The sequence below is a fragment of the Monodon monoceros genome, unplaced genomic scaffold, assembly GCF_005190385.1.
Source record: "Monodon monoceros isolate NGI ecotype Baffin Bay Population unplaced genomic scaffold, NGI_Narwhal_1 Super_Scaffold_18, whole genome shotgun sequence".
Classification (NCBI taxonomy): Eukaryota; Metazoa; Chordata; class Mammalia; order Artiodactyla; family Monodontidae; genus Monodon; species Monodon monoceros.
Genome location: NW_021703774.1, coordinates 162387277 through 162457369, shown reverse-complemented (window position 1 = coordinate 162457369; position 70093 = coordinate 162387277). Strand labels below are relative to the sequence as shown.

At 50.9% G+C, this 70093-nt stretch overlaps 1 protein-coding gene and 1 non-coding gene across 2 annotated transcripts; one reads left to right on the top strand and one right to left on the bottom strand.

The window, feature by feature from the left end:
• The first annotated feature begins 6292 nt into the window (after nt 1-6292).
• Nucleotides 6293-6402, top strand: LOC114900078. The gene has a single exon (XR_003794705.1). It is a non-coding gene; the product is annotated as a U6 spliceosomal RNA (small nuclear RNA).
• A 16272-nt stretch (nt 6403-22674) lies between these two features.
• On the bottom strand, nt 22675-69022 carry MYOM3 (myomesin 3). Its single transcript, XM_029227179.1, has 36 exons — nt 68862-69022; nt 68498-68578; nt 67616-67775; nt 66753-66910; nt 62786-62881; nt 61047-61135; nt 59306-59350; nt 58684-58824; nt 57029-57190; nt 56265-56406; nt 55089-55288; nt 54358-54411; nt 53843-53970; nt 50894-51077; nt 47992-48166; nt 45769-45890; nt 45184-45371; nt 44822-44948; nt 43514-43692; nt 40381-40495; nt 39324-39480; nt 38512-38621; nt 36921-36965; nt 36090-36226; nt 34600-34744; nt 34403-34462; nt 33946-34013; nt 32759-32869; nt 30955-31042; nt 30393-30431; nt 30037-30145; nt 28742-28905; nt 28483-28519; nt 28284-28306; nt 26629-26684; nt 22675-25387 (listed from the first exon to the last, which is right to left on the bottom strand). Exons 1-36 carry the CDS (start codon nt 69020-69022, stop codon nt 25127-25129), a joined length of 4317 nt encoding a protein of 1438 aa, XP_029083012.1. The 3' UTR covers nt 22675-25126.
• Nucleotides 69023-70093: the final 1071 nt, after the last annotated feature.

The window sequence follows — 70093 nt, the reverse complement described above, 5'->3', positions numbered from 1 at the left end:
TTCTGAGCTAAGTGGAGGGGGGCACATGCGAAGTGAGGCCTGCGGAGGGGGTGGGAGTGGGTCTGGAGAAAAATGATTTTGCTTCCGTTTTTGGATTTGTATATATACTTGGATAACTGCCTGTTTGACTAGGGCTCGTTTGGTTTGGTTTATGGGTCTGCCTTGCTTCCCTGCCCACCCCCACACCCCCCCAGTGTCTTAGAACAAATCTTCACCTTCCTCCAGGGCAGGTGCCAATGTGTTGTAGGAAAATGGGGCACGAGAGGATGGTCATGTCCCAGGTCTCGGGCAAGTGACCGATAGGGATGGGGTAGGCTGCCAAGTGAGGGTTCTTGGCTTTGCACAAGTAAGAATTCAAGACCGAGCCATAGTAAAGTGAAAGCAAGTTTATTTAGAGAGGTACACATTCCATAGACAGAATGCTGTCCTTCTGAGAAGGGAGACTGGTCCCAGGGCGTAGGGTCGTTTTGGAAAGTGATAGCGCCCCGAAATATGTTAGTTTTTATGGGCTGGGTAATTTCATAGGCTAATGAGTGGGAGGATTATTCCAACTATTTTGGAGAAGGGGTTGGAATTTCCAGAATTTGGGCCACCGCCCACTTTTGGCCTTTTAGGTAAACCTCAGCACCTGTGCGTGTGTCACTTGGCTTGTGCTAATTTATTACAATGAGCGTATAATGAGGCTCAAGGTCTACTGGAAGTCGAATCTTCCGCCATCTTGGGCCTAGTAGGTTCTTACCAGTTTTTGTCAAATCCCTCCTGTCTCATGTGGGGTGATGTTGGCCATTCAAAAGCCCTAAAAGGGTTAGGATGCAAACAGAAACATGATTTACTCTTCCCTCTTCCTCCAATCCTCAGGGCTGGGGAATCAATTTAGGGAGACTGCCGCCTCTCAAGGTTTCTTCTCTCTAGGCAGTTGAGGGCAAACCGAGAGCAGTGGAGCTGCTTGGTGGGGGGAGGCCGGCACCAGGAGCCATCCTCTGTCACCTGGGGTTAACTGGGGTAGGGGGTGCTCCCAGCCCTGGGGCTCATCCCCTTCCCTCTCCTTAAGTTCATAAGAGCTGATGTCAATTTGGGCTTAACCTTTAACTCTTTCCACTTCTTACTTCCAGACAAATTAGTTGATCAATAGCTGATTTGATCCTGATCATTTAGCCACAGATTGAAACTTCTTCCATTTCATCAGTCTCACTTTTCTTTTTTTTCTTTTCTGCTTAGTTTGGGTTGAATAGACATAGCTCTTTTCCTTTATTGCATGCTTTATTTTTTTGTGATTTAAAACTGTTCTCACGGTGACAATTCCTTCCAGATGCACCTGTAACTTTCCATTCCTCATTTTCTCACCACTTTCAAAGTAAATGTTATTTCTACATTGGTTACTTTTGTAATTTTGCCTCTTATTAGTGCTTTCAAGATTCTCACAGGTGTTATGCTTATTGGTTATTATGGGGTTGACAATGTGTGAACAATTACTTGGGCACAAGGATGTCAACACAGTTGAGTAATGGACTGTATTGTTCACCATGGCAGGTCTCAAATGACCTTTCACTATAGTCGGTGCCATCTGTTGGTGGAGGGAAGTGTTGACATTCTTTTTTCTGGAGTTTTTCTTTTTGTGAATCTATAGACATTGAAATTTAAGTGGAAAAGCTTCTTTATACAGATTCTTCTGTGGCTTTAAAAGTAATTCATTATAGGGGGGTGGAGGAGGGATGCATTGGGAGTTTGGGATTAGCAGATGCAAACTATTATATATAGAACAGATAAACAACAAGGTCCTACTGTATAGCGTATGGAACTATATTCAATATCCTGTGATACCATAATGGAAAAGAATATGAAAACGAATGTATATATATATGTATAGCTGAGTCACTTTGCTGTACAGCAGAAATTAACAACATTGTAAATCAATTCTACTTCAATAAAATAAAATTTAAAAATAATTCATTATATACAAGAGTTGTGTTTCCTTGTCAGTGCACCTAGATCTGCTTCATTCTCTTTGTTCTGTGTAGTATTCCACAGTATAGGTACACTATTAACTTATTAAAAAATTCCCCTGTGGATGGACATTTAGGTTGTTACTAGATTTTTTTTTAACTACAGATAATTTTGTAAAATACATTTCTTTAGGTTTAAATGTACTTTTCTTTGATTTTCATTGAAGCTGAGCATCTTTTTATGTGTTTATTGGCCATGTCAATAAGTAGACTTCTACTCCGTGATTTTTAAGTGCTACACAATATTACACGAAATGGCTTTATCACTACTTACCATAGCCCTTGATGTTGGGCATTGTGTTGTTTCTTTACTAATCAAATGTTTTTTATATCTCCTGAACTGTCCTTCAGTAGGGGTAGGGGTGGGGGACTTGTGTAGCTGACCAGCTGTCTGAAAAATGTCTTGCAGTTAATGAACTGGCTTATGTCATCCACTTGGTTAGGTGGTTTCAGATATTTGTCTTTTATTGTGGAGACAGAGAAGCATAATTTTTGAACTGTTTGTTCAAACACTGAGCGCCAGCCAAATTCCACGCTCTCCTCTACTGTTCTAAAGAATACTGATCAAATTATATCAGAACTATTTGTTTCCTTTTTTGATTGATGTATATATTTGGTTAAGTGCCTTTTTGATTAGGACTTGCTTTAATTTGTCCATAGGAAGATTTAAGGCATCACTATTTGTCATATAAGAGGAAACACAGGACAAACTTTTTAGTATTTTAAAGGGTTTTTTAAGGGTACTTGTCCAGTTTGTGGAGCTGACTAGAAGAACCTTCAAAGATTTTACAGCAGCTTGAATTTTGTTTATAATTGGTTTGTTCTGATGTGTTTCTCTTGATTGATGAAGCTGCGTCCCATTTGATAGATTTGAGCACATACTTCTCTTTGAGCAGTCAGCTGATCATTATAGACTATGTGATTTCTTACCATGCTTCCCTAAGGAAAGATGCTTGCTGCCCTCTCTTCCTCTCTTTTTCTTTTATCTATTGAGGGATAACACACAGATTACAAAGTTCATAGCCAGGCTAATCCTAAATGCCTGATGGATTTTCACATATGTACATATCCACATGACCACCACCCAGATCAAGGTGGAGAATGCTTTCAGCAACCCAGCTAGCTTCCTCAAAACTTCCCAGTCCATACCACCCTGCTACTGGAGGTAACCACAGTTCTGACTTCCATTATCATCAGTTTTGCCTGTTCTTGCACATACGGTATGTGCTCTTGTGTGTGGCTCCTTTTGCACAATATTTTTGTTTTTGAGATTCATCGAAGTTATTGAGTGTGTTATGGAACCAAACTTGAGTCTGCCTGCCCGCGTGTAGTAAAGCTGATCTACTGATACCGGTTGTGGTGAAGGAATATGTGCCATTTATTGCAGGGTGCCAAGCAAGGAGTCCAGGCAGCTAATGTTCAAAAGGCCCAAACTCCTTGATGGCTTTCAGGGAAAGGTTTTTAAAGACAGGGTAAGGGACGGGGGTTATGGAGTGCATGACTAGCTTGTGGACATACTTCTGATTGGTTGGTAGTGAGGTAATTGGGAGTCAACACCATCAGCCTTCTGGTTCCAACTGGTCTGGGGTCTCCATGCTTGTGGATAGCATACAGTTAACTTCTTCCATCTGGTGGGGGTTTCAGTATCTGCAAAACAGCTCAACGGATATAGCTCAGAATATTATCTATAGCGCTTGAGGAGGAACTAAACGTCCCTGACTCCGTTTAATGGCTAAACTATTATTATTTTGTCTTGCTTGACTGTTTCCCTTTGCTTCTGCATTTTCTCACTTCTCTGATTAAATTTATTCTTTGGAATTTGGGGAAGGCCTAGGAGGCTAAAGTTTTTCTACAAACAAGAGGAAGGTGCAGGACATAGGGAGGTCTGTCCCAGGAAGGCCCCATAGGGTCCTGCACGGACAAGTGTACAGAGGGCTGTTTTGTTGTCATTGCTGTTGAGTAGCAGCCCATTATATGCCTCTGCCGCAGTTTATTTACCCATTCATCTGTTGACTAATTTGAATTTTTCCCAGTCATTGGCTATTACAAGTCAAGCTACTAGGAACATTCTGTACATGTCTTTTTGTGCAACCGTTCCTCTTGGGTATATACTTAGGATTGGTATTGCTGAATGAGAAGGTAGCCATATATTTAGCTTTAGAAAATTCTGCTAAACAGACTTCCAAAGAGGTTGCACCACCTTATATTCCTACCAGCAAGAGATGAGCATTCCAGTTGCTCCAAGTCCTTGTGAACATTTGTCAGTCTTTTTAATTCAGCCATTCTGATGGGTGTGTTGTGATGTCTCCTCATGGTTTTAATCTGTATTTCAAGGCTACTTGGTTCTGTGGATCACTCCACCCAGGCTTTTACTATTTATCTGAAAAGCCCTTATATTTTACATAGTGGAATATGCAAATGTTTAAAATGGTTTCTGAAAGCTCAAAGGTGCAGCATTACTCTTATTATTATTAATTTTTTTTTGGCTGCACCACACGGCTCGTGGGATCTTAGTTCCCTGACCAGGGATTGAACCCAGGCCCTTGGCAGTGAGAGCACAGAATCCTAACCACTGGACCACTAGGGAATTCCCCCTAAAATGGTTTCTTAGATGATTGGACAACTTTCACAAATTTGCTTATTCCCAGCCTTGGCATCAATAGTCTCATAGGCTGAAGAATGCCTCTGTGTGTGTGTGTGTGTGTGTGTGTGTGTGTGTGTAACTGGTAAGTCTCTGTTTCAGAGAAGAAGCTTTCTCTAGAATGTTCTTGGAATATGGAGTCATGCCAGGTGATTCCACCTCAGATCAGGTATCTTTTCAGTTTTAGGAAAGGGCTTTGTCCCTGAGATGCAGTTTAAAGCATCTGTTTACATAGGATTGGGAAAGGAAATGTGAGAAATAGGAGCAGTTCTGTCTCAGATATAAATCCGGGTAAGAAAGGCCTGAAGGAGTGAATTTTGCTGGCCTTGGACAATTACTGGCAGTGCAGTGACTGACTGGAAGACATCTTGGATAGGACCATTGTTAGATTAGTGGTGCCTCTCATCACTCTAAGTTATAACTCAAAAATCACCTTCTCAATGAGGCCCACCCTGATCGACCTATTTAAAATGTAACACTCTCCTGATCCTCTTTACCTCGCTCTTTTCTTCCCCCCAAAGCCCTTATCATCTTCTAACCTAAACTATCTTTTCATTATTGTGCCAGTTAACAAGCTATTTTAGCTCCAACTCACCTTCCTATATTCTTTGCGATGCTGGTGCTGGGACTCTGCAAACTACATTTCTGCTTTGCCAGCTGGTCCCCGTCAGACTCTGCATAGACAATGCCTGAGGGAGATTGCAGGATGGAGGAGGAGGAAGGGACTTGCTCCTCCCAGTTTGCTTCCTGTTCCGGTGAACATCTCTCCAGCTACAGATCTTCACCCCAGCAGTGGCAGTTCCTTCCTGTAGCAGCAGCTGAATCCACTTTGCAGTGTTGTTAACACCTGCAGAAGCAGCTTCACTGAACCCCCTTCAGAGGTACTGGCACCAGCCGGGCAGCACCCTTCTCTGTTCCCCCACTCCTCCCTCCATCCCCACTATAATGGGAGCTTCGTAAGGGCAGGGATTTTGTCTGTTTTCCTCACAGAGCCATTCCAAGCAATTAATACTGCACGTGGGCACTTTGTAAGTGCTCAGTAATATTTGTGGGCTGAATGAGTGGGTGGGTGCATGGGTGGATGGTTGCTGGTTTATGACTTCATGTGAATAACTTGTTTGATTGAGTTTTCTATTTAAGTTTTTGTTTAATTCTGAGCCAACATTATCTGTAAAGTGAGGTTTAAATAAATTAGAATGTCATGTTCTTTTTTGAGATAGATGCAGTCCTCAGAACTTGGGTATTTTGACTTAAGTTTCATCTAGTGAAGTTTTGGGGACAGCCTTGGATCGGGAGATAGAAAAGCAGGTTAAAGCTACTAATGACAGGGACAGCAGAATATTACTTTGGTCAGTGGTCAGCTCAGGAAATCAATGTATTTAACAAAACATGTTTTGAGACAAACTCATTCTAGACCAACCAATAGGCTTGCATTCTGCTTTTTTAGAAACTAGAATTTTACAGTCAGGTCACGATCACTGGTACAAGCCCCTGAGTTATAGAGACAGGAGTAGAGAAAAATCTCTCCAGCAAGAAGCAGCAAGACCAAGTAAGGTCATAGTGACAACTTGCCCAAACGGAATTAATGCAGTGGTTTTCCATTTGATCAAAGAACAAGTGAGTGATTAAGATCCAAAGGTGTCTTGAAGTGATCACTTCAGCAGCACATATAGTACTAAAACTGGAATGAAACGGAGAAGATTAGCATGGCCCCTGCACAAGGACGAGATGAAAATTCGTGAAGTGTTCCATATTTTTCAGCTCCCTCACTCAAACACAGCAGAAGACAGCCCTCTAAGACTCAGGAAGTGGGTTCTCACCAGACACCTCTTCTGCAGGCATCTTGACTTTGGACTTCCCAGCCTCCAGATCTTTGGGAAATGAATGTTTGTTCTTTAAGCCCAGAACAAAACAAAACAACCCCCCCCCCCACAAAAGTATCTTGGAGACACCAGTGACTCAGAAAGTCACTGTTCATTAAATAACTTTTTTTTTTTTTAACTAGAATTTTAGTTCATCAAGCACCATTTAGATAGTGATACATTTTTAGTTTGACCTCGGAAAATTCTTTTAACGATTTTATTGTCCCTTTTTACAGAGCTGTAAACATTGTCACAGGCCTCCAGGACAGTTTAGACTGAAAGTATATTACCTGCAGCACGGGTCATGGAGTTGCTTCTTTAAGTTTTGGCTTCTTGTGAGGAAAATAGGATCATTGAGTAACTTTGGTCACTTTGTTAATGTGTGTGTCTGAAGCTTTCACTCATAGTGATATTGCACAGAGAGGGGTTTGGTGCACTCATTTTATCAATATTACCAGTGTTGTTATATCTACTAAACGCTTTAAGAAAAGAGTCTGGTTCACTGGGTGTTTGCATGGGGTAGATATCTTCTTAGAGACCGACTTGTGAACCTACACTGAGAAACCCCTATGCTTCCCAGCAGTTTATGAGCTCAGTGGAACAAGGTAAGGTCTTTTCCAGCATGAATCTAAAGAAGTTATTCTTTGTTGGTCTTGAAAGTGGATCCACCAACCCAGGTGCAAATTGATGGCAGAAACAGGGAAGTGTGCTGCGGTGCTGTGAATGATAAGATTTCAAAAAACCCATAAGAGCTTGGCAGAAACTTACAGCTTTATGAGTGCTTTTGAAGATCTTTTTCGGGCTTGTTTTCTTTCTTTCTCTTTTTTCAATAATAGGGGTAAATCAGGATTATTTTTTATGCATCTTCTCCTGACAAGACAGTAGGAGTTCAGATTAGTTTACCTGTTGGAATTTCTGCAATGTTTATTAGCCAAAGGGGAGCGATTCAGGCCGCTTAATGTTTGTAGTGGCATGTATTTTAGCTAAATTTGTCTTTTATTGATGGAAAAAAAAGTTTCAATGCTTCTGAACTCTGGGGATCACTGAGACAATATAAACTGTCTTGAATTGGGAAGAATTTGGAGGTTTTTAAAAACAATCTTTCAAGTGAAATGAGCACCTCTGTTGTTTGACATAGAGAGGGTTGGTCTCCAGTGGGGATTAATATCACAAAGGAGTTTTTTAGCAACAGTGGCAGAAACAATATTTATGCATAGGAAGGCCTTAATTCTTCCAGGAAAAAACCCCACAAAACACTTTATTTAATTACGAAAGAGGACTGATAGAAATCAGCCTTGGAAAACTGAATGAACATCATTTGGAGGTGCAGGAGGGCTTACCTCATCATTCACCATCTTTATGGGCTGGCCTCATGGTGGAATAAGTTGGACTAAGTGAACTTCCTTGAATGGGTCATCCAGGAATCTACCTTATGCAGAAACAATATTACCTCTTTGTATATAAAACAAAAGTTAAAAAACTTAGAAAAACCCCACAACTGGTGGGTTTGGCAGACAGGGTAATAAAAAGCCCCAGTCCAGTCTGATGTAAAACCTTCAGACTTTCATCCAATTTAAAGTTTCCCTTTTTCCCAGGCTCAGAAGCCTGCAGAGTGGGGAGGACACAAGGTTGGCATCTTCTCTTTTTCTCCTTTCCCTCCATCCCCACTCCCTGGGCCCTGTTTTGGGTCCCTCTAGGGCTGGGGCAGGGGGAGGGAAAGATTGTTTTTGGTGACTTCACTACTAATCTGACGTTGGTGCCAGATTACTACTGAAGTAGTGGAAATCTAAGGATGACTGTCCTGTGAGGTGATTTTGTGGATTTTTTTTTTTGCGATCCTCTCTCTGGGGACCCCCCTGCAGTTCCACAGAGTGGGGGATGCCTCCTCTGGTTGGCCACCCCATCTCAGTTCTGTGTTTGATGCTCTGAAATCCAGCCTTTTATAGGTGATGTATCTGACCTCTGGCAGATGACATCTGACTCTCTGGGGTAGATTTCTTTGTGGGCGTCTCATTCCTGGCAGTTCCCCTGGGGTCTGCCCATGGAAAGCACGCACCTTTACCTTGCTGTCAGTCAAACTTCTCCCTGGAGATAGGTATTCTACTAGTTTCTTTTCTATCCTTCTAAGGATAGTCTGGGTTATTTGTTTGTGGTGTCAGTTAACAATTTATTGTGTCTCAGCCTTAAAGCCACTATTCATTGCCCTGCTTTTGATAGTTAAGATGGACTCCTGTAAATATTTCCCCTTTGCCAGCTGGCATGATAATCAGCCTTGTCTGTAGAGCGTGCTTGGGGGAAACTGCAGGAGGAAGGGGGCTTCTCTTCAGGATTTCCGTGTCCTTTTCGTGCTCCTGCGATGCGTAGTGGCTAGCAATGTTCAGTGACCAGTGGTATGTGGGACAAACAGTCGTGCTCATGCTACTGAGTTTTAGAGTCACCCCTGTGGGCAGCTTCCCAGTGAGTTTCAGGGGCACCACGTGGGCATCTTCTAAGTGAGTTCTGTTGGCACCCACAGGGTGGCTTCCCAGCTATTCTTCTCCATTAAGTAGTTCCCTAGTGAGTTTTGTTCTCACCCAAGTAGGCAGTTTTCTGCTTGTCAGCCCTGGCCTATGGCATCTCAGCAAACCTCTCCCCCATCTAGTGGAGCAACATCTTCTCTCATGAGGTCTGAATCTCTTCCAGATTTGTTCTTTCCTTGGGCGCTCTGCCTCAGTCCTATAGGTAAGGCCTGTTCCCTATATCAGCTATTGCTTCATTCTTGGGCATTCTCTTTACACCTTAGTCATTAATTACTCTAAAAGTCCTCTACTATTAGATAACAATACTTTACATTATGCTTTCCCAGTTCAAATTACTGTGTGGTTTCTGTCACCTGACTGGACCTTGACTAATACATTTGTCTTTTTCTTATTGATTTTTGGTAATTCTTTGTATCTGAATCTTAATACTATGTTATGTATTTGTTACATATCTTTCCCCAGACTCTTACTTATATAAAAAGTACACATATGGGGACTTCCTTGGTGGTCCAGGGGGTAACACTCCGGGCTCCCAATGCGGGGTGGGGGTGGGGGTGGGTGGGGCCGGGTTGGATCCCTGGTTGGGGAACTAGATCCTGCATGCATTCAACAACTAAGAGTCCGCATGCCACAGCTAAAAGATCCCGCCTGCCGTGACTAAAATACAGCCAAAATAAATAAATAAATAAAATTTTAAAAGTACACATATGTATAATTTAACTAATTATAAAGAGCACACTTATGTATTCTCCCTCCCAAGGTCCAGAAGTAGCACATTGTAAACACCCTGCAAGTCCCAGCCCACCCACCCCCCAACTGCCAATCACAATTCCATCTTCATCTCCCCTCCTCCCACTCCAGATAACTACTATCCTGGCTTTTTTTTTTTTTTTTTTTTTTGCGGTACGCGGGCCTCTCACTGTTGTGGTCTCTCCCGTTGCGGAACACAGGCTCCGAACGTGCAGGCGGCCATGGCTCACGGGCCCAGCCGCTCCGCGGCATGTGTGATCTTCCCGGACCAGGGCATGAACCCGCGTCCCCTGCATCGGCAGGCGGACTCTCAACCACTGCGCCACCAAGGAAGCCCTATCCTGGCTTTTATAATAATACTATCCTTGCTTTACTTTAGACTTTTAGTACATCTCTATGCGTCTGGATGTTAGCACAACTGACACAATCTTGGGCCCGTTTGGTTCCTCCTGTCCTTCCACTGACCCTACCTTGGGCTGTACTATGTAGCAAATCTCTTCTCTGTCGAGGGCTTTGTAGTTAATAGATAATGTTTAATGATTGTTAGGTCCAGGTGGCCTCTGTGCTCTTAGTTCCCAAACGATGATGAAGACCTTGGCTGACTTACTCCCAATGCCCAGCAGGCTAGTTACTCATTCATAAATCTTCACTCAGGAGAGCGCTCTGTGCTTCCAAGCATGTGCCCCCTTTCGCTAGGTTAACTATAAAATTGTCCCAGTGGCCCCTCTGTGCTGTAGAGCGCAGCCGTGAATGCTTCCGACTGTCATCTGCCTGATCCCACTCTGTGAGCAAGTCCGCCTATAATACACTGACCCACTGAGTGTATGCAGGGCCTGCTTCGTTTTTCAGTCTCAAGATACTCTCAGTTCAGTGGGCACTTTTCATTCTCTTTGTCCTCCAACAGTATGCATCCTCAAACAATGTAATTATGTTTATTTTTAGTTCTATATGAATACAGTCTTACTGGATGTGTTCTTTTTTTTTTTTTTTGGCTGCCCCCGCGAGGTTTACAGAATCTTAGTTTCCCAACCAGGGATTGGACCCGCGCCCTCGGCAGTGAAAGTGCCAAGTCCTAACCACTGGACCTCCAGGAAATTCCCTGAATGTGTTCTTTTTTTTTTGGCGGGACCGGGGCACGAACCCGCGTCCCCCGCATCGGCAGGCGGACTCCCAACCACTGCGCCACCAGGGAAGCCCCGGATGTGTTCTTTTCTAACTTATGTTTGTGAGATTCATCCATGTCATTGTGTATAGTCCTAACTTATTGCTGTATTGCACTTCATTGTGTGAACGTATAACATCTAGTGTATCCATCTTACTGGTGATGGACAACAGAGTTGTTCAAAGTTTTTAGCTATAATGAGCCATGTAGATATGAATATTTTTGAACAAGTCTGCTACACTGGGCTCCTTCAACTGCTGGAGAGCCCCTCCCTGGCTGTTGTCTCTGCCTGCAGCATCCTTCCCCTGGGTCATTCTCTACATGGCTGCCCCTTCTCACATTTCAAGTCTCAGTTCAAATGTCAGCTTCTCAAAGAGACTTGCCTTGATAATGCCCCCTAAAATAGCTCCATCTTCACCCTTAATCTCTATCACCTCACCCCATTTACATGCTGCTATCTGAAATTGTTAGTTTTTTAAATTGATTTTTTTATTGTGGTAAAAATATGCATAATGTAAAATTTACCATTTTAACCACTTTTAAGTGTAGGATGCAGTGCCATTGTACATTCACAGTGTTGTGTAACCGTCACCACTATCTATTTCCAGAACTTTTCGTCATCCCACACAGAAACTCTACACCCATTAAATAATAACTCCCCCTTCCCTCCTCCTCTCAGCCCTGGGTAACCTCTATCCCACCTTTTCTTTTCTGACCGCGCCATTCGGCATGCAGGATCTTAGTTTCCCGACCAGGGATTGAACCCATGGGCCCTGCAGTGGAAGCGCAGAGTCTTAACTACTGGGCCGCCAGGGAAGTCCATCTATCCCACTTTTTCTTTCTATGAATTTGTCTATTTCTAGGTTCCTCATATAAGTGGAATCATAACATTTGTCCTTTTGTGTCTGGCTTTCAGGATACATTTATGTTGCAGCATGTGTCAGAATTTCATTCTTTTTAAAGGATAAATAACATTCCATTGTACGTAGGTACTACATTTTGCTTATCCATTCATTGGTTGATGGACACTTCAGAGTTGTTTCTACCATTTGGCTATTGTGAATAGTGCTGCTGTGAAGTGTACAAGTTTCTGTTTGGGTCCTTATTTTCTCTTGTTTTGGGTATATATCTAGGAGTGGAACTGATATTGTTTTTTTGTTCATTTGTTTATTATCTCCCTTTCATTTGAATATAGACCCCAATGCCTAGAAGTGTCTGACTCAAAGTAGGAGCTCAAAACACATTTTTGAAATGAACGAACTTCCCAGGTAAACTGAACAGGGCATTATAATAGTAACCTGCGTCATGGTTAAGAGGATTAAATGCCACATGTCCTAGCCCGGGGTGCTAGCATTTGGTCACAGTTCAGTTTACATTAGCTCTAAATGAAGACTTCACTCAGCCCAAGTTCCTGAAGTTGATGACGGCTTCTATTTAACTCTCTGTTGCCAAAAAGATTTATTTATTTTTTTTTGACATTCTCCAATTTGCCCAGTGCCATGAGGGCACCAAATATCAAGATGCTCAAGGCCCTGCACCTGTTCTCAGGCAATTCATAATCTAACTAAATTCAGAACATAGTCTTAAAAGCAGAAACTAGAGGAACTGCTCAGGAAGTGAATTCACTTGCGTTTTAATGTTAATCAAATTAGTTTCATAATTAACAATGTGACTTGGGAGGCCTATTCAACATGGGTGAAAACAGACTCAGAACAAAAAGTTGTCCACTGTTTGTATTCTGCAACCTCTGATGATCCTAGTAGGATCCCAAGCCCTGGGCTGGAAGGTGACACCCACCCTTCAGCTTTACACTTTGCCGATGCATATAGGGTGACAAGGAGTTGCTTAAACTTTTGCCAAACTACACTCTTATTTCACGCTCCTTGGAATTGTAATATGTGAATCTTTGGGGAAATCCTGGGTGGCAGGGGGAGGGGGAATGGAGAGATGAAGGAAAAGGAAGCAGGGACTGTTAATAATAGACTTTAAATGTTTCAAACCAACAAGTTATGATTAAGTGCCTACTGTGTGCTTGCTACAGTGCAGTGAGACTGGGGCTGGGGGACAGAGAGGTGATAGTTTACTGCTGTTCTATCCTCAAGGAGTTTATGACCAAGATGGGGCAGATAGAACTCCTGGCTGAGAAATTCCCACAAGACAAAGATGTTAGTAAGTGCCGAGAGCTGAGAGATTTGCTGGTACAAACTTAGACTGTCAGGGTGGAAGGGCTCATTGAAATAATCTGATCTAGTCCCTCATTTTAGGGAGGAGAAACTGAGGCTCAGAGAGGGTGAGGGGTTTGCTTAAGACCACACAGCTAGACGATGTCAAAGCTAGGACTTGAACTCAGGTTTCCTGACTTCTCCACCAGTGTTTTTTCTGTTGATCCACAGATGTCTCTGTTAATTGAACAGTCTAGCTTGGCTCTGTCCAATAGAGAGATAAAATTCTGTAACATGAACCATATATAGAATTAAAATATTTCTAATAGTCACACTGAAAAAAGAAACAGGTGAAATTAATTCTAACAACATTGTATTCAACTCCGTATATCTGGAATATTATGACTTCACCATGTAGTCAATATAAAAATTATTAATGAGCTATTTCATATTTTTCTCATTGTACTAAGTCTTAGAAATTGGTGTATATTTTATACTTCAGCGCATTTCAATTTGGACCGGCTACATTTCAAGGGTTCACTGGTCACATGTGGTTGGTGGCTGCTGTATTGACCAGGGCCAGCTAGCTCTTTGAATTGAATGATTTATGTGCCAGACTTTCAGGGGAAATCTTGAAGAATGTTAAAGGTGTCATACGGACATCATGGTTTACAGTCAAAAGAGTCTTAGACTTGGCAGCCTGGGCTTTGAATCTTGGTTCAACCATTTGCTAACTGTGTAGTTTCTGGCGAATCAACTAATCTCCTTGACCTTCCTTTGGTTTACGTCTACCAAAGGGCAGTTGTAGAGATCAGTTGAGCAGAATATATAAAAATATTTATGAATTATATGTAAATATATATGGATGTGTATATGTACATGTATGTATGTATGAAAATGATTTGCTAGTATAGCATCTGGTACTCAAAGTATTATTTTATTTCCTGAGAATACAAATGATTTGGAAATATTGTCATGTGCTGAGCACCAGATGGGTGAGACAACTTTATTAAGCATGTTTAGTATCCTGTGAGATTGGTACAAAAGCAAGTGGGAAGCCACTAAGGATGTCACAGGATGTTAGAGCTGGGAAAGCCAGCTCATCTGGTCAAAGTCAGGAGGAGCAAATCTTGCTGAGCCGCCAGTCCCTTTGCCCATGGGGCCCAACCCCAGCTGACAGCCGCTGGAGAGATCTGAGCTCTTTGGCCAGCAAGCTGCATGCTTTTGTAATCTGCTCTGTTAACATATTCACTTCAATTTCGGATTCAGAATTAAATAGGCAAAGGCTCTGCTGGAAGCTGAATTGCCTCAAAACCCAGCTCCAACCAATCCTTTGAGAATGGAGAGGCTCACAATCACCCTGGTAGGTAGGCACACTTGTTTTCATCACTTGGCAGATGAAAAAACTGAATTCTGGAAAGGTGAAGTGATTGGACCAAGATAAGTGAGCTGAGATTTGAACCCACATAGCCTGCCCCCTGAGGCTGCTTTAGGGACTAGAGATTGTTATTGGAAAAATACCAAGTAAACTAAATGCTGTTAATTGCCTTCCCGTCTTCGGCAAGCAATCTGGAATCTACCACTTGAAGTGGTTCTGTTTTTAGTTCTTCTGGTGGTCACCCTACACCTCTAAAGATAGATTTGTGTGGTTACTTCTCAATGCATTGATTTTAGACATTTCTACTGACTTCTCGTTGTGGGTTATACAACCTCCAACCTCTTCCTGTTCTCATTTTTTTTTTTAACATCTTTATTGGAGTATAATTGCTTTACAATGTTGTGTTAGTTTCTGCTGTATAACAAAGTTTGGATACGTTATGTGCATTTGAGCTTCATAAACATCTTTTCTTTTCTGTCAACTTTCCACAGTTATCTTTTGATCTCCAAGAAACAGAGTTTACATATTTATCATTATGTAAATAGAGCCAAGTAATGTGCTAGGATGGCATTTTCTCCTCTGCTCGTTCAATGCCATTCAAGGAAAATGTCCGCAGAGTCAATTTCAAATGGATTCTTCTTTAATACACATCACTGATTGTTTAAAATCATGACATATTTTATTTTTGGATTATGTCTTTCCCATACAATTCCTCCCCCTCCCCTGATATTTCTGAGCCTCGAAGTTGGGAGAAGCTAATAAAAATTGCTAATCTTTTTTGAGCAACTGCCACACGCTGGGCATATTACAGAGTGCTTTACACATAATAATTAATTTAATCCTTACAGCTACGCAAAGAGGAAAGTACAAGAGTATCCCCATTTTATGGACGAGGAAATTGAACCACAGAGAGGTTAGGTGGTGGAGTTGGGGTTTAATGCAGACTCTGCCTGGTGCCCATGTCCACACGCTTAACTACTATACTCTTCTCAAAAGGGACGTGAGTCGTCTTCACCACATTCCTAATCCATTCTAGCTCCCTACTCACTCTGTGTATTGCTCCCCTGTTCTAATTTAGATCTGTTTCTTTAAATTTTTTTTTTTTTTTTTGCGGTACGCGAGCTTCTCACTGTTGTGGCCTCTCCCACTGTGGAGCACAGGCTCCAGACGCGCAGGCTCAGTGGCCATGGCTCATGGGCCCAGCCGCTCCGCGGCATGTGGGATCTTCCCGGACTGGAGCACGGACCCGCGCCCCCTGCATCGGCAGGCGGACTCTCAACCACTGCGCCACCAGGGAAGCCCTGTTTCTTTACATTTTGATCACGTCTTTCTTGTCCAACTATTAACATTTATTTTAAATGGGCATGTTTGAAGGGCCATTATTTTGCCTTCCACATCTGTGGAAGAGGTCCATGCAGGTCCTGGAAGTGAGTTGGGACCATTGGGTCAGAGAGTTCTGGGTGCTGGGTATAGCATGCATAGTTTGGAAAGGGGAGATGTCACAGACTGTGTTACCATGTTCCCTTGGTTCCAAAGACTCCTTGGCCCATGGAGAGCGGTGCAGCCAGCAGAGGGTCACAGTGCCCATTAAAGCATGGGGCCCAGAGAAGAAGACCCTCTGGCCTGGGTCTAAGGACAATACTGTTTTCTCCAAGTGGTTTTTGTTTTATTTTATTTATTTATTTTTATTTCTGGCTGTGTTGGGTCTTTGTTGCTGCGCTCGGGCTTTCTCTAGTTGCGGTGATTGGCGGCTACTCTTCGTTGCGGTGCTCGGGCTTCTCATTGCAGTGGCTTCTCTTGTTGTGGCACACGGGCTTAGTTGCTCCATAGCATGTGGGATCTTCCTGGGCCAGGGATTGAACCCATTCCCCTGCATTGGCAGGCGGATTCTTAACTACTGTGCCACCAGGGAAGTCCCTCCAGGTGGCTTTTAACAGCTTTTGAAAGTAAACTCATCCTCATAGCTCAGTGATTTGCTACCAGTGAGATGATTCAAAAAAATGTAACTTGAGTTCTGACTGTCCCGTTGCGGGCGACCACTTAAGGGTCAAACCTGCCGGACAGCCTCTGGAGTGCCAAGGCAAAGGGTGCCCAACCCTATCCAAAATCTGATCAGAGGCAGATGCCAGAAATCGCTGAGGCATTTCCCAGGAGGAAGGGATGCTCTGAGCAGCACATCCTCTTGGCCATGGGGACTCCTCACCTAGAAGGGGCTACTGAATATTGAAGCCAGGAGAGTAAGTCACAGTGAGTTCCACTTACAGTATGCCCAAGTAAGCTCCAGCTAGACTGATCCTCCTGCAGACTGCAGCTATTAACCTCTGGACAAAAAATAAAAAGATAAAAAAAAATTTTTTTAATAAAAAATAAACTAGGGCTTCCCTGGTGGCGCAGTGGTTGAGAGTCCGCCTGCCGATGCAGGGGACACGGGTTCGTGCCCCGGTCCGGGAAGATCCCACATGCCGCGGAGTGGCTGGGCCCGTGAGCCGTGTCCGCTGAGCCTGCGCGTCCGGAGCCTGTGTTCCGCAATGGGAGAGGCCACAACAGTGAGAGGCCCGCGTACCACAAAAAAAAAAAACCAAACAAAAAAACCCTAAAAATCTTACCTGAAGCACTGGAGAATAAACAAAGGCAGACAGATTCCAGAGAGGAGTCAACACCCGGAGGAAGGGAATGGCACAGGATGAGTCTCTCATTTTCGAGATGCCTTTCAGCATACTGCAGTCAGCGCCGCGTGAGCTGTGCAGTAGAACACCCGAAGTATCTCTGGCCTGAAAACTCAGAGGACAGAGTTGAGGGCAATCATAGCCACTGGAAAGTGAGGCGGGAATCTTGGAAAGGTGAGAGTCAGAGGGAAGACTTTTTTTTTTTTTGCGGTACGCGGGCCTCTCACTGTTGTGGCCTCTCCCGTTGCGGAGCACAGGCTCCGGACGCGCAGGCTCAGCGGCCGTGGCTCACAGGCTCAGCCGCTCCGCGGCTTGTGGGATCTTCCCAGACCGGGGCACGAACCCGTGTCCCCTGCATCGGCAGGCGGACTCTCAACCACTGCGCCACCAGGGAAGCCCGAGGGAAGACTTCTTTATAAACTCTGTACAAATCTCTGGCCAACCTCTAAATTACACGTACATAGGACAGACTACAAGCAGATCAGCTAAGGATAAAAGAAGTGAAATGACATTTGAGCACCTTGCCAAAAGACCATGTTTGTATTTTTAGTCCAACCAAGTTAATTACCTGACACAACGAGCACAAAAATCAACACTCTGTAGTGGAAATATAACATAATCCAGGGTCTTCATAACATAATATTCAAAACGAAATCCAGAGTTATTTGACATACAAAGAAAAGGAAGATGTGATCCTTTTTCAAGAGAAAAGATAGTCAAAAGAGACTGACCCTGAGGTGACTGGTTAATGATTTTAAAGTAGCTATTGTAGCTGTGCTTTTTGCTGTAAAGGAAAGTATGCTCATAATGAAAGAAAAGATAGGAAAAGCTTGATAGAGAAATAGAAACTATAAAAAAAGAACCAAATGGAAATTCCAAAACTGTAAAATTCAATATCTGAAATTTAAAAAGGCATTGGGTAGGCTTAAGTCTGAAAGGATCATGAAGTGAGGGTGTTAAGTAACATTGATGAGTGAATTACAAAAGCAAAATAAACAGGATCTTTGAACAAGGAAAACAGAGAATAAGGAGAGGGTAGTCCGGCAGAGACAGGGTGCATATCTGTGGTAGCTTTTAAAACATTCAAAAATTTTTTTTCTCTCTTCTGTTTAAAATGTAATGCAAGTTTATAGAGATTTTGAAAATGCAGATGAGAAAATAAACATCAATTATAATCCCACCACTAGAGAATTCACTGTCAACATTTTGATGTTTACCTTCTAGTCTTCTAAAATATATACAATTTTAATTTTCATTAAATAAGCTTACACTTTATATACTGTTTGAAATCTGCCTTTTGATTTTTAAAAAAATTAATTCAATTTAATTTATTTATTTTTGGCTGCTTTGAGTCTTCGTTGCTGCCCACAGGCTTTCTCTAGTTGAGGCGAATGGGGGCTCTCTTTGTTGCAGTTCCTGGGCTTCTCATTGTGGTGGCTTCTCTTGTTGCAGAGCACGGGCTCTAGGCAGGCGAGCTTCAGTAGTTGTGGCACATGGGCTTCAGTAGTTGTGGCTCGTGGGCTCTAGAGTGCAGGCTCAGTAGTTGTAGTGCACAGGCTTAGTTGCTCTGTGGCATGTGGGATCTTCCCAGACCACGGCTCGAACCCACGTCCCCTGCGTTTGCAGGTGGATTCTTAACCACTGCGCCACCAGGGAAGCCCTGCCTTTTGATTTTTAAAACCTATCCTGAACATCTTTTCATGCCTCTAAATATTTTTTTTGCATCATTTTTGATGATAGCATACCAGTCATGATATGATCGGATTGTAATTGTATATTAAGCATATTAGCCTTATATTTTCCATAGAGATCGCAAATAGTTTTCTCATTTGGTTTTTGCTTTTTAGCTTTATGGTGAGCCTCTCCTTTCATCAGTTGGCCATGGCTCAATAAAAACCAGTCACCATCTTTCTGGGTGGCCACCTGAGAAATGGTATTTCCCATGTGGGCAGGGCCCATGTCTGTTTCAGTCGTCATTGTATTGCCAGCATCTAGCATAGTGCCTGGAGTGAAATAGCTACTCAATAAATATGTGTTGGATGATTGGCTAACTTCTGATTTGTGTCCCTGAGGGGAAGGCCAGGGTACTATCAGTTAGTTCCCTTCCACTCCTGCCACGTAGCTAGTCTGCTTTTGACCTAGTAATTCATGTCCTTTGACTCAGTAATTCCTCTTCTAGAATCTACACAAGAGAATTTTTCAGAGATGCAAGCAAAGATTTATATATGAGGATGTTCATCCCAGTCTCATTGACTAGTGAAAAATTGGAAACTATTTCTGGGAACATGGAAATGATATAAGTTACATGATAGATAAACACTGACATAGGGTTTTGGAATGCTTTTTGGTGATGTGAGAAAATTTTTATGACGTCATAACATAGGAAAAAAACTCAGAATGTAAAATTATATGTAAGACTTCTCAATTCTGTTAAGACTGGTAGGAAATACATCAAAAAAAATGTTAACAAGTGGTGTGTGAATTGGGAATGCTTTTAGCTCACAGGATGGGAAAACCTGACTTATGGTGCCTTAGGCATAGAGGGATTTATTTTTCTCTCATAAGTTGCCTGGGGTCTGAAGGCCTGGCATCAGCAGCATGGTGATGTTGGGCTGGCATCTCTGCAATCTGCTTTTTATGGTCACAAGATGGCTGCCCAGCTTCAGGCACCGTGTCCACATTTGAGGCAGGAAGGAGGAAGGGGGGTTGTCTGGTGCTTGCAGTGTCTGTCCCTTCTATTGAGAACATGAGCCTACCAAAGAGCCCCAGCAGATTTCTGTTTATGTCTCTTTGACCAGAACTGTGTCCTGTGGCTGCCCCCAGCTACAAGGGAGCCCGGGAAAGTGAATATCTCGTTTTCCAGTCTTGAGAGTGGAGGTGGCAATGGGGAAGGGTTGGAAATATCTGTTAGTGTCTTCCATTGCATTCATTTCTGGTTGGAGGGCTTATGGATATATTTTTTAAAAATTTGATTGAAGTATAGTTGACTTACAATGTGTGTTAATTTCTGCTGTACAGAAAAGTGATTCAGTTATACATGTATATATTATTTTTCACATTCTTTTCCATTATGGTTTATCACAGGATATTGAATATAGTTCCCTGTGCTATACAGCAGGACCTTGTTGTTTATCCATCCTATATATAATGGTTTCTGTCTGCTAATCCCAAACTCCCAATCCTTTCCTCCCCTCCCTGGCAACCACAAGTCTGTTCAGTTTATGAATATTTTTACTTTTCTTCTTTGTTCTCTTCTGTCTCGTCCAATTTTTCTACAGCAGCCATTTATCATTTCTATCATTGGAAGAATACAACAGATGCTACTTTAAAAATCCCTTGTGAGGTTGTGGACTCCTGTCTCTGGAAGTGTCTGTACTGTCATCAGTCAAAAAAGTGCAGAAGGAACTTGAATTCTGTGGGAGCTGGATTAGTCCGTCTGTCTTCCCCAGCAACTGAGACTACAGGGAATGGGTGGGTGGGGAAATCTGTCATTTATTTCGATCCTCTCAGGCACCACGCTAGCTACTCGGCAAGCGTCCCCTCATTTAATTCTCACAGCAGCCCTCCTTTACAGATGAGACACAGAAACTTTAAATTACTTAATTAAGGCACACATCAAGTAAAGCAAAGCTGGATCTCAGATTATAGCACCAAGCTTTAAATCTGTATATTCCTGCCACATAGTAAGCTCAGGAAACTTGTGCTGAATGAATGCAGTCAGCGAATCAATTGGATGTATAACGTTTTTTCCATTAATTTTAATTAGTGTGATTGAAAAATAGCTGGCTGTATACATTGCCTGCCAGAGAGGAACCCTGTGCTCACTCGCCTGTAACTAATGTCCTTGACTAATTGCTGGATAAGTAACTCATATGACTCCAGATGAAAAGACTGCCAAGGGTTTGTCTCCCTTGGCAATGGAGTCTTTAAATATTTTTATTATGAAAAAAATTCCAAACATGTACGAAAGTAGAGAGCATGGTACCCATATACCCATCACCAGCTTCAAGAATCATCAATGTTTTGCTAACTTTTTCATTTATTTCTCTTTATTTCGTTTATTTCTCTTCCTCTTACTTTTTTTTTTCTTCTTTTTTTAAACTGGAGTATTTTCAAGCAAACCCAAAGTCTCATTTCGCCATGAACATTTCTATAATTGGAATGAAAAGGCTTTTGTGTGGCCCCGAGTTTCTCTTTCTTTAGATCTGCTATAGCAGAGGAAGCGGTGATATAAAAGTCAGCCCAGGGGCACACGGGTTTCTGGGAGGCCCAGGAGAGGAGGGGCACATTCCTCACGGGCTGTGCAATTTGTTTTGCTCTCAACCCAGGGCACTTCTTGGCTGAAACTCCTCCCGCCTCAGAATTGAAACTTTTCTCAAATGCTGAAAATAAACTATCTGGCTTCCTCTAGCTAGAGACATCTGGGAAGTGATGCTTCTGAAACTATTTTTGGCATGAAAATGTCACCCCGAGCTGCTGGAAGTGATTTGGAAGTTTTGAGGTATTGAAAGCATTTGATGAGAAGTGGCGGAGGCCAAGTGGGTAGAGGTTAATTATTACACAGCAGGCGTTTCCCATCAGGGTTCTTATTCCTCATGCTCTTCCTGTTTACGGCTCTCAATTCTTTAGGCCAAGGATGGCACGGGGGTTGGTATGTGAAAGGTGGCAGAACAGGTGTGGGGAGGGGCGGCAGGTATGATAAAGGGGGAACACGCTGGCTGGCTGGACTTCCTTCAGCCTGCATGCCCTGCCTGGCTCCCTGGAAGTCCAGCGTGCCAGGAGATCCACGGAGGGTTCCTGGAGAATGCCAGGACCATGCGTTCGCTGATGGGTTTCACGAGATAAGAGACAAAGTTTCTTACTTTCTGAGTCCCATGCAGGGTAACCAGGGATCAGGCTGGACCAGCTGAGATGCTTCCCAGGATGAGCCAGTAAAGAATAACACAAGGAGCAAGTGGGAATTGTAAATATGGAAGAATCAGAGGGGTTCAGAAATTGGGATGCTGGAAGTGGCCCAGGCCAGGGGCAGGAGTGGAGGCCACTGGGAACAGGCTAAGGAGAGGAGAATAAAGGCCAGTGGTTCAGGCTGCAGAGGGTGAAAGACGTGAAGCTGTGGAGTCTGGCTTTGTTGGATGACGGTGTGCCCCCGCTACCTACCCTGGGCTCAGGAAATATAGAATAGATGAAGATGGGAGAGACCCCTGGGGAGGTGGTTGATTCACAACTCTGAGCTGGTTTGGCTCACAACACTTCGGACACCAAATGCGTGGGTTATTTTAACACCAACAACCAGTTCTCCAAATATCCAGACACCAACTGGGTGTCCTACAATTCAATTCAATTTTTTTTTTTTTTTCTTTTGCAGTACGCGGGCCTCTCACTGCTGTGGCCTCTCCCGTTGCGGAGCACAGGCTCCGGACGCGCAGGCTCCGCGGCCATGGCTCACGGGCTCAGCCGCTCCACGGCATGTGGGATCTTCCCGGACTGGGGCACGAACCCGTGTCCCCTGCATCGGCAGGCGGACTCTCAACCACTGCGCCACCAGGGAAGCCCTTCAATTCAATTTTGACACTAACCACCCACAGGTAGAGTCAGACTCCACAAGGCTGTCACCTGTACTTCTGACCAACCGGCAATAAGTTGAGGGTTCCCATGACTCCCTCCTCAGTCGATAATTTGCTGGAATGGCTTACAAAACTCAGGGAAACATTTTACTTACAGTTTCTGGTTTATTATGAAGGATACAAATGGACAGTCAGATGAATAGGTCCACAGGGCAAGGAGTCGGGGAGTGTGGAGGGAGATCCTCTCTAAATGCACACACCCTCTCTAAGCGCACCACGCTCCCAGCACCTTGATGTGTACACAAACCCAGAAGCCCTAGGAATCCTGTTGCTTAGCAATTTTTAATGGAGCTTTCAGTACTTAGGCATGATTCTTTAAATCATTGGCCAGTGGTGATTAACTCAACCTCTAGTCTCTCTCCCCTCTCCAGAGGGAAATGGAGGTGGCTGGGGGCAGAAAGTTCCAACCCTCTAGTCCTGCCTTGGCCTTTCTGGTGACCAGCTCCCATCCTGAAGCTATCTAAGGGCCCCCAGTCACCAGCCATCTTATTAGTATACAAAAGACGCTCTTTTCACCCTGGAGATCCGAAGGGTTTTAGGAGCTGTGTGTCCCAAACCAAGAGCAAAGACCAGATATAAAATTTTTAAATTTTATCACAATGTCCTTTAGCAAGGTCCTTTCTTCCACCTGAGTGACACTTGGGGTTTACTTGGGATTAAGTGGGAGGAGCTAAGACAGAGAACAGCGAAAGGTCTCAGGGACCTCCATCCCCACTGCCCCACCCTAGACCTGCCCTGTCCACAGTCTTCCTAGGTAGGAGGTAGTGTCAGCTGAAAGGACCCTCAAAAATGACCTTTTAGACTTCTTGCTTTATAGATGGGAAATTGAGGCCCAGACAAAGGAAAAAAAAAATGCCCAAGATCACACAGTGAGTGCTTGGCTTCAAGCCTGGGTATGTTTGCCTCCAAGACCTGCATAATCCTCCATACTCCTTCCCAGCCAGGGCACGGCAGGACACCTGGCCCCCTCGCCCCCCCTCACTGAACACCTGGCCTGACTGCACCTGTAGCTGCTGGGGGTATAAGTTACCCATCATGCCTTGATGCGCGTGTAGGTGGTAAATGTAGGAGTGATTCATTCTACCTTTAAATTCAGAAATCATTTCAGAACTCAGAGGTGGGTGTTATATTTTGATGTTGGGAGTACAGATGAGTTTTATTTTCTCCTTCAACATTTTTAAGGTTTTCCAAAATTTTACAACAAACATCTCTAACTTTATAAACCCCACCCCTCCCAATCTGATTTTAAAAAAGAAGGAAACTGGAGGGTGGTGAAATGCCGAGCTCCGTACAGAGGTCCAGCAAGCAAGGCCAACCAGTATCTGTCCCGCCAGGCAGAGGCCCTGAGCTGGAAGTACTGAAGGTCATCCAACTCTCCAGCCTGGCATCCAAGGCCACCCAGGCAGCATCACCCCTACGCCTCACCTTTGCTCTCACCATCCCCTGCTCCTGAAATCTCTTCCCATGACCATCACCAAATCCAACTTATTTTTTCAGGGCCCAACAACCAATCCTGCTAGTTCCACGAAGGTGTTTTAAAGCTCACCTTCCCTAGTTGGGATGAACACCCCTCTCCCTCCTCTGCCACCAGTGGAACTTTATGTGGGCCTGTTTCATAATCCTGATCACCTGACCTGTCCTGGAGTCATTTGCACCCACAGGTCTGACTCTCCTCCTGGGCTGAGGTGTCCTTGGAGGCGGGGCCTGCATATTATGTATCTTTGTGCTCCCAATGCCATCCGCAGCCTGGCACAGGCTAGACTTCAAATGAATGTTCGTTGAACTTAAGTGAATTGAAAATACAGTATCCAAAAGGGGGTATTGTGAGAAATCCGTTTATGGGGGCGGGGTACATCAACCTCGGCACTATTGTCATTTAGGGTTGAATGCTATGCGGTGAGGAGCTGCTGTGTTTAGCAGCATCCCTGGCTGCTACCTACTAGACGCCAGTTGTGACAACCCAAAATTTGGACACCGCCAAATGCCCCCTGGGGGACAAAACTGCCTCCTGTTGAGTATCGCTGGTGTATGGTTTCAAGGGTTTTCATAAACAATCCGTAGGAGGAGGAATTCCCATTTGACAGATGAGAAAGGCAAGGCTCATGGAGAGTTTAGAGTTGAAACAGCTTTGCACGTAGGTCTCCCATTCCAAGTCCAGCGCTGAGGCCTGGAGGCCTCCCAGAGCCCCAGCAAGGTCTATGCTTCTCCACTTTGGTGTAGCTACTCCCCTCCCATGTCCCGGGTCCCGCAATGTCCAATCCCCCTGCCCCGCCTCCGTGGCTTGTGCCAGGCTGTGAGCCACTGGTTGACCCTTGTAGTCCATGCAGACCAGACCTCAGGCTGTGCCTGAATCCGACCGTCACATCTTCAGCACCTTGTCCTCCTCCCCGTGCTTGAACACGCTGATGGTGACCTGGCCCTTCTCGGAGCCATACTTGTTCTTGACGAAGACACCGTAGCGCCCGCTGTCCTCACTGTTGACCCTCTCGATGGTGATGGTGACCTCCGACCCCTTCACCTCCATGTGGTAGCGGTCAAGGAAGGTGACGGGCTGGTCATTCTTCAGCCAAGAGACTTCAGGGATAGGATCTCCTGAGATGACGCAGGTCAGGCACAGGGTCTGTTTGAAAGGACAGGAAGGGAACGCTCAGTCCACCTGCTTGGAATAACCCTTGGTAAAGTGTGAAGGTTATAAACCTTCACACTCCCAGGGAGCTCCCAGTACAAGCTGCTCCTTGTGGTAAGTTCATTATGTGTGTTTTACTGTGACCCATAAAGTAATAACAGTAAAGGGAGATGTTTTACTCTAACCCCACATCCTCCACTCTCAACATTTCTGCGGGAACACTTAACTAGTTAGACTGTCGGGCCTTTAGCAATTACCTGCCCCAGAATGGGCTGGACTTTGCTTTATTGCTTTTTATTGTATATTTCATTATGATTTTACCATGCAAATAAGGCTAGATTGCTTTTTTTTTTTTGCGATACGCCGGCCTCTCACTGTTGTGGCCTCTCCCGTTGCGGAGCACAGGCTCCGGACGCACAGGCCCAGCGGCCATGGCTCACGGGCCCAGCCGCTCCACGGCATGTGGGATCTTCGTGGACCGGGGCACGAACCCGTGTCCCCTGCATCGGCAGGTGGACTCTCAACCACTGCGCCTCCAGGGAAGCCCGGCTAGACTGCTTTAATATAAAGATTTAAGAATTGAGTTTGAAAATTCTCAACAGAGCAATTCTCACTGCAGAGGCACTCTAGTGTAATGGCCAAACACTCAGAGTCTGGAGCTGGGCTGCCAGGCTGTGAATCTCAGCTCGGCTCCTTTAAGCTGTATGACCTTAGGTAAGTCCCTTAACCTTTCTGGGCCTCAGTTTCCTCAGCTATAAAGTATGACTAGTAATAACACACTATTTCATGTGGTTGCCTTGATGGTTAAATAATGGAATAGTGCCTGGCACAAAGTAAGCAACGTGAAAACGTTAGCTATCATTTTCTAGAACATTAGACTTGAAAAACTTCAGTCCTGAAAGGGCTTTTTAGGTATCATCTAGTCAAACTCCTGTGGAAACTGAAGCTCACACAGAGAAGTCCGTGACACCCAGGGCCACCTGGAGAGATGGGGTAGAACTGGGGTGAGCATAGGCCTGTCACCCCCGCACACACACACGGGCCTGACACCAGGCTCAGTGTCTTTCCTTTATACTACATGTGACCAATGAGGTGTGGTCACTCGGCCAGACTCTGGTGCATCCAGCCCCTTCGGCTCTGGAATCCACAGTGCTGCACTGCTTTGTGCTCTTTGATGGATACAGGAGGGAACCCAGGGTGGGACTGCCGGCTGTGGGCTGGGGAACAGTCAGTACCTTATCTTCCATGATCGTGGCCACGTCCGGCAGGCCCCTCACCACTTTGGCACGATCTGGAACGGAAAAACGAGACCCCCAGTGATGAATGTTTTCCTGCCAGCTGCTTCCCAGCAGCAGGTTCCACGAAGTTGAGGTTTATTTTGAAGCAATGCTTCTTTTTCTTTTTGCATCATTTTGGGTGGACATCCTTAAACTTGTATTATGTTACTTCCTTGCCTTTATAAACACAAGATAGGGACGTAATGTGTTTCTGTCGTTGACCTGAGGTTATTATCATGGCTGGTGGTATCTGGAGGTGACAGTGAGGCGCCCCTCCCCTGAGGACTGGGAGAGAAGGTGATAAGGTTGCTCTGAGCCTTAAACTGGCAAAATGCACACAACAGGTGTGACGAACCAGCTCAGGGAGTGAATAGGAAGGGAGCTTACGGGACACTGACTCTGGTCAAGGGAGGGGACCTGGTGGCCATGGCAGCTGGGCAGGAAGAGACTGTGGTTGTAAATCACTAAGCAGAAAGCCAACATGTCGCAATCGAGGCTGTGGGAACAGACCCTAGACCACGATCAGGGATGTGCAAAGAGCCTAAAGTGGCTGGTGTCTGTGCAACGGATGTAGGGGAGGAGAAGCCTGAATCAGGGTTGAAGGGGGAGGGGAAGGATGGCCCCAGAGATGGACACTGTTGTGGGAGGAACGTTCACCAGGCCCATCATGGCGGGCGAAACAATCCACTTCCCCTGACTCTCAACTCGGCCAGCCCTAGCAAGCACAGGTGGTGAGTTTAGGCCCCTGTGTTAGGGTCCTGGAGGGGTGTCCTGTGCAGAGACTCGGCATTCCAGGATGGGGGGGCAGGTGATTAGGAGGCGTGACGGGCTGAGTCGGGTCTGCAGGCTGCGCTCCGCCCACCAAGGTGGCCGCCCGCTGCGAGGGCTCCTCACTGCTCTTAGACCCCCAGATGGCCCCCTCCCAGATGGCAATTATGAACGGCCTGCACTTCCCGCCAAGTGGGGACACTCAGGGACAAGACGCCACATAGGGCTCATGCCCCCTCCTACCAATGGCCCCAAACGGTCAGTTTCCCTCCTCACTGTCAGGTTGAACGGGGCTGCTCTGCTCTGCTTCCCCTCATGGAAGGTCCTACACTGACCGGCTGGCTCACTGAGACCAGAAAGCCAGCCTCCTGGAACTGGGTGCTTTAGAACTGGTTGCAGGGACCCGGAGAAGCTCCAGTGCGTGGACCTGGTGGTCCCCCTGGGCAACTCAGAGGCTGTGTCCTGGATTAGATGAGGCCCTAGGGCCCCGACAGCCAGAACCAGCTTCAGCTTTGAAGTCGTCCCCTCCAGGGCCTCGCTTGGAAGACAGGGCCTCAGTCCTGTCTGCCCCTGCCTTTGGAGTCCCACCGACATCGGCCGTGTGCCTACTCGCCACCAGGTCTGCACCAGGTGTGTCCACATCCACGGTCTCAGGTATCCTCGGACTCCTCATCCACCTGTCTTCATGCTGCCACCATCTGGGTCTCCCGGCAGCTCTGTGATGGCCCAGAGCCACACAGACCCCATGGGAAACTGGGACTCCAGCTACCTGCCAGGAGGCGTGAGCAGCTGGGAAGCCGCCCCAAACTCAGAAGTGGAAACAACAGAAATATGGCTGGACTTACTCTTCTCGATGATGGCCAAGGCCCTGAAAAATGGAAATGGGAAAAAGCCTTGGTGTTTCATTTGTTAAAGGACAGTCCTGCCCGGGTAGTGGGGAGGGGTGACGGGAGAAAGGTGGAGCTGTCCGGCCTCCCAGGAAGGGTCTTGTGCTTGTGCACCCCAGGGGCCTTGATCACACTGAGAAATGCCGAGGAAACTTACTTCAGTCTCTGGTGCTCAGCCAGGGCGTCCTCAAAAGCTACGAGAAGAAAAAGGGGAAAAGGTGCGTCAGGGCATCTACCCCCAATTTCCCCGCTCCTGCAACCCACAGGTATAGAGCTCAGCGCTGACTGTTCCCCCACTCTGTTCCAGCATTCTCTTGGGGCAGTGCTAGGATTGGTTGGGGAGATGGGAGCCCCCCTAAAAGACCATGGGGTTTTCTAAACAGGTTTCAATGAGGACAGACAGGCGGAGCGCTCACCTTGCCCCGAGAGATCAGCTGAGAGCTGCCGGACTTCCTTCCCGGCCGCTATCTCTAGGGTGTATTTGCCCTTGTCTGAGTCTTTGGGGTCCAGGATGTGGAGCCAGATCTCATCCAGGGTGGTGCCAGCCCTCACCCGATCACCACTCTCCAGGCGTTTCTCTCTGAACGTGAGGGCAAAGAAATGGTTAACACAGCTCAGTCCGGGATGGGCTGTCTGCCCATCTACAGGCACCCGTGCCCCAAACTCCTCTCCTGGGGTTTTGTTCCCAGATGTGTGAGCTGAAAGTGTTGACCATCCATGAGATATTTGATATATATCTATCCACTCATCATTCATTCATTCATCAAACCTTGTGGCAGCACTGAGTCTATATTTGTGACATGTCTTGCAGGCTGGGACTTTGCGGAAATGGTGCTCCAGGGTCAGTGACCACCTCCCCACACCCCACCAGTGGGAGCCACTTCCTCACTTCATCCTTTTCCTCATCGTAAAACCTCCCAGCATTTCTTCCCACAATCACTCTTACGTAATTCTTATAAACTATATAAACTCCTTTCCTTCTTTACTTAAATTTCATTCCTAAAGACACCTGGCCCATGTCAGTGTTTTGTCACGGAAGTGACACCTCTGGGCTTAGTCATGGGGCTCAGAAACTCTAGAGAAGGAGCTTCACTGTTCTGAAATTCAGCTTGGCCTTGGTCTCACTCACATGACCAATTTGACTAAGTCCATCTAGTCTTCTCCATAGAATGGGTGCAGCAATGTCTGCTCCACAAGGCTGAGGTTTGGAAGTAAGAAGCACTGGGAAAATTCTGCTCCCAAACTCTCTGGGGTCACTTAGCTCCTGGCTGAGTCTCTGATACCTGATCCTGCCTTCAAGGCCTGGCCCTCAGTTAGTCGTCAGCCCCCCAGGTCCCTCTGCCTGCACCTCTCCCCTCAGCCTGGCTGCCTGAGTTTGCTAAGGCTGCAAAGACCCACAAGGGCACTTGACCATCTGGTTCTCCATCGTTCCTGCATCCTTCTCTCCCCCAGTTCCCAGATGGTGCTCTACGACAATGGTCCTTCTCTGGCCATGGATATTCTGGGAAAGTGATCTTAGCGCCAGGGTTCCCACCTTTCCTGGGGAGCCTCCCTTCTGTGCCTCTAACAGCTGTTCCCTGTCCCAGACTCCCTCTGTGGACAGCAGGACCGGTGAGAGACCCTGTCTCTGCCAAGCCCTTGGGACTGGGCTCTGAGGCGGGTGCTGGGCCCCCTCCAGCCTGGCTAGGGCTCCAGGGTAAGGCCAACCTACTTGTGGAACCAGGTGGTTTTCATGTAGCTCACGTTGTAGTACTTGACCCTGCTGAAGAGTCGGATCCCCTCCTCGGTCCCCTGGATTTTCAGTGGCGTCGCAGAGAGGGCTGGGGAGGCATGGGAGAAGGGTGAGTCTTCCCCAAGGCCCTTTGGGCAGCACATCTGGGGGGCAGCCAGCTCGCCCCTGCTTTGGGGTGTGGTGGGGGGAACACAGTGTGGTGAAGAGGCAGGAGCGTCTCCCCCAGTCTTTGAGGCTGGAAACTAAACCCACCCCCAGCAGCCAAGGATGGCTAGAGGTCCCCCGGAGGCTATGTGGCATCACGGCAGTGCTGAGCAAAGAGAGGGCTTGCTTACCACCAATCCTGCCCAGCTCAGTGAAGATGGCATCCAGGGCTGGAGGGAGACAGAGGGAATGGTCAGCTGATGTAGGGCTCCCCTAGGGATGCACCAGGTGGGGCCGTCCTTGGAAAAGGCTAGTGGACCTTATGAGCAGCTCTCAGAACACAGGCTTAGGGGTGGGGAGGGGATCTGGGGCACTGCGTGACTGATGGGGCAGGGGGGCAACACAGATGGAGGACGAATGGGCCGACATGACGGTCTTCCTGCAGGCTGAGATGACCAGTCTGGTGAGGAGCCTGGGGCCCACTGGGGGGGGCGGGGGGCAGAGCAGAGAACTCAGGCTCCGGGTCTTGAAGCCTGGGCTCGCTGTGGGATAGTGCAGTGAACATGGGCACCAGCGTCACACAGACCAGGCCCTGCCACTGACCGGCTGTGCAGCCGTGGGCAGGTCACTTAACTCCCCTGGGCCTCAGTTGCCCCAAGTGAGTATCCCAAACAGTTTCCCCACAGGTCACACTGCATCTCTTGGTTCAGTGTGAGGCCCTCCTGGCCCGTCTCTGATGTCGCCGGCTCCTACCTTCACCTGTGAGGTCCAGGATGGTGTCGTCCTCCCCTCGCTCATCGGAAACCTCTGCTCTGTAAACGCCCTTGTCCTCTTTGGAAAGCTGGAAAGAAGGATGTGAGAAGGCGGTGTCGGCATGAGTTCCAGAAGGAGTGATGGACAGCAAATCAGGAGGCCTGGGCTCTAGGCCTGCCCCTAACTCTCCTCCCTGGGCCTCAGTTTACCCCCCTGCGATGGGTGATCTCTGAGGCTCCTTCCAGCTCCAGAGCCCTTTGATCCCAAGCCCAGGGCTTGTCTGGGCCTGGAGGTGGGGCGAGAGGGGGAACTGAGGGCAGAAACAGACGCCCCGCATGTGATTCTCAGGCAGCTGCTCTGAGCAGAGCAAAGTGAGCCCTCCTAGCAGAGCTGGGCCGAGCAGGGCACACCCTCCACCAGTGCTGCCCTGTTTCCCGGGGGCCCTGGATAGAGGGACCTCTCTGCATCTCTCAGAAGGAAGTGTGCTTTCTTTTGCTCAGGACAAGGGGGTCCTTACTGGCACACGCTTGTAACACCAAGTGAAGCCCAGGTCAACACTCAGCAAAGCAAGAACTTGGGTCATGCTTTGAAAGCAAGGTCAGAAGTCCACTGTGCCCTCTCATTACACAGCATCTCCTCCAGGGGCTGCGGGGGTGGGAGCATGATATCTGCCTCCCTGTCCCCTCAAAGGGCCCCTCTCACCCCAACCATCTCTACATAGTGTGCTTTGAGGCAGGATTCAAGGCAGAAGCATCTCTTAACTGGGGTATCAAAGGGCTGAAAACCCCAACAGTCTTCTCCCCAGCCAAATTCCGGTGACAGTGATTGGAGAAACTTCCAGCCCCACTCTCAAGCTTTGTATCTTGGTATTTCAACCCTCTGAGCCTCAGTTTACTCATCTGTAAAATGGTGGCATAATCCTTGCCCTGGCTACATACTGTAGTTGCTGTGAGGATCAAGGGAGATAACTCTTCGGAAGCCAGAAATTTCTGGACCAATAGGCTGGATGATTATGACAAGACTCAGTAGCTATTAAGCACCTAGTTGATGCCAAGCCCTGTGTGAAGAGTTTGCACTGTGATGACAAAGGCCAACTTGCCATCGTCTTGGCCAGGATTTGGGAGAGGACCCTGAAATCATTATTTCCTTCCTAGTCTGCAAACCTGCGTCTGCCTCTGTCCTCCTTGGCACACGGTGGGGCCACAGAAATCAGGGACAAGGCAGAAAAACATTGAATATTTAAGAAAAAGCCTTGCATTTCTACCTTAACCAGGTCACGCCCCTCCAAGGGCCACGGGGAGGTCGTGGGTGGGAGAAGTGAGCTCCAGGCCCTGTTTTGCTCTGCCCAGACCTGCCTCACACGGAGACCGAGACCGTCTTCCTGTCCTGAATCTCAGGCTGCGGGGGCAGGAAGGAATCTCTGAGAGAGCATCCCTCTGACCCGCTCGTGTAACAGATGAAAACTGAGGTCAGAGAAGGACAGTGACTTGCCCAGGGCCATGCAGTCAGCGGCAGGGCCAGGACTGGAATCCAACTAAAAGGAAAAATCAGTATTACTGAGCCTGTCTTTATTTAAAGTTTTGGTATTGTTTTCCCTCAAGGTCTTTGTTTTGGGGCATGAATTTTGATTCTTAAAAATATTGCATGAAATATTATTTATCTTGAGTACTGAGCCTTTCAGCGCTTCCTGAAAGTTTGTGCATGAGGTCAGTGCCTCACTTGCCTCACCCTGGTCCTGACTCCCTGCCCAGTGCTCCTGGCACTGCCTGGAGGCTGTGAGCCCTGAAGTCAGAGCTGCACTTACCTCTTCCATACAGAGAAGCCCTGCTCCAGTCTGCGGGTCGTACTGACCATGTGGGAACTCTTTCTTCTGGAAGAACCACTGGAAGCGGGTTTCTTTCTTGGTGTTGGTCACCTGAGGAAGGTGGGGAGTGAGGAGACTCCTTCAGGCTTTCTCTTTTAAGTGAAGACTCAGTTCATCAGAACCTATTTTTTTTTTTTTTTACAAACACGACTCCCCCCCACCCCCAGGCTAAATCTCATCCAAACCCTTCCTCACACCATATGTCTCCTCTGATGGTTTCTGGACTCGGGACTTGTGCTAACGCTATTCCCTCTGCTTCTTGATCCCTTTCCTACCCTACTTTTTCTTGTAAATGCCTGTGTCACCTCCTCCAGGAAGCCTTCCTTTATGCACCCCAGAGTGTGCCCCATCTTGAGTAATCAATTTCCTGCATGTCTCCATCACAGCAGGAGCTATGCTGTTTTCGCCAGGATCTTGCTTTGGACTGTGGGATCTCACAGGCCTAAGGAGACCACTTCTTCACCCTTGTATGCCCAGTGTTTGCAGAGTGTGTTACACAGAGCAGGTACTTAGGTTTGCTGAATGGATAGGCTTCTGGGAGTGCGCCCTTCCCTCCCCTGCCCTCCCCCAGTTATCTAAAAGGCTGCAGGGTGCTGAGAAACAACACCCGCTTTGAAGTCAGGCACATCCGGTTAAAACCTGGGCTCTAGACCCGGCCTGTTACCATGTAGTCTTCCGCTAGTTCCCCACTTGGTTTTTCATCCTAAAGTGGGGATTGTAACACCGCTCTCACAGATGATCGTGAGGCAGATGAAATAAAATAATGCTCTGAAGTGCTGAGAACAGTGTCTGGCAGGGCTACTAACAGACACAGGGACTACCGCTCAACGTATAGAGCCCTCACCTGCCCCCAGACCCCCGACCCCCAGAACCCCTCCCAGAGCAGCTGGGAGTTCTAACTCAAGGCTGACTCAGCGCACTAATTCACACTAACTCTGCTCCCTGGGCTTTTGTTTTCCAGTTAAATGCAAAATCCCTGGGGCTACTTCCTCCGCTTGGGATCACACCAGCACAGGGTGTGGAGTTGCAGGGAGTGGGGCAAAAGACAGCCACGGGGCTTGGGGACAACCACAGGTCTTGCCCCACGGGGCCTGGGGGCAGGGCTGGAGGCGGGGGCGGGGCTTTGCCTTGCACATCAGCAGCACTTGGCAGTCCTCGGTGACCTTCCACTGCAAAGGCTCCTCGAAATACGGACCTATGAAGGCAAAACAGCACGCCCAGCGGTCAGAGCGCCGGGCTCGGCCCGGGCGCCACCTGGTGGCGAGATAGGGGAAGGTAGCTGGGGAGGGGCACCTAATGACTACTGGCCCCTCGGATTCTGGGATTCCGCCCCCACGAGGGAGGGGACTGGGGTGAGGCATCTGGGAGGCATCTAGGGTGCAAAGTTTAGGGCGCGCACTCTCAGGGTTGGGCAAGTGCTGTCTCGTTCTGGCACAGGGACAGCACTAGATCAAATGGCAGTGGCCCTCCCTCGGGGGGTCCAGCAGGCGGAGGGATCTATTAATCCACTGGCCCAGCGGTTCCCCGGTGCTGTCTGCTGACCTGCTGGCCGAGGTGTTTGAACTTCGCCCCAGCAGTTCTTACCCTGCTTTCTCTTCCAGTCTCTTCTCTTAGCATCTGCCTCCCTTAAAAGTTTGTCGAACTCTGTGAACACAGAGGGGGGAACGGGTGTGAACCAGAAGGAGCGCAGGTCCAGAGGAGGGCCAGGATGGATAGAGACGCCCAGGCTGAGAGCTGAGGCCGGGGGCATGGGGCAGGGCGGGGGGCAGGGCACAGCTGACCGTCATCCACCAGAGCCAGGGTGATCTGGTTCTTGGCTTTTCCGTCTTGGAGCTGAGCAGTATACGACCCTTTGTCGTCCTCAGTCAAGTTTTGGATGATAACTTCCACCAGGCCCTTCTCTCGGACAAAATTGATTTTGCGGTTCTGGGGAGAACAAAACCCGAAAGTCTTTCTGCCCTTTTCCAGTCCCAGGGAATTTGTGCTGTGGGGTGCAAATCGGGGCGTGGTTGGACTTGGGGGTAATAAATGCAGAGTTAGAAGCCTTCAGAGACTGGGGAGGGGGCCCAAGTTACCCCTCTCCTGTGTATAGACTGGGCTTTTCCCACACCCGGCCCCTGAGAATACCCTGGGGCCCGGCAGACACTGGAAAGAGTCTTACGTGCTTGTATCAGTTGCAATTAATAATAATCCCCAACCTCCTACTGTGCCATGTTTTTTGGTTATTTTCTACTTCTTTTGCAATTTAATATAAAAAAAATTCCCCATAAAACTATAAAGGATAATATAAAAAAGCCTGTGTACCTGCTACCCAGAATTAGCACTTATTTACTTTTTGTCACATTCTAACAGTTTTCAAACGTTTTATTTTCCGCATTTAGGGTGTATGTATGATTTGAGAGAATCGTCTAGTTTGATTTTTCTATAGCGGCACCTGCTAGTATCAGCACTGTGGACCGAGGGTCCAGACTTTGTTACCCTGCCTCTACCATGAGCCCAGGTCACGCTTAATCTCTGTGCAGAACTTTCTAATCTATTTTTTTTCCAATTCCTCCTCCTGATTCTGGGGCAACCAACCCCATTGTACCGATGCAGAAACGGAGGCACAGAGAGGTGAAGAGACCTGCCCAAGGGCACACAACCCACAGGAGATGAATATGAGTCTTCTGACATCTAGCCCTGAGCTCTTCCTCCTCTGTCAGAACCAGCTCCCCTCTTTATAACACATATTTTTTGATGGTCATCTGGAGATGGAATTCACAAATAAGATCTTCTCATGATTGAATCTCTCATGAGAGATTGTACTCATGTACATCCTCATGAGTACAAGAAGAACAGGAAAATGAATGAAAGAGCATAGGTAATATGGCTAATAGAATAAAAACTCTCTATTCAGTGTATATTAACACTGCAAAAAAAATTCTTTGTGTTTATATCTCAGAGTTAGGGTCTAGGCTTGGATAATTATAAGCATGAATGTAGGTTTTTCACCTTACAAATGTTTGACAGGACAGTGAAGAATTGTGGGAGGCATGGGAAGTTCTTTGTGGGAGTGTTCCTTGCCTTGGCAAGTGTCTAGCATCCCTACCACCCACCCCCCAGGTAATAAAATCCAGGTGTCCTCACCCCCCACCCTATCACTGTGACAGCCAAAGCTGGTGGCCGTTTCTGAAAAGTCTGCTAGGGGGAGGTGCAGCCAGTGGAGACTACTGCCTGTGAGACCGCCTCCTGGGCCAGGAACCTCACTTAGGGATTCTGAGCCCCCAATTACCGGTGAGCTGAAGATTTCCTGCTCGTTGAAGATTAGATGCAGCTCAGCGGCTGGAGACAACTTTTCTACTTCCAGCCAAAGCCGCACCTCTCCTTGCTCGAGGATGTCAACGTTCCAGCCGGAGATCAGCTTGATCACTGGGAGGCAGAGGACAGGAAAGGGTGGGCAGGGAACACTTCTCCCCTCCCCCCTCCCGACAGCCCCACTTTGAGCACACTGTGGGCATTTAATGTGCAAAATGTTTCAGAGTCTGACGCAGACATGACTGGGGTGAGGGGCTGGGGAGGGTTTCCCACATTCAGTCCCCCTAGATTGAATTCATCTCAGGGAATTCATCCTCTTCCCACAGCTTTGAGGTCGTGCTTCTCACCCTGGCTGGACACTGGATCCCCAAGGACTTTCAAAAACACCAGTGTCTGGCTCCAGACCCAGAGGTTCTGATTTGTTTGGGGTGTGGCCTGGGCATTGGGATTTTGAAAAGCTCCGGGGGTGATTCCAATATGCACCCAAATTTGCGACCCCTGCGCCAGGGCCTGCAAAAGCTACTCCTGGCCAATGGAGGGAAGCAGGGGTTTAGATGACCCACAATCCAAGAAGAAAAAACCAGCCACTCTGCCCTCCCTTGCATCCCATGTGCTCTCTGCTGGCCGCTCTGTTCCCTTCATGGACTGAGGACTCCCTGGGTCTCTGACCTTCCAGCCCCAAGACATCCCCATCCTTTGCCCCCCCCCCCCCCCGGCTAGTTTCTGGCTCTTGGCTGACTCAGCCCTGCTCAGAACACCCCGGTGGGCCTGGCGGGACTGCCCAAGGCTGCTGGCTTGGACCACTTACCTGGGTTTCTAATCTCATGGCTCAGCTTCTTCAGCCTGTTCAGCTCTGGGACAGGGAGGAGCAAGGAAGAAACCAAAGAGAATGACATACCCGGGCCAGTGGGGCTTGTGGAAGCCGTCCTAGAGTCCACACTGGGTGAAAGTCCCGAGAGACTCGGCTTGGGGTCACTTGGCTACTGAGGGGTTGATGATGACCACTGTGGGCCTTGGCTCTGGGGCACTGAGGGGGCTGCGGGGGCTGCCGCAGGCCACCCTGAGGTTGCTTATTCTCCTGTCCTTCAAGACCTGATCAAGTGCCACCTCCCCAGAGAAGCACCTACTGTGTGCCAGGCTCTGCGTGATCTCAGCCGTCCTCACACCATGCTGTGGGGTGAGCATTACTGTCTGTCTCCTGAGGCCCCTTGTTAACCCACTGAGCCATACTGTCCCAGCATCTGAGGGTCTGTTCTCCCCACTGAGCCATACTGTCATAGTATCTGAGGGTCTGTTCTCCCCCACTGAGCCATACTGTCCTAGTATCTGAGGGTCTGCTCTCTCCACTGAGCATTTCAGTCTGCATGTGTCTAGGGCAGGTCAGCAGAGTGCTGTCTCACTGCTAACTGCTTCTTTGTGTTAGGTTTGTCTCTTCTGCTAAGCTGAGCTCTGGACCTGCATGGTATCTGGCACACAGTATGTGCTCAATAAATACGTGTTGCATGAATGAATTGGCAGGGGCAGGGCTCATATCTCATTTCCTCTTATAAGCTCCAGAGTCCTTAGCATGATGAGTCTGGACACATGGCAAGCATCCAGTCCAAAAAAAAAAGCAAACCCCATTACTTTTGTGGACGGCTTTAGTTTGCATGGAATCATCTAAGTATATCTGCATAACAACATTGTTTCACTTAGGACGGCAGGGATTATAATCCCCCTTTACAGATGAGGAAACTGAGGCCCAGAGAGGTGTCATGACTTATCCAAGGTCAAGCAGCCAGGAAATTGTGGAACTGGAATTGCACTCTGGACCTGCCAGGCTTCTGCTTCCTGACAAAATCAAAGGGCCTCCAGTGCAATCATCAGGCAGGACAATGGGCTGTCCCAGTTGCTATGGAGACAGCAGAGGGTGAGTCTCATAGATGACCGCTGAGGCCCGGCATCCCCTCTCTGGTTTACCACAGTCCCCACTGCTCCCTTTTGCCATCCTCATTCCTCAGACCGACTGCCATTTGCAGTTTATCATTCTACTTATGCTGTTGTTTTTCTTAGGCTACGGAAGGAAGTGAAATAATTCACTGGTACCTTTGCTTTTTATCAAAAGTAGATAAAGTAAAGAGAGAGACAGGAAGAGTGTGAACTCCATCAGGCAGGGACTTCTGCCTGTCGAGTTCACTGATGTAATTCAGTGCCTAGGACAGTCTCTGGCATATGGTCGGTGCTCAGCAGACACTTATTCACTGGCTGACTGACTGAATGGGTGAGTGAGGGCCTACTTCCCTGGAAATCTCTGCTTTACTCATTTTTATTGCTTCTTGCTGGCCTCTGGGGTACTTGTGCTTGGGACTCCGTGTCTGGGTCGTCTCTCTGGGGAGGTGGCAGTGGAACAGGGGCATCACCTTCCTCCGTCAGCGTGTGGCTTGCTGAGATTTCTTCGTCAGCATCGGTGACCACCACCGAGTAGGTGCCCAAATCCTCGAGGCCAGGTTCTTTCAGGATGATCTTGGACCTGCAGAGACAGGAGGGCAGAGGCTCTGAGAGGGGCCGTGTGCCCTGGAGGCCTGGGAGCTGGGGAGTCTCGGTCGGCTTTGCAAGCCCTGCACCCCAGCCCAGACTCCGGCCAAGCCAGTAAGCAGGGGTGGCAGCCTCCTTACACCTCTTTGGGGTCCCCCGCCCAAGGCACGTCTGGCCTGCCACCTTCAATGGTCCTCACTAGCCAGGCTCTCTGGAACAGTCTTCATACTGGCCACATCCCCCAGGCCTGCCTCTCTCCACAGGGCTCAAGTCATCAGCTTTGTCTCCTGCTGGACAGGGCCAAGGCCAGAGCTGCTGGGGGTGGAGGAGGGAGACCTGGGGGCACTTGACATCCTAACCCCTCTTTTACTAATGAGGAAGCTGACCCCAGAGAACTTGCAAGAGCAAGTCGCTGGCACTCAGGCTAGAAACCAAGTCCTGAGCGTCTCCTCGGAGGCACACACATTCCTTACAGAAAAAGGATCTGCAAATGAAGGGCACCGTTTCACCGTCTCCAAGGCACTCTCCCTCACTTCTCCCCAGGTGGCAGTCAGCATCCTTCATGAGAGACCAAGCAGTCCTCTCAAGCTCGTTATCTGGGGGTCCGGCCGGATGGTCTCACCCACGAGCTTCTGCCCACTCGTCCGACAACGTCTGGGACCTGTGGACGAGTCGTGCTGCCCCTCCCCTCACTTACTTGTTAACTTCCTCCTCGACCTTGACCCTCTGTGGGTCCGGCGGGCCCTTGTAGTCCTTGGACCACTGAAACTCCGAGGAGTCGGGGGCCTCGGGGGCTTCGAAAGCCATGTAGATAAAGCCCTCACCATCTACACCAACCTCGATCTCCCGAGCATCTGAGGGCAGGATCCAATGGAGGGCAACAGACATTTAGAAACAATAAACCGGGTCAGCTCCCTCCCCTGCTTAACCCCTCCAGTGGCTGCCCGTTGCTCTTGAATAAAATAAGAAACCCCAGACTCCTTGCTGTGGCCTCCAAGGCCTCGTATAATCAGGCTCCTTCTCAGCTCAAATGTCACCTCCTCAGACTACTGAGGCTAAAGTAAAGCCCACCCCACCCTATCACCCTGTTTCACTTCCTTTATAGCACTTATCACTGACTTTTTCATCATTTACTTGTTTACTGTCCATACGTCCTGCCCCTCCCCCCACCAGCGCAGGGACCTTGCTTTCTCATCACTGCCATGTCCCCAGTGCAGTGTGGGTGTCACCAAATACTTGCTGAATGAATGAATAATTAAAAGAATGGAAAAGAACACACTTTATAGTGAGGAGAGCTGAGTGATTCCATCGGATACTAGCTGCGTGACCTGGTCATTTAACTTCTCTGAGCTACAATGAAATCAGTTCTAAAGTGGGGACAGTGACGGCTCCCTCAGGGGCTTATTGGTGTAAGGACCCAGCGCAGCATCTGGCGTATGTGGTAGGAGCGGACCTCGGGAGCCGTGACTGCAAGGCAGGCAAAGCCACACGGCATATCTGAAATACAGTTGGCTGTTCTTTTAGATATCCACGGAGAGTTGTATGAGTTTAAGAATGTGGCATGTAAAGGATGGAAGACCCATCACATGGAAGGAAACCATATGTTCAAATCTTGGGATCCCACAGAAATAAACGAGAGTGTGGACGGGAGAGAAACAGGCAGGAAGGAATGAGGGGCAGGAAGGTGTGGCGGGGTGAGGGCCCAGCAGGTTCTGTCCTCCTGCTGCAGACAAGCGCCCTCCCCCTGCCCCTACCTGGCTTGTCCTCCAGGAGTATGGGGTCGGTGGGCATGGACGGCTGCCCTGGGCCCGCTGAATTCACAGCCTGTACATGGAACACGTAGGTCTTCCCCGGCTGTAAGTCAGAAATCTGGGGGAAGGGAGGGGGCAAGAGTGAGCACCGAGGATGGCAAAGACCCACCCTTCCTGCAGCCCTGGCCACGGGCTGCAGGGGACCCCCAGGAGGGCCAGGCTGCCCTGGGGTGGGGGGCAGGCTAGGGGCACATTGCTCTCCTGAGTTCCAGCTTCAGGTGAGCCTCTCCCCTGAGGTTACCTCCCACGCTTGTGATGCCTGGAACTCCACCTGCTCGGCGCCCCCGGCCTCTCCTCCATCTGCCTCCCTAGAAAGAAGCTTGGTGATCGTCGTCTTTGACATCGTTTTCTTGAGCCCTACACATCTAATCACCGAAGTTCCCATTTTATTTCCCTAACGTTTCTTGAATGTGGCCTGGGTGTCCCAGCCACGCCTCTGACTGCAGCTTTATTTCTTCTCTCCTGGATTAGTCCAGCAGTTTCCTAAATGGCGCCTCTGCCTCTAGACCCTTCTTCCCGGTCTATCTTTCCCTCTGCCAGTGTTTCCAAGATGGCAGTCTGAGTACACTTAACTCTTTCAGTGGCCTTCAGGGTAAAGTTCAGATTTCGAGGCTTGGTACCTAAAGCCTTCCTCATCCGTCCATCCTCAGCCTCCTGTCCTCTTCTCCGCGCCCCCTTCACTCCCTGACTCCTCAGGGTTCCCCATGCATCACGTCGCTTCACGCCTCCCTGCCTTTGCCCTTGCTGAGCCCTCTGCCTGGAACGCCCTCCCCTTCTCTTGGTCTAACACCGACAGCTCACCCTTGGCCACTCAGCTTGGCCAGATGGGACGAGGCCGGGAGAGGCCTCTTACCTTCCTCCTTGGAGCTCCCAGAATCCCTCAGACCCTCCTTGATTGTACGACACACAGTATTGTAATTGCCTGTTCCCTAAGGACTGTGACTGTAGCTTTTTACATCTACAATCTAGTTCCAGATCTGGCACTAAGTAGGTGTCCAGAAGTGTTGAGTGAATGACTGAGTGAGTGAATGCTGGCCAACCACCCACATGCAGAAACGGTGCCAAGTCACCGAGGCTCCCCCACCCTGGGCCAGCCTGCCTGAGGAGCAGAGGGACCATCCATCTTGCGTGGCTCTCTCAGGCCAGCTGTGCAGCACTGGCCGACTCTACTGTAGGGAGCCGGGCCCCGTGGGGGTGGAAACTGCACATCTTAGAGCATTCCATGGGCTGAAGCTTGCTCTTCTTCATTTGGTCTTTCTTTAAATAAATTTATTTATTTATTTTGGCTGTGTTGGGTCTTCGTTTCTGTGTGAGGGCTTTCTCTAGTTGCAGCGAGCAGGGGCCACCCTTCATCACAGTGCGCGGGCCTCTCACTGGCGTGGCCTCTGTTGTTGTGGAGCACAGGCTCCAGACGCGCAGGCTCAGTAATTGTGGCTCACGGGCTTAGTTACTCCGCGGCATGTGGGATCTTCCCGGACCAGGGCTCGAGCCCGTGTGCCCTGCATTGGCAGGCAGATTCTCAACCACTGCGCCACCAGGAAAGCCCTTCTTCATTTGGTCTTAGATAGCCTTAATGTTATTGTTTCAAAAGGAAATATTTTTATTTTTTTCTGATTATGAAAGAAATTCATGTTTGTTGGAGGAAATGTTAAAGCAATAGAAAAGAATATAAAATGAAGGGGTAACCTCTCCTGGCAGCTCCATTCCCAGAGATGACCAGAATTGACAATTTTGTAAAAATCCATTTAGACTCGCAAATGCACGTAAACCATGCAGAAACGTGACATGTGCCATATTCTGCTTGTTAGTATCTTCTTTCCACATTGTTTTGGGCCTCTCAAGCCTGCTTTCTTTCCTCTTGGTGCTAACAGAGTGCTAACGTGTGGTCTTGAAACCCACACACCCTCCTGCCTGCTGGTGAAAGATGCCTCAGGAAAATGAGGTGGAGAAGATACTCCCTCTCTCCCAAGAGCTGCAGAAGATAAAACCTAATACACATCACAGAACTTTCCTTACAAACTTTCCTTAAACAAAGAAGGCCTGTGAGACATGCTGGCTTCAGAGATGGACGCTGTGAAGTCTGTGATCCTGATGGATTGTCTGTTAGTAATTTGTGTCTGCTAAGAATGCTTCAATGGACACCTTTGTTTTCTGACATGACAAATATGTGTGAGTTGTCTTTGTCATGCCAGGAGAGCATTGTTTGCGCTTTCCCTTCTACACGAGTGCAAGTGAAAACAACCACCACAGGTGAATAAAACCAATGATTCTGCTAGATTTCTTATTTATCCAAAGAGTTTAGAGTTTGCTTCTCATTTAAATGAAGAAACGCATATATGCCTCTATGTTCATTAATATACAGTATGATATACATGTTCTAAATGTTATCTAACATATAAATATCCTGCTCTGTATTGTGCTTTTTTTTTCTTAGCCACATATGGTGGATATGTTTGTAGGTCACAACATACACGTAGCTCTACCTCATTCTTTTTTTTAATTTTTGAATTTAAATTTTTTATTTTTTTAGCTCTACCTCATTCTTTATGTTATTGCCACTCCTTCAGCTACTGTAGCCTTTACACTCCCTGACACTGAGCCCACATTAAGGATACACTGTGGTTTATTTAAGCAAACCCCCTACTGATGGACATTTAAGTTGTTTCCAAATTTTGCCTTTATAAACAACGCTACAACAAGCATCACTGTCCTTAGGTCTTTGCACACTTGACTAATTATTTCTCTACAGTTCAATCCTAGAGGCAGAATTCCTAGCTCCAGGGATGTGCATATCCAAATGCTAATATACCTTGCTGATTATAAGTGAGGTTTTAGGGAGGAGTCTGCACAGCATGGAGCAGGTTAAGACCAACCACCGGCCAGACCTACTACCCACTCGCTGTGTGACCCTGGCTAAGCCACTCCCCCTCTCTGGTCCTCTGCTGCCATTAAGTGAGGGCAGTGATCTCTGAGGGTCGTTCCAGCTTTGGTGTTCTGTAGTCCTGCCATATCCTGTGGCAGGGGAGGCTTAGGGCGGGCCCATCCTTCATCAGAGGATGAAGGGGCAGGGACTCACCCTCAGGTGGGTGCCAGAGATGGGGTCTGGAGTGACCGGCTTCCATTGCTCAGAGCCTTCCTCCTGGACACTCAAGCAGTAGCCTATGACTGGTCCGGCCCCTTGGTACAGTGGGGGCTCCCACGTCAGCATCAGGGAGGTGGCCCGTACTTCAAACGCCCGCACGCCATACGGGGGTCCTGTGGGAAGACAGGGTAGAGAAGGAGATGGATATCCAAATGGCCAGCCAGCCAGTCGGGCAGTGGGCGGGTGGCAAGTCAGCAAGCTTGTCAATCTTTCAGTCCCAGCCAGGCCTGGAAGTGCCTGCTCTGGACATGGTGGGGACCTGGCCGGCCTTGGCTCATGGCAAAGCTTGGTCTGTGTCTGAACTAGAGTTAACTCTTCAAAGTGTGCTCAGTATTACTTCCTCTGGGAAACATCCTTGACCCTCCCCATCCCTGTCCCAAACAGCATTATTTAATCTTTCTAATCTCTTTGCTATTTCAGGGTTTAATGTAGAAGCTCAGGCTGTGGACTCCAGAGTCAGATCACTGGGGTTCATGTCCCAGCGAACACCCTTTTTCAGGCTATGGGGACTCTGGGCAAGTTACTTAGCCTCTATGTTCCTGTCTCCTCATCGGTAAAATGGGGATAATACTAGTTCTTATAAAATAGTGCTGTCGTGAGCATTAATGACATAACTTAAGCAAAGCGTCAATACATAGTAAGTACCCAACAAATGGCAGCTGTTTATAACTGTCGTTGTCTAAAGCATCACGCGTAGTGATTATCTGCCATTCAGGTAAAGGTTTTGTGCAGAAAACAGAACTGAGCTGAACAGAATGATGGAAGGTTGTCATCCTTCCTTCCTAAGGGGGAGATGAAGGGCTAGTTTGTGAGAAGGCTGATGGTGCTGCGGGAGTGGTGCAGAGGGGGACCAACCTGCCCTGTTTGTCCAGGATTGGGACACAGGACTTGCGGTGGTAATACTGGGAAAGTCCTGGGCAAACTGGGACGAGTTGGTCACCTAGCAGTGTGCCTTTGGGGTTTGAGATTGGTCTGTGTTGAGAATCGAGCTCAGATGGGGTGTTGAGCTAGAGGATAATTTGGATGGGGGTACAGGGCCAGTCAATGGCCAAGGTCAGGGCTCTTGACTTGGCAGAGTTAAGACTGTGTCAGAGGTTACAGGGGGCAGGGGTCTGGGGTTTGGGACCAACAGAGCAAGCTTGAATGCACAGTGAGCCCGGCGGTAGCGGTCATCTTGTTTGTTAGTTTGGGGGAGGGGAGGGGAGGGCAGGTGCTGGGCTTTGGCGCCTCCCAGACGCTCACCTGGCTGAGGCATCGTCCATGTTTTGCACTCAAACAGGCTGCTGGGTGCCGACAGCTCTCCGACACCAGCCCAGTTTACTGCCCGGGCACGGAACTCATAGAAGTGGCCTTCGTGAAGGTCACTGACCTTGAAGAGCAAAAGCACAGACTGTGAAGGCTTGAGGCTGGGGAGGCAGGGGATGAGGTTCACAGCAGGAGGTCTATAAGAGCTTCCCGTGAGACTGGTCTGCACTTGACAATCAGCTGGATTATCGAGGCACCAAACCTGAGGCCTCTCTCAGCCTCAGGACCTCCAACCCTGACCCCCACTCTCCACCCACACAAATCAGGACACCAGGCCAGTGGCCGCATTCCAGCCTCACCTTGCACGTCTGGGTGGGGATGGGCTGCTGGTTGACCGAGTGCCAGTCCGGTTGCTCTGAGTCGTGTTGGTCCAGGAAGTAGCCCAGGATCTTGCCCCCTCCACGCCGCTTAGGGGGTTTCCACCCAATGACCATATAATTTTCCCCACAGTTCAGGAGGGCGAAGTCATATGGAACAGATGGTGTAGCTACGGGGAGGCAAGGGGGTGAGGGCCACTGCTCCCGAGGGGCGGCCGGACTGGGTGGTGGGGCCCGAGGGAGGCAGCGAGCCTCCCCCAGTGGGTGCCCACCCTGCTCTGGGGCACGGACTTAGCCAGTAGCATCCACTGGTAATGCTGACTCAGCTACGTGCAGGGCACCTGGGCCTCCGAGCTGGTCAGACTTCACCCCATGGCCTCAGGCCATTGCTACTTCCCCCCCAAAGGAAGGGGTGGTCGGGGTCAGCACCAGATCCCCTGAGAAGGCTTCTGCCCCATGGCCTCTGGAGCTGGACCCTCCAAGAGGTGGTCGATAAGCCCCCTGCTCTCTGCTCAGCCCAGGTCTGTCCCCAGAGGTGTGCAGGCTGCACCTGCCCCTTGGACTTACCCAGAGCCTGCTTGACCTTGACAGGTTCGGTGGCGGCTGAGCTCTCCCCAACTCCAGCCTCGCTGACTGACCTGATACAAAACTCATACTCCTTCCCTGTCCTCAGCCCAGGAACTGTAAACCTGGGAGAGAAATGTACAGCCTTCAGGAAAGGCCAAACCAGCAGCATGGAGACATTCCTGAACTTTCTAGAACAACCTTGTGGGGATAAGTGGCCACCAGTGTGGTAGGATTTGAGGCCTCAGTTCTTGCCTAAAGACCTTGCCCCTGCCCCCAGAGTGATGCCTGCCCCCTGGAGGATGAGGTCCTTAAGGTTTTAAAGGATGTAGCTTCCAGAGCCCATCATTAAGGTGCCAATACGCTGGGAAAGTTACCAGTTGAAGGCCCAGGTAGCCAACCCCTAAACTGAGCAACCTGGTACATCTCTAGGACTTTGGGCCTCGTCCTGGAAACATAACAAATGGCTCTTCTTATCTGTACGGATGCTGTGACTAAAGCACAGAGTCCTTTTAAAGACCTCTGAATTATCAGCCAGAGACATACAAGGACACTCTGGCTTACAGAAAAATGTCCTCCCATCCTGTCTCTTCTTTTTTTTTTTTGCGGTACGCGGGCCTCTCACTGCTGCGGCCTCTCCCGCTGCAGAGCACAGGCTCCGGACGCGCAGGCTTAGTGGCCATGGCTCACGGGCCCAGCCGCTCCACGGCATGTGCGATCTTCCCGGACTGGGGCACGAACCCGTGTCCCCTGCATCGGCAGGCGGACTCTCAACCACTGCACCACCAGGGAAGCCCCTGTCTCTTCTTGATAAGATCCAAACTGTGAACCTCTTTTTTCCCTTTTCACTTATCAACATTTTCCTGTAGCAAATCTTCTTCTACAGGGAGCTTCCCTTGGCCAGTTGACCCCGAGGAGTTGAATGTTGGAATGTCAGAGGGGCCTTTATGGATCAAACCATTCAGTTTCTTCATTTTACAGGTAGGGAAGGGCTTCCCCAGAAGGAATGGGGTGAGCCAAGAGCACACAGCCAGTTAGGAACAACCTGGACCGAGCCCGGGTCTCCCGAATCCCAGCGCAGCGCCTGCCCGTTCAGTATTCATTCATTCAGGTCTTTTTTGAGCATCTCCTGTGAGCCAGGTTCTGAGGAGCTCATGGAATAGTGGTGGACCAGACCCTACCTCCCAGCTGAGCTCCCTTCACACCATCACCCCAGGCAGCACTGCTGGGCAGCAGTGTTTAGCCTCTTTCCAGCCCTGACACATGTAACCGATGACATGCACACATGTGATGTACCAGAGGATCACGCCACGCCCCCTGTCCTCCCCTTCAGGGGCGGACATCTGAATGCAAGTCAGGGGAGTGATGTCATCCTAGGGATAACCTGGACTCCGAGCTCATTTGTCCAAAACCCAATTAATTATTCTCCAACTGGAGAACTTTAGCAGTGACAAAGCATGAGTGACCGTGAGGCACCGTGTGCCAGAGGGGCACCAGGTCCTGTCCCCTTTTCTGGGTGAGATAATCTTGGGGCTCGCAGCCCAGGGTGAGGGGAGCCCACAGGTGTGCTCAGGGCCCAGCCGGTCGTCTGATGGAAAGGGAAGGGGGGGGTGGGTGTCACCACCCGAGCCCCTGCCCCCGCAGAGCCTCAAAACGGAGAGAAGTCATGAGTCCAGAAACCTCGAGGGTTCTGCCTGCGAGGACCGGGACCACCGAGTGAGGAGGGAGACTCAGAGGGGAGTGGGAGTGGCATAGGCAAGAGCACAGGAGTCTGGGCCGAGGTTCAGAGAGGGCGAGTCTCTGTGCAGGGGTGCCCGGCGAGTGAGGGGTGGGTGTGGAGCCTGAACCCCAGCCGCCCTGGCTGCAGTCTCTGCCTCTCTGTCTCTAAGCTCCTGGAAAGACAAGACCTAGGCAGTCACCACTACCTGCAAACAGCACGCTCCTAGTGAGCGTTGCCACAAAAGAGGCTGTCTGGGCCAAGTACACTTACTAGCTAGGTGAGCTTTGGCAAACTCCGTAACTGCCCTGTGCCTCGGTTTCTTCATCTGTACAATGATCACAGAAGTAATAGTCCTAAGTTCAGAGGATTGCAGCCAGAACTGAATGACCTAATATATGAAAAGAACTTAGAACGGTGCCCAATGCCCAACCACGCCGTGAACGGCAGAGGCTTCATTATTATTACGGCCCTGCCCTAGGGCAGGAAGGGGGTGGGGACAAACTCACCTGCTGCCCTGGATGGGTTTGTTGTTAACTGTTTTCCACTCAGATGATCCTGCCTCCCGGGAGTAGATGTAATAACCCAGGAGCTCTGGGCTGTCTTTCACAGGATCCCAGGTCAGGGAGACAGAGGTCTGTGTGTCTCGGAAAGCTTGAACTTGAGTTGGAGGAGGGAGAGTGGCTAAAAATCAGAAGTGTGGACTGAGTGAAGATGCTGAGTTACACGGCTGGGGAGGGGGAGGCGTGTGGGAGAGGCGGGGAGGTGCGCACATGGCAATCAAGGGGGGCACGTGCATTGCAGACATGCCCTGGGGCTTTGGGCAGCTCTTCCCTAGTCCCAGAGGTGTCCTCCAGACTCTTGTATTCTGAAAGTCTTCTCTCATCTTACCTCCAAACATCTCCGCTTCCTCACTAAAATCCCCATTCATTAACCCTACTATCGCTCTCTCTCTCTTAGAAGTCACCAGATCTGACAATTTTCCTCAGCCTTATCTTTGATCTCTAGGAAACTTCATTTTATTTCCCTTTGAAACTTTAACTTTCATGGCTCCCTGAGACTATGCTCCTTGAGGTAGGGTTTGCCATGATGTGTTAAATGGACAGATTTGGATGGATGGAAGAATGGATGGATGGACGGATGGATGGATGGATGAACGGATCAATAGACTAATGGATGGACAGGTGGATGAATAGATGGATAGATGGATGAAAGGATGGATGGATGGATGTCAGATACAGGACCTTCCTAGTTCTCTTTTTCCTTCTCAAACTTCTTACACAACCTTTTGTGGCTCCCTCTCTTTCTTGCTTTTGTTTTTGTTTTTTTTTTGTGGTACGTGGGCCTCTCACTGTTGTGGCCTCTCCCGTTGCGGAGCACAGGCTCCGGACACGCAGGCTCAGCGGCCATGGCTCACGGGCCCAGCCGAACCCGCGTCCCCTGCATCGGCAGGCGGACTCCCAACCACTGCACCACCAGGGAAGCCCTCCCCCTCTTTCTTTTGTCCCCACATGTGGGGCTCCTCCAAGTGTCTGCTCCTTGACTTGCTCCATTTTTCTCCTCTTTTCTCATCTCAAGTGTCCACCTATTCCCATGTCTTCAGCCCTCACCACTCTGCAGGTGACTCCCCAGGCTTTACCTCCAGGCCTGCTCTCTCTCCTGAATTCTAGAGCCTCATCTTGCATTTTTCCCTGGACACCTCTCCTAGTGTTCTGGTGGTGCCTCAAAGTCAACAGGCAGAGGCTGAACTCAGCATCAATCCAACATAAATCCAGTAACTACTGAGTGCCTGCTCTGAGCCAGGCTCTGCACTTGGCCCAGGGGAAGTACTGAGAAACAGACTTGGGGTCCTGGGCTCAGGAAGGTCCTGTCAGCAACTTCAGCCTGTCAGGTTGAAGACAGTGTGACAGTGGATGAAGGTTGGGTGGTGGGAGAGGGTAGAAGGAGGGCACTCAGGGCCCCATGTGTCCAAGAGACCTGATTCGACCCGTAGGCAAGAACTTGAGCTGAGGGCATCCATGTATGGAGTAGTACTCACACACTAACATCATGATTTCAAGACCTGAGGATATGTTTGTGGTATAATGTTAATTGTAAAAGGTAGAATGCAAAGCTCTACACGTGGTTTGATTGGACTTTCAGAAAGATGCATTGGCGTGCATGCGTCAAAGGCCAGAGGCCCAAGCGCCTAGATGTTCACAGTGGTTACCCTTGGTCAGCGGGATCCTGGGGTGGAGGGAATTCTCTTCCCTCCCTCCCTCCCTCCCTTCCTCTTTCTCTCTCTCTCTCTCTCTCTCTCTCGCTTCTTTTGTATTTTCCCATTTTTGTACAATAACTTCACTTTCATAATACAAGTAAATGACTTTTCGTTTTTCCTCTCCTCCCCTCCTCTCCTTTTCCTCTCCCTTCCTTCTCCGATCTGTACTAGAACCTTACCCTAAGGCTGCCTTGTGGTCCAGAGACGGCCCACATCCAATCACAAACCAGTCACTGGCCAGGCCCCTGAGTCAAGACTAAATGTTAACCAGACCAGAATTAAAGAAAAACTCCATTTGCCCACCAACCTATTTATACTTACTATGAATATATATATATATATATATATATATATATATATTTCTTTTTTCTACATTATTGAAACAGTACAAATCTAGGACTTTGAAATCTTCCCCAAACAGGCCTTGCAGCATATCAAGCTCTTCTCAGATGGGCAGTGCTACAGCTGGGTTCCTTAAAGGACTAGCTGGTGATGGCAGCTGCAGGGAACCTTCTGATCTTATCAGAATCCAGAGGCCTGAGAGGAAAGAGGGAAGCCCGGGAAGTCAGGACCAGGATGGAGCTGCCGCTGGGAGACTCAGGAAGGAGCCACAGGTGGGGGCGATAACCAGGCCTTCAGAACAACGGGTTTGGCAGGTGAGGACACCAAGGTTCGCAGCTCAGAAATGACCTGCCCAGGCCCACGCTGTGCTTCAGATGAGAGGGGCCCCGCCTGGTGAGGCGGATTGGGGTGGGACCAGAGAGAGGGCCGGAGGCCTGCCCAGGGGCTCACTCCTGGCTGCACAAGGTGGGGTCAGGCCCTGGTTGGAGACGTTTAGAACTGAGGGACCACTTGGTCACACTCAGATCCTGTGCTGGACCTGGCTGGATTCTGCAAACTGTGAATTGTTGATCTAGAAAAAAATGTCTATACTTTCAAGAGCCTCTTGCCCAGAGAAATGTATCAATAATTCTTGACGGTCTAAAGTTTTACAGGCCTGTGATCATGTTGCTTTTCAGCTTCGTGATAGGTAGAGTGGTCAAGGACAGACAAACGGGCACGGCTGTGTCCCTGCAGCCATGGGGTCCCGAGCCCCGGATGCTGACAGCCTGGTCTGGCCTGGCCTGGCCCCACCTCCTGCATCACACAGGTACCTGGCTTCCCCCTCAAGGCGATGGGCTCGCTGGGCTCCGAGGGATCGCTCATGCCGTACTGGTTTATCGCTCGCACTCTGAAGACGTACGACTTCTCTTTCTCCAGATCCAAAAGGGCGAATCTCGGGGATTTCACAGGTGTTTCTGAGTTGATGGCCTCCCAGGTGCCGCTACCTATGACCGACTGTGACAAGGGAGAGAAACTTGCCTTTGGTTAAGTGGTTGCCTTCCCACATGTGCTCTCACTAACTTCTATCCTTGGCCCAGGCTGCCCCTCAACACCTGAACTCTGGATCCACCTGCCTCCGTGACGTCTCTACCCGGATGCCCATCGAGCATCTCACATTCAACAGAACTGACCCTGGAACTTGCCCCCCGCCAATGCAGCCCACATCGAGTTAGTGGCACCCGTCCTTTCAGCTGCTCAGGCCAGAACCCTGGGAGCCATCCTGGACTCTTTCTCTCATTTCTCATCCCCCGAAGATGCTCTGTCAACAAACCCAGTTGGCTCTACCTTCGAAATTTATCCAGAGTCCAACCATGGCTTATCACCCTCATGCTCCCCTCCACAACCTTGATCCAAGCCACCATCGTCTCTCACCTGAGTTATCTCAGTAGCCTCCTAACTGGTCTGCCTGTTTCTACCTTTAACTCCCTTCAGTCTTTTCTCCAAATGACAGGCAGAGGCATCCTTTTACAACACAAGTCAGATCACATCCGTGTCTGCCCACAGCCCTCCCAAGCCCCGCATCTCTCTCAGAGCGAAATTCTCTATGGCTTGACTCCTGTCACCTGTCTGGCCACATTCCATGCCCCCCTTTGCCCACTCACCAGGCTCTGTGTCCCCCTGCTGTTCCTTGATGGTGCCAGGCCCAATCCCTGCCTCTGGGCCTTTGCACTTGCTGGTCCCTTTTCTTGGAACGTTTTTCCCCCAGAAATCTCTGGTTTGCCCCTCATTTCCTTTGGGTCTTTACTCAAAACTCACCTTCTCAGGGTGGCCTCCCCAGCACCGCCCCCCATATGAAAGGTCAGCAGCCCCTCCCTCAACACTTCAAATCCCCTCCATGCTGTCTGTCTTTCTCCTAAGCTCCTACCATTAGCAAATGTGCCAAATACTTTTCGGATTCATCTTCTTTGTCATCCATCCCCCACCCCCTACTCCAATCTCAGCTCTGGAGGCAGGAGTTTGTCTGTTTTATCCACCACTGAGAACAGTACTGACGCATGAGAGGTACTCAGTCTATGTTTGTGGGATGAATACATGAGTAAATGGATGAATTCTCACAATAACTCTGCAAAGTAAGGGTTAATTTCCCCAGCAGTGAGGAAATTCAGGTTCAGGAAGTTTTGGTAACTTGGCCAGAAGTCACGCATCTAATAGCTGGCATATTTGGTATTTAAGCTCAGGTGTGGGTACCCCCAAACCTGCTCATTCTACACAGCATCAGGGGCCCCAAAGGCAGCCATAAATCCTGTGTCTCTGGGTAGATAGAGGGTGAAGAGCCGAGGGTGATGCAGGTTAATAAGGCACCCAGAGGCCACTTCTGCCGAGTCTGGGTGTGAGAGTTAAAACCTAGAAGCCCTGGGGGGACCCACTGACCCTGCCCTCTCTGTGCTTTTCCCTCCCAAGGCCCACCTGGCTGTCGGTAGCCTAGAACCCAGGTAGGCTAAGAAATCGCTACAAAAACCAAGGAACACGGCTGAGCACCCACTGTGTGCCAAGTTCTGTTCTAAGTCTTGACGTGCTTTAGTTAATTTGATTCTCACATCAACCCTATAAGATGTACAATTATTATGTCTATTTCATGGAAGAAGAAACTGAGGCACAGAGAGGTTAATTTTCTTGCCCAAGGTCACACAGCTAGTAAGTAGCAGCGACAAGATTAGAACCCAGGCAGTCTGACTCCAAGGTCTTAACCATTATACTCTATAGCCTCACAAAACAGATCCTCCATTATCCATAGCTTTCCCATGTCAGAGAAATAGGATCACCTGTGAATGTGCAGAGAGGCCCATCTGGACAACGAGAGCCACAGACTCTTCCCTGGAACCTTTTTATTCCTTGATTCACTAAACCTGTACCGTCCACCTGCCATGTGCTGGGTACCGTGCTGGACCCAGCGAGTAATGAGAAGGTAAACCCGGTGTCTTCCTTTAGGGGGATCAGAGGCAAGAGCATCTCCTTGGGAAGGGTTTACAGTCCCAGGGCTGCGGGCCCTGGCTATGTGCTGCTTTTATTTCATCCTCACAGGGTAGGGTCTCCATTCTATGCTGGAGGAAACTGAGGCTCAGAGAACTTAGCAAAGGAGCTCACACAGCAGAAGTCAGGAATGGAATGGATCTTAACACCATGCTGTTTTTTACTCTGCCACAATGCCTCCCCTCCACTGTGAAATCCATTTCACATGAGCTGCCCCCCTCCCCAGTCTCCTGCCCCTACTCTGCCCCCAGGGAGAACCGCCTCCTGGTACTACCTACCTCCACCCCCCATGCCCTGTATGTGCTGTCCGTCAATGACCCTGGCAGGTGGGCACCATCCTGGCTTCCCTCCCACCCTGGCCTTGGCCAAGGTTAGGTGTTCGACCCGATGTGTGACCAGGTGCCAGATAGACTTGGGGTGTGGGTGTACGCAGGACATGGTGGATCTACTGTTGTTATTGTCTGTGTCTCTTAATTTTGTGTATTTCCGTGAACAGCTTCCGGAACTGCCATCAGTAACTGGCCTCTCAGGGCTGGAGGGAACCTCGAAAGGTCATTTAATCCACCCCCCTGCCTCTGTGCAGGGCTATGCTCAAGCCTCCCAGGCAGAAAATTCTCTACTCTTCAGGCCTCCCAGGGGACACTGTTGGGGTCTCCCAGCGCCTCCCTGAACACCCCCCCACGTCTTGGTAACACAGCGCGTCTGTTTCTCAGGCCGACCTGGGGCTGGGGCCCTTGGGGTCTCCGTACCTTCTCCAGGAAGTACGTCAGTGGGGCTTTGCCCCGGGGTCTTGGCTTCTCCCAGCCCAGAACCACATAGGCCTCGTGGATCTCGCTGGCGTGGACATTGGTTGGGGGCGAGGGGATGGTCACGAAGTCTGGAATCAGAGCCATCGGGGGGGGGGAAGATGTGTGGGCCGTCGGAGACCCCAGATCTCAGCCCTTCACTTCATTGAGGAGGGAATTGGGGCCCAGAGAGGGGCAGGAACTTGCTCCAGTCACCCAGCAAGGCCGGGCAGAGCCAGGGCCAGAACCCAGGTCTCCCCACGTCCTGCCGGGACTTTCCCCGACGTCTACTTCCTCCGCGAGGGGCACAGTCGCCCACCAGAGAGCCTGGCCCCTCAGCCTGGATCCTGCCCGTGCTCGCCTCCCCGCACCCTGCACAAGACAGCCTCTGCCTCTGGGTTCAGTTTGTGGCCCAGAGTTTCCAGAACCGCAAAGGGGGCTGGCGTTTTGAGACAAAGTGTCAGGAGGTTCACACGTACCTTCAGAATCGTCTGTGCTGACCGTGATCGTTTTTCCTGTATCAAAGGGGATCTCTAGCGGGGAGAAGGGAACATGTCAGGGGAGAACTAAGGGGTGCAGGGTGTGTGTGGTGGGCGGGCTCAGCAGGCCACAGGGAAGGGCCTGCCCCACTCTGGGTGCTGATTCCTCCCCTGCTCCTGGTCCTGGCCTTCTGGCCCCTCACTGTGTGTCCTCAAGCAGGTCCATCTGGGCCCCAGAGATCTCAGGGGTCCAAAGTGCAGCACTGCTGCTCTTGGACCCCAAAGATGCTCTGTCCTCTCGGGACAGAGAGAAGTGATGGGGTCAGATCCCTAGGGCACAGCAAATACAAATCAGGCTGACTCCTCAGAACTGAGGGGGCTGTGTTCCCCCCGCCGTCCAGGCTGGGGGCTTCTGAGGCAGGACAGTTTTCCTCCTTCAGATTAAGGGCATCTGAAGAGGGTGCTGTGGTTTTACCCCAGATTAGCATCTTGTGTGGACAGGTTTGTGTTTCTTCCATCAGACGAGCTGTACCTTCCCCCTCCAGCTAGGGGTTGCTAAGGACAGCACTGTGTCTCCTCCATCAGATTAGGGGTTCCTGAGGGCTGGGCTGTGTCTCCCCTCCTGGATCAGGGCTTGGCATGGGGGCTGTGCGCCTGTCTCCTGCGTGAGGCAGTCCTGAGTATGCCCTGACTGATGCTCTGGAACGTCCCTGCAGGGCCTCTGTGCTCACCTGTCTTCTTCTGGGCTTCCTCAGGGTCGCCCATGGCAACCGGTTCTGAAGCCTTGGAGGGGATGCTGCTGCCCGCTCTGCTGACGGCTCTCACCCGGAACCGATAGCTCTGGCCTTCGACGAGGCCTTGGATTGGGCACCGACAGGTCCCGCCGGGGGCCTGGTGGCAGGGCACCCATTGTTCGGACTCGCCCTGGCACCTGTGGGAGAGAGGCCTCGGCTGCAGCCCCTGCCCATGACTCACATCTTCCCAGGGTGGGCCTCTTCCAGGGCCCTTCCCCCGCCCTGGGCTGCCGGCCCAGCTCATCTCTCTCCATTTAAAAGCCCGGCTCCAACCTCGGGCCCCAGGAGGCCTTCTCACCATCCTCCACCAAGCGCGATGCTAATCAAAATAGCTAGTGCCTTTCATGGAGCTTTCCTGCGTGTCTGGAGCCATGCTGTGTCCCTCCGTACCTGTTATCTCGTTTAATCCTGACGGTCCTCACGGTTAGGTGTGATTACCTTCACTCTACCAACGGGATCCGTGTTTAGAGAGTGAGATGACTTGCCCAAGGTCACATGGCTTGTGAGTGGGCGAGTTAGCCTTTCCCCAGGGGGCTGTCCACTCCCTGTCGGAGTGCCTTCCAGAGTGACCCTCGGAGTCTGGGGTCTCTGTGCCCCCCTGGGTGCCACTGTCCTCAGTACTGGCTGGATGGGGCCATGTACCTCAGTTTCCTCATCTGTAGAATGGGGCACTAGAGAGTCCCCCTGCGCCCCTTAGATAGGGATTGTTGTAAGGATTCGAGTGGCTGGATTAGCTTACCTCCAGCTAGGGCCTCGGGGCTGGCAGCAGGTGAAGGAGGTGGGATGTTCTAGGCCTCCCCTTTCCTGGTGTGCCCCCTCCCTCCCGCGTCAGTGCTACTCTGTCTCCGGCACTCAGGGAGGACAGCATCCACATGTGCTCAGGTTTCAAGCACTGATGTTTGCCCCTGCCAGTGGCAGCTCCTGCTGTGAAGGGTCTAGAGGGCAGCGGCTGACTCCAGGGGCGGACACCCTTCTATTGCCCCTAAATAACACATTTGCCTCCTGCCCTATTCCAAGGACAGGCATGGGGGTCCCTCTTTCCTGTGGCCCCCACGCTTATCCTCACAGAGCCATCTACCCCCATGGGCTCTGCCACTGAAGAGACCGACTCACAGCTCAATGGAGTAGCTGGTGATGGGGTTGCCACGGGTGTCGCTGGGCGGGGTCCACGTCAGGATGAGGCAGTCCCTGTTCACGTTCAGGCATCGAACATTCAGGGGGGATCCTGGAGCCCCGGGCTTCTCGGCTGCAGCATCTGAAGCCCGGGGTGGGCGGGGGTGGGAAGAGAGTGGGGGGAAGCTCTTCCCGTCAATGTCCACTTGGCGACAGACCCCCTCCCATTCTCACCCCTCATCCTCTTCTCATTCACCACCCCCCAGGGGCTCAGGTGGATCTTGAGGAGAACGACCTGAATAACAGCCTCTTCCTTTCAAACAACAGCATCTGGGGGTAGGGGTAGGAGTACCGTTTATTAGGGGCCCATTCTACGCCACACACCTGAACAATTGGCATAATTAGTCTCTGAGTCCCGGCGCAATCCCCCATCTTGCAGGTGGGAAAACTGAGTGTCACAGAGAAGTGAATTACCCCAAATCACCCAGCTAGTGAAGTGGCAAAGCCAGGAGAGAGAAATCAACCAGGACTAGAATGGTCCCAGCCCACGATCAGCCCTCCCTCTCCAGCTGGCTCCGCGTCTCAGACTCTCAGGCTGTGTCCCTTTGGAGGGTCATGGGATGCACAGGGATTCTTAGAGAGACTCTACCCCAGCACCCCCAATATATAGCATGGAAACCGAGGCCTCAAGGAGCAGGGACTCGCCCAAATGTCCCACAGCAAATCAGTCAAGGCAGAGCCCCGGTCCCCCACCGCCCCCTCACCTCTCACAAACACATAGGCGCTCTGCTCCCGGAGCCCAAAGGGCGAGGGCACCTGGACCGTGTAGAGACCCTCGTCCTCCTTGTAGGCGCAGGACACCTTCAGGGACGCCTGGCGGTCTGCGTAGAGGATCTGCCGGCGGCTGGAGGACTTCAGCAGCCTCCCTGCAGAGGGAGGGGTCCAGGGTGAGCTCGTGGGGGATCTGGGCCTCACCTGGGAACCCACAGATGCTCTGGGGGTCTAGGCAGAGGTGAGCTTGGCCTGGCTAGAGCCTGAGGCTCTGCTGGGTAGTTGGGGAGAGGGTGGTGACCTACAGGACTCTGCCAAGGCGGCCTCTGAACTCTGCTCGGCAGAAGGCTTGAGGCGGGCGGGGCGTGGCAGGGCCAGGCCCAGGGAAGGGGCTGGGGCTTCAGTGAGGTAATGAGGGTTCAGGGAAGTGGTCAGTGGCTGGGTGAGCAGCTCGGTAAGGAGTCAGAGGTCCTGTGAAGAAGTGGGAACAAGAGAGATGGGGCCCTGTGTGAGGGTCAGGGGCTCATTGGGATGCTGGGGGCTCGAGAAATGAGGTGGGGCTCGGTGGGCAGGGGGTGTGAGCTTAATGGAGGGAGGGGGGCCTGTTGAGGGGGGTGGGGACTCAGGAAAGGGGTAGGGGACTTACTGAAAGAGTCGGGGTGCCAGTGAGGCGTGTGGGGACTGGGAAGGTGGGACCTTAGTGAGGGGAGGGGGAAGGGGCTCTGGGGCTCTAGGCCTCGCCCCGCGGTCCTGCTGTTGCACCATCCTGCTCTTTGTGCCACGCGAAGGCCCCTCCCTCCTGCCAGCACCTCTGTTCCGGAAGACCTGCAGGTTTGGGAAAGCTCTTTGCCTGTTATCGCAGCTGTTTCTCAGGGCTCGTGGCTTTCCCACTCCTCCACTCAAGCCCCCAGCAAGGGCAGCTTCCCCAGGCTCAAGCTCTGGGGTGTCAGGGGGCTGTACTCCTGGCCCTTTGGCTGCAGGCCTGGTCACGAATGGGGCAGGAAGCCCAGCTGTTCCTCTCCTCCCTGGCTGACCGGCCTTCCCCAGCCCTGGCCCAGGACCCCCCGTGTACCTTCCAGCTCACGAGTAGCAGTTATGTACCTGCACCTACAACCCTGACTCTGAAAAGCCCGAGGCAATTGTCACAGCCTGCCCTGCCCCTCCGCAGGCTGACCTGCTCCTGGCCTTAGCCTCTGTTCTTGTTGCTTCAAATGTCACTACCTACCTCTAGGGTGCTGATGTCGAGCCCATAGATATAAAGGGCTGGGCTGGTGCCTGGCCAGCCACAGGCTCTCAACGGGCAGTGTGCAATTGTGTTCTGGCTTCCTGCTTCCTCCCGGATGGACGGCCCCTTGAGCTCATGCATGTCTGTTCCTAACCCTGCCCCAGCACCCAGCACAGGGCCTGGCACCACGGGTGCTCGGTGACACTTTGCAGGGTGACTTGATCTGAACCCACCTGGCTGTGCTCTGCTTCCCTCTACCTCATCGGCACCCATCGCCCAGCTTGTACCAGTTAGGGGGCGGGCATAGCTGAGTTCCTCTCTCCACCGGGGGTCCCAGGGGTGGGGATGGAGCCAGGGCTCTAGTCCCTCTCTGGCTTCCACCTCTGCCTCTGCAGGTAAGGGGCCAGGACTAGGGGTCCTCACCATCTCGGAACCACTGGATGTTCTGCTCGGCGTCTAATACATCTTCAGAAAATAGGCAGGACAGGGAGAAGGATTCCTTCTCACGGGCGAAGACTGGTTTCAGCACCGATGTGAATTCCACGTTGGAGCCAAACATCAGTCCTGGGTGGGAACAGAAATTTAGGGCAGAAGTCTTCTGAGGCTGCCAGCTTAGCCTGGGGCGTAGATGCGAGTGAGGACCCTTCTGGGGTGTCCCCGCTCCTCTAGGTCAGGATTCACCGTTTTGCAGGTGGTGTTAACAAAGAGAAGAGGGGGACTGATCCTGGGGGCCGGGGGTGGGGAAGAGATTTCTCTGGGTGGGACCAGATGAGCTGAAACGGCAAATGCTGGTCTGTCTCTTCGGATTTGCCTCTTTCTCATCCAGTCTTGGCCACTGGCAGTGCAGCTGCTGGAGGCAGCTCTGGGGTGCCTAGGGACCCCAGAAACCAGGCTACAAGTATGAACAGTTTATAGGCAAACCACATGTGGACATCCCTTTGTGGGCAGTGGATGGCTATATTCTAAAGGGGACTGTTGGGGGCCCTGACGAGGAGCCCCAGACACCCTCCTCCCTGAAGGCCCATCCCTCCCCCAGCCTCCTTACTTTTAAAGATCTCCGAATCGAAGCCAGCATCCTTCCCCAGGTAAGCTGAAAACCCAGAGCAAATGGAGTTGGAGAAGGCTCAGAGCCCACGTTCCTACTGGATTTTGGAGGCATGGCCTTTGGTCATGGGTTTGAATCCTGATCTGGCAGTGGCTCCCCCTTCAGCTTGGGGAAAGTTCCCTAGCCTTTCTGTGCCTCAGCTCCTTACTGACTCCTCCCTGATGGTGGCGGGGGTTCTGAATACATGAGTTCACATGAACAAAGCCCTCGGCAGGAACCTGGCATACAGTCAGTGCTCAATAAATGGTGGTTTCCTCCCTTTACCCAAATCCACCGCCAGAATCAGTCCTACAGGTGGGGCCTGGTCAGACTGGGATTTCTGGTGGGTCCAGGGCAGCGCTAAGAGAGCCTCCTGGAGGCTTCAGGGTGAAGTCCAAGGTGGTGTGGACACGGACCACCAGGGGGCAGTGAGAACATTTTTATTCACATAGCGTGTACCACGTGCCGCTTATTAACTCGTTCAGTCCACAGCAGCCTTGTCTCTTGTCATCATTATCCTCTCATACAAATGAGGAAACTGAGGCATAATCACCTAGCGAGCACCCCAGCAGCCTGAAGCCAGGACGTGACACTGGTCCCTGGGATGGCCTTGATGGAGGAGGGATGGGGATATGTGGATGAAATGATGGGAAGGACGGGCGGACAGAGGAAGGCAGGGCCCAAGGGCCTGATGCCTGACCTTGCAATCGCCTCTGGGCACTGCCTATAGGGACGACTCAGATTCCACCCAGAGAGCCTGGCCTGGCAGCGGGGACAGCTGCCTACTAAGAGCGATTTGGGGAACAGGGCAGAAGGGTGGAGAGGCTGTGAAGGACAGTTTAAGGAGGTCCGATGAGAGGCTGGCCTGTCTGCTGCTCAGTGTGTGTGTGTGTGTGTGTGTGTGTGTGTGTGCGTGGGTGTGTGTGTGTGCACGAACCCACACACGTGCAGCTTCTCTCGGGGCCCTGAGGGCAAAGCCTTGGGCTCAAAGGTGTGGCCTTCTGGGCTGGGCTTGGCCCTGGCCATGGGGTCGGGGGAGGGAGGGTTAGCCTTCCCCCGAGAGCCTGATCCAGCCAAGTTTTACCTAAACCATCTCATTTAATCCACAGGAGTATCTGAGGGAGGCGGTAGGATGCCCCCTTTGCAGGTGGGGAGGTCAGGTAACTGAGACGGCACCCAGGCTCACACGGCCGGTCAGCGCCAGAGGCAGCATGTGGACGGGGGCCTGGCAGAGTCCTGAGTGTCTCCTCTGCCCCATGCTGTGATTAACCTCCAGGAGGGACCTGAGCCCACTGGGGAATATGCACCAGAAGCCAAAAGGGGCAGTGGGGGTCAGGAGGGGACTTGGTAGGACTCGGCCTTTGCCCCTGAGGACCACTGGTAGCCAGGCCGCCCTCCCAGAGGCCCTGAGCTGGATCTGGACCCAAGCCCAGCTCGATGGGATGAGCATGCTCTTTGGGCACAGGCAGGTGGGGTCCCCTTGAACAGGGACGTAGGTTGTACAGTCTGAGGGCGGAGGATCTCACTTGCTCTGAAGGCCCTGGGGAGCGGGAATCCCAGTGGCTGCCCTGGTCACCTGATCCCAGACCAAATACCTCTGGGCTGAGTGTCCCTCCCCGAGTCTGACGCAGACTCATGTCCTCATCTGTTCATCTAGGGTTTGCTGTGGGCTTTCTGGCCTGTTGGTGATGGCAGGACTCACTGCGGACAAGGACTTTGGCGAAGGAGGAGGCCTGGCCGTAGGCGTTCTTGACCATCACTGTGTAGGTGGCTGCGTCCTCAATGGTGCATCTGAAAAGCAGGGAGGGAGATGTTCCCCCTGAGATGGCTGGGCTCCACGGGAAACTCAAGTCCCCGTGCAGGTGGGGTGTGGGGGGAAGGGGGGTTAACAGGAAGGCCTGGGGAAGGACTTCAGGCTCTAGGTCAGGGCCTGCCTCTGAGAAGCTGGGGGCCTTTGGGCTGCCACTGTCCCTCTCCACGCCTCCAAGTCCTCCTTTGAAAATCTCCGGACGTTACAGCAGCCTAAGCCACCTCAGGTGAAAGTGCTTTGAAAATATGATTGTTATCAAAACACTTAAGCTAAGTGACTTGTCCAGAGTCCCAGAGCAGCTGGAATTCAGCCGAGCTTCGAGGTGACGAGCCCTCCCCCAGGCACGGCCTCTGGCCCTATCAACACCTCCAGAGCAGAACCCTGGAGCTGGAGTTGCCCCAGGTACACTGCCAGTCTGTGCCAGAACTGGGCCGGATGCCCAGGCGTCCTCAACTGCAGGCCTGGTTTTCACCACCAGCCAGGCCAGCCTTGTCTTGTTCCCAGTGGAGGCTTGGGCCAGCTCCATCCCAGGGCACCATGGTGGCAAAGAGGGTAGATGGTAGGATACAAGTCACACATCCAACCCCATCAGCAAGCAGAGAGGCCCCTTGGTGCCCCCTCACCTCGCCTGGCTGCTCGGGGCAGGAATCCCTCTCGTTTCAAGGGCCCGGTTCCATGTGTCCCTCCAGGCTGCCCAGCCCTGCATGCTCTCCCCGACTGTGTAGCCCACGGGGCGCCTCCCTTTGTAGCCTTGGATGGTCAGGTATTTATGTCCATGTAGCCTCACTTTGCTTCTCGAGGGTCCTGTTCATATTTGTGTCTCTGAAGCCCAAGTTGCTTGAGGTGGAGGGTTTGGCGTATTGGAAAGAGCCCAGATGGAGAGAACTGACTCAAACCCAGGCCCTGCCCTATACAGGCTGCGCAAGACACTTAATCTTTCAGAGCCTCAGTTTTCTCACCTGTAACACGGACAGAACAACGCTTCCCTGCATTGTTGAGAATGGTGGTGGGCATTATCAACCATATGTGTAAAGCAGCAAGCACAGGGCTTAGCACCGGGAGGAATTCAACACCTGGCAGCTCGTACGCATAATGCACACTTCGGGGCAGACTGTGCTCAAATTCTCCCTCCATACATCCTGCCTCTTCTTTTAAAACCATGCTTAAGACTCACCACCTCCTGAAAGGCCTACCTAACTCTCTCCTTCCAGCTGCTTCCCCTTGCACGTGTGTGTGTGTGTGTGTGTGTGTGTGTGTCTCTGTGTGTGTATACGTGTGTTTTCTCTCCTCCAGCAAGGAGCTCTCCCTGCATGCCTAGCTCAGCATTCATTCAGTCCTTGCTGCTAGCCTCTGAGTCCAAATTTTTCACCGTGTATTCCAAGGCTTTAGAATCACATGGGGGTGTTTGTTAAATACAAATGCCTGGGTCGCACTTCAGAACTATCTAATCTGACTCTCTGAGGGCAAAAGGAGGGTACATCCCACAAATCAGTATTTTAACAAGCACCCCAGATACTTCTGAAGATGAGGCTGACTTGGTTCATAGCTCTGAGGAAGGGTTTGGATTCATTGCTCTGGCCGTGGTAGTGCTAGGACTGGGGGCCATGGGGCTCTAGGGCTCATGGTCCTACCTCCTAATCTCCAGTGTCAGCAGTCCATAGTTATTGGTGATTCGGTACTTTCCGGCAGGGAAGAGGCGGAGATCAATTCGCATGTCATTTTTGTACCTGTAGAGACACAGTGGTGTGTGGAAGGCAGTGTGATTCTGTGTGGGAAGGATCCCGAGCCTCTCAGACCTGGATTCCAACCTTGGCTTTGTGCTGCTTACCTGTGTGACCCAGGGCAGCACTTTTGCTGCTCTGAACCTCAGTTTTCCTCATCTGTGAAATGGGAATAATAACTGCACTGACCTTGTAGGGTTGTTGTGATGATTAAATGGGATAAGATATGTAAAGCTTGAAGACTGTACATATCACTGGTCCCCAACCTTTTTGGCACCAGGGACCGGTTTCGTGGAAGACAATTTTTCCACAGACTGGGAGGCATGGGGAGGGGGATGTTTCAGGGGTTGGGAACCCCTGCTGTAGATGCTCAAGGGTTCATTCTCTTCTGGAGGGCGAGAAGAGGGAGCTGTCATTAGGGGTATCTGCCCCTCCCCCATCAGTGGTATCCCCCAAGGACCAGGCCCCAGCTTTTCCTTCCTCTCTGAAGGGGGTACCAAGGAAAGTTCCCTATCCCTACCTTCTTGTCAACCTCAAGGACAGCAGTTCTTGATCTCAGTTCTTTTTTTTTTTTTTTGCTGTATGCGGACCTCTCACTGTTGTGGCCTCTCCCGTTGCGGAGCACAGGCTCCGGACGCACAGGCTCAGCGGCCATGGCTCACGGGCCCAGCCGCTCTGCGGCATGTGGGATCTTCCCAGACCGGGGTACGAACCCGTGTCCCCTGCATCGGCAGGCGGACTCCCAACCACTGCGCCACCAGGAAAGCCCCTGATCTCAGTTCTTGTTAAAATCACTAGAGGAAGCTTTAACAATCTCCATGCTCAGAGTCTGAACGTAAGCCTTTGAGAATTTGCTCCAGAAACTGCTCATTGGTCTCCAGTAGCCATTCTCCCTCTTATTCTAAAGTAAATGTAACATGTTTCTTAGCCTCTCTTTCTGCTAGGTGTGGCCATGTGACTAAACTAAGTCTTGCCAGCAGAAAGTAAGTACAAGCTTCTGATGACATCCTTTGCCCCTTTTCCCATCATCTTTCCCTCCATTCTGCGGCAAGAATATGGCCATGAGGGCTGCATCTCGAACCAGGAAGGCCTGTGCCCTGAAGCAGTGTGAGGCAACAGGTCTGCATCCCTGAGGAATCTGTGGTGGAGTTGCCATAGCAGCCCTACCCTGTCTACATCAGACATTTACATGAAAGAAAAAAAAGATCTATCTTATTTAAGCCTTAAAAAAAATCTCCATGCCCAGTCTGAAGCCCAGATCAATGAAATCAGAGTTTCTGGGCATGGAACCTGGGTATCAGTAATTTTTAAAATTTCCCAGGTGATTCCCGAGCATGGCCCCGCAGATCGCCCTGCCCCGCTCTACCCTGGATACTTCCTTTTGTTTTCTGTGAACTCTGGGGTCTGGTTTTATCTGCCACAGACACTGAACAATGAGGTGGCCTTGTGTCTGTCCACAGCCCACTGGGGTATGTTCTGGAGGCCTGAGGAGTCGGGGCTGGCGAGTGAATGTCTGTGAAAATTAGCTTGCTGTGTGACCTTGGGCAAATCAGTCCCCCTCTCTGGGCCTCTGTGTCCATGAGAACTTTGCGTGAAAAGTCAGCCCCAGTGGTGGTTGAGTTCAAAGAGGAGGCCTTGGCCAAGAGAGGGCACCCGAACCTCAGTACATCACCTTCCTTGGACAGCAAACCCCCCCCCCCCCCGCCCGCCCCGTTTGTCTCCATGGCAACCAAACAGTGCTGTGCCCACGCCCCACTACACAGCCCCCAGGCTGTGACCTCTTCTGAAAGGAGCCCAACTAAGTCTCCTGTGGGGAGGATGGTGCCTAATCTGCGTGCCCGATCTTTCCACATCTCCCAGGCCTGGGGGCCAAGGTCAGCCCCCCCCCCCCCACCTGCCAGCTGTCAGGAACATTCCAGACAACTCAGCCTGGCCAGCTTTCTGCCTTTCCCAGAAAAAGCAGCAGCTGCAGCTCTGGGAACAACCTGGGCAGCCAGAGACATGAGGTCTCATTTTGCCCCCCTCTGGGCTTCAGTCTCCTGCCTGTACGGCAGGCCCTTGAAGGATGAGGCTGAATGGCAGCCAATCATAAAACAGCATTAAGTGAGACAGCTAAGATGACGAGGCACCCAGCCTAGAGCCTGGCTCAGAGAGGCCCACATAAAAGAGTGAGATTTTTATTATTTTTCTAGGTTTATTTTTCCCCTACATATTCTGGTGTTTTTTTCCCCCCTCCCTGCCTTTACTTTTTTAATTTTTAATTTTTTGGCCATGCAGCTTGTGGGATCTTAGTTCCCCCACCAGGGATCGAACCTATGCCCCTGGCAGTGAAAGCGCCGAGTCCTAACCACTGGCCAGCCAGGGAATTCCCCATATTTTGGTGTGAGATTTTACTTTTGAAGGCTACTTGGCCTGGGAGAGTGATTCTGACATTAATGAATTGTGGCCAGGGCCCACTTCTGCAGTATAAACATAGCCAGCCTGGGCCTTGCCTAACTCGCCCTGAAGTTGCCCCTGCATTCAGGAAGTGCTCAATAATTGGTGAATGAATGGACTCGCCTGACAAGCCTGGGCAGCCAGTATCTTCCTGCTGACCGGGGGGCTGGGTCTCTACCAGGGCCTGGGCAGAGCTCTGGAGGCCAATCCCAGGATGATGTGTGGCCCTGCCGGGGGTGATTGATGATGGGAAACCAGATCCCAAAGCCAGGAGCCCCGGGGGCCACCTGAGTCCCTCTGGCTGGAGGTGGGCCTGGCCTTGGCCTCTGCCACTTACAAAGAATGCTCAGCTCCTTGTTGTGGCAACCTTGCTGGCAAGGGTGGAAACAAGACTCCCTCCCAAGAGGCTCCCATGGCATGGCTTAGATGTGGGCCTCAGTGCCAGGGCAGGGCAGGGCTTAGCTGCCAGGCCAGGCCAGCTGAGCAGCTGACCCCCACTTAGCCCAGGCTGGCTGTTGGGAGCAGTCCTCCTACCGGACTGCCTTGGTTCCCAAGGAATTTGAATGAATGCCACCTGGCAATGACCAGCCCCAAGGCCACCTCCCTCAGAACACTTTTCTTGATTGCTCTTGGCCTAAGCTCTTTTTCTTTCTCTGACTTCTGAGGCATTATATATGCTTTAAGGAAAAAAAAAAAAAAAAGAAAAGCCAACTGTATGATCACTTTCCTACTCTCCACCCCCACCTCCACCAGGCCCATTCAGGAGGCTCCTGCCCCTGCCCGCCTCCGCCAGCAAGGCTTCGACTCTGTGGTTCTGTCACGGGTTCACTCCCAGGAATGGCACCTCCTGCTTTCCCAGCACCTTTCAAGTTCTGAGGGCTTCCACGTTGTCGTGGCATTAAATCCTCACCACGTGCAAGCCGGACAGGAGGTCTTCAACCCATTTTACAGAACAGGAAATGGAGGCAGGACCAGAGAGGTTAAGAGCCATAGTTGAGACCACACACCAAATTGGCAGAGAGAGAGCGAGGCCTGAGCTCCTTCTCACTGCAGGGCCCCCGCCCTCCCTGCCTCCCCCCATCTTCCTGCAGCCCCAGGGATGTCCAGCTCAGAGCAGCTGCCTTCACATGCCACCAGAATCATATTTTTACAAGCGCTGGCTCCCCAGGCAGCCCAGACTTCTAGCCCCAGGCTGGCTGGGAGGCAGCTAAGAATAACCCCTCTTGAGCCTCCCCAGCAGCTACTGCTCTGTTTGGGGAGGGCAGAGCTCAGCGTCTGTGGGTCTGCAGCTTTTCTACGGCGGCAGGAACTTCTAGGGGAGGGGCTGGGTCCCTGGAAGGGAGGTGTTGGGTGTAAGGAACTCACACTCAGGGAACCCCCAGAGGCCCAGAGCATGGGGGCAGGGCAAGGACCCCTTCTCTCCTGCCCCCCGGGGGCTTACCAGGTGACCTGGGGTGGAGGCGAGGCCTGGACGGTGCAGGTCAGTAGGACCGTGGTGTGCTCCCAGACAGCGTGGGAGCGCAGTGGGATCCAGAACCAGGGCCCGCGTCCGGAACACAGATCCCTCAGCTCCTTGGCCTCCCGGACCTTCTTCTCCGTCTGGAGGTGGGAGGGGGCCTGTGACTTCTGTGAGCCGGGGCACCACCTCTCCCCAGTCTCTGCTGTTACCTTTCCCCCGACACCCAGGCTCTGGAGTTGGGCCCACGTGGGCTAGAGCCGCGCACCCCCCCACCAGCGGCTGAGAGGCAGCGTGCCACAGAGGGCAGGGCGTGGGGTCAAGGCCAAACGCTGCTACTTACTAGCTGTGAGACCATAGGCCAGTCCTCCATTTCCTTATCTGTAAAATGGGGATGATAATAACATTCCCCCACCCTCCTGTGGGGTTGCAGTGAGGATTAAATGAGTTAATATGTGAAAAACATAGGCACTGATAACACCCATGTAAGTATAACAGCTGTCGTCCTGCCCAGGGAGGGGGTATGGAAGTGGCTTCAGATCCCTGACATTTGTTAAGAGTAGCATTCCCTGAGGGTCTTCTGTGTTCTAGGCACTGGGAAAGTGACTTTACCAGCTTGATCTCATTTACTTCCCACCTCGACACCAAGCATTGGTACCACATACACCCATTTTACAGATGAGAAAACCGAGGCTCAGTTAGAATTATTGCTTGACCAAGGTCACGCAGCTAGAGGGTAGGGGCACTGGGATGTCCAGCTCTTCTTGAGAAGGGGGTAGGTTGAGTTGGATGGCGTGTGATGGGTCTCAGTTTTCAGGGCCCTGGAGGCCCCAGCCCATCCCTCTCACCCGCCATCTCAGCGCCTTCCGGTCTCGCCTCTGGCGCAGCAGCCACTGGGTCCGTAGGAAGGCGATCTCCATCCTCTCCCACTCATTGCCGAAGCCCACCCGCTTCTGCCCTCTCTCCTCCAGCTGCACGGTGCTGGTCTGGCGCCTCAGCTGGGCCTCCCTGTGGTGACGGAGGCCGTCAGGGGTGGAGACACTGGGGGTGGTGATGTGGGGACGCCCTGGCCCTGCCTTCCCCACGCCCAGCACTGCCGGCCACACTTAAAGCTTCTTGAGGACAAGGGCAACTTTTAATCCTCTCTTGCCTCCAGAATACCCTGCGTGGGTCCGGCTTTTAGAAGGTGCGTAATGAATATGATTGATCCAGTTCACAAGGCTCTTTCACAAGCCATCATTCCTCTTGTTTTCACTGCAAGCAGGTGGACAGGTCTTAGTCTCCCCATTCTACAGAGTAGGGACCTGAGGCTGGGTAACCTGCTCCAGGCCAGCCAGGACCAGGACCCAGGCTTCCTGATGCTCTCAGGCTCAGAGGCCTTCCCATCTTGGGCCTCGTGTCCAAAACGTGGGCTGCTTTCCTTGTTCCTCCTCTCCCCATCCCCGCCTCCTTCCCCGCCACGGAAGCCGGGTGGTGAAGTACAGACCCCCACCAGCCTCTCCCCCGGGGATGCTCCCTCACTACTGCCTGAGGGCTCATCCAGAGGGTGGTGCAGCGGGCCTTGTGGTCAGTCAGCCCCGGGCTTAAACCTCTGACTAGCCACTTACTCTAGATGTGTAACTTCGGGCAGGTTCTTTAAGCTGAGTGTGGGAGCCCAGTGGGGAGGCAGAGGACTGGACAGGACGACCTCTTCCCAGCCCAGGGCTCCCTGGCAAGGTCACCTGACTTACCACGACGTCTCTGAGGAGGCCGTCAGAGCCAGGGCTGCTGCGAGGGCGTAGTCTGCCGCGCTGAACCGATACTCTTCCTCGCTGCCCCCGGGAAAAGAGAGGTCATGGCTCCTGCAGGTTTGGCTGGGGGTCTGGCTGGGGGATCCATCCTCCTACCTCGGGGTACTAGCAGGCACCCTCGTTCCTCACACCGGCCTCTCAGAAAGCAGGGCTGTGCCTGTCTCCTCAAACTCAAGTACACAGAGGTCAGGGCTATGCCTCCCCCCGCAGACCGGGGCCCCCAGAGAGCAGAGCTGTGCCTCCCCGGCGGACCGAGGGCCCTGGGGGAAGCGCAGGGGCTGGGGTGGGTCCCCGAGGCTCCCACCTGCTGCGGAAGGTCCGTTTCCGCGTGGAGGAGCCCATCCGCAGGGTGTGCTGCTGCTCAGATTTCTGCTCTTCCTCGTGGCGGTGCTCCAGCCTGTGCATCGCCACGGCCTGGGGTGCCCGGGGCTCCCCCATACCTCCCGGGCTCTGAGGCAGAGTCATGGCTGCAAGAACGACAACCTGCCGAGCCAAGGTACACGGTCACTCCACCAGGCGTCCACCCGCCCCTTCCCCGTGGGGTCTGCCAGCATCTCTGGAGGTTTGCCGGTAGGGGTTCTCTCTCCCGTGGGCAGACAGGGGAGCTCAGGCCCGATGCGGGGGGACCCGCCCCAGGTGACAGAGGCAGGCTTTGCGCTCTCAGCCTGGCTTGTCCACCACTCCATGTGCTGCCCCAGCGGCTCCCGGCTTCCAGCGGCACCTGCCCCCATCCGCCACCCCCCCGCAACATGACCTGGGCAAGGCCCTCCCTTCTCCGGGTCTCAGCTTCCCAGACGGTGAGGGATTGAGCACTCTGATGTCCAGGACGTGGAGAGGCAGGCGAGGAGAGTGGGGGACCCCCAGCTAGCTAGCTCTGGGTTCTTTGTACTAAATTCTTTCCCATATCTGGGGTGCGGTGTCACCACCAGGCCTCTGAGGGCCCTCTGATGCTGAAGCTCTAAGATGCCTGGTGGAAGCCCTGGAATGGCTTCCAATCCTTCTCCAGGTGGGAATTCGGGGCCAGACCTCTGACCTGGGAGGCACTGATGTAGACCCTGGGCATGAAGGCGGAAGCAAAAGGGGGGCCCACCCCCTCAGCCCTCTCCTGTCTGCTTCTATGAGGTCCGGCTCTGCCCTGTCCGTGCCTCTCCCTCGGGGCCTGCTGGCTATGGCGGAGTGTGTGTGCGGGACTGTTTTCTGACCTGGGTGTGAACTTGCCCGTGGGGGACCATTTCTCTAAGTCCATGATGTGGTAGGTGGGCCCGCTGACCTCATCAGAGATCCTTGGCCTAAAAGGGCCTGTTCTGAGGTGTCAGGGGGCTCAGGCTGCCCAGGGTCAATTTTATTGGGGTTTGATCCTTCCGGTTCCTATAAGTTGGCTCACTTTGGGCATCCACAAAGGACGCCCAAGGCAGACTGGCTTGCTGCAGCGTGTCCGCTGAGACCAAGGGCTGCCCGTGAGGCTCCTTTGGCCTCCTACAGTGACCTCGGCTGAACACAACGGCACAGTCACCCCTTGGGATTCCCATCCGCTTC

What these genes read in the sequence shown, in the direction of transcription:
- MYOM3 (XM_029227179.1), bottom strand. Translation starts at nt 69,022, where the DNA reads ATGACTCTGCCTCAGAGCCCGGGAGGTATGGGGGAGCCCCGGGCACCC. An exon ending in TCCCCACCCAGACGTGCAAG is followed by an intron (nt 44,949 to 45,183) that starts GTGAGGCTGGAA and finishes TTGCTCTTCAAG; the next exon opens with GTCAGTGACCTTCACGAAGG. An exon ending in TGAGCTGGGCAGGATTGGTG is followed by an intron (nt 30,146 to 30,392) that starts GTAAGCAAGCCC and finishes ATGCCTCCCCAG; the next exon opens with CCCTCTCTGCGACGCCACTG.